This window comes from Haemaphysalis longicornis, unplaced genomic scaffold, assembly GCF_048455015.1.
Source record: "Haemaphysalis longicornis isolate Haplotype H1 unplaced genomic scaffold, Haemaphysalis longicornis Haplotype H1 scaffold_4, whole genome shotgun sequence".
Lineage (NCBI taxonomy): Eukaryota > Metazoa > Arthropoda > Arachnida > Ixodida > Ixodidae > Haemaphysalis > Haemaphysalis longicornis.
Window position 1 is genome coordinate 171,389,719 of NW_027526361.1, and position 72,089 is coordinate 171,461,807.

Here is a 72,089-nt window from a genome sequence, read left to right on the forward strand (position 1 = left end):
CACGAGTCTGTACGCATGCGTCGTCTGCGAAGCGTAGTAGTAGTATTTTTACCTCATCTTCCCATCAAACGTTCTGCAACCCCCTGCCACGTTCGCTTTTTCTAGGTATCCACACTCTTACCCTTAATGGCCAGCGGTTATCTTGCCTTCCCAGTACATGACCTGCCCACATGCGTTTCTTTTTACTAAATACAACTAATAGCTCCTAAACACGCGTCTCTTCCCTGGGCAACTTCGGTCTCTTCTTGTCCGTTAATGTTACACCAATCATCTTCCGTAACATTGCTTGCTGTGTCGTCCTCAATTAAAGTTGAACCCTCTTAGTAAGCCTCCAAGTTTGGGCCCCTTAGGGGAGCACCGGTAAGATGCAGCTGTCATACACGTTTTTCTTCAGGGTCAATGGTAGGGTGCCATTCATTATCTGAGAATGCCTGCCGCATGCACTCCACCCAATTCTTATCCTTGTGATTACCTCTGCCTCATGGTTGGTATTCGGCGTCATTGCTTGGTCTAAGTTTATATGCTCGCTTACCACTTCCACTGCCTCGCCACTACCATTGCCACTACTCATCTCAAACCATTGTGCTCTCCAGAGGCTATTGAGCCTTTAGTTTTCTGCATAATAATTTTGAGGCGCACGATTATACTCTGCGCGTCGAGTGCGGTAGTCATACTTTGCAATTCGCTTCCCGAGTTACTTAGCAAGGAAACGTGATCACCAAATCTGAGGTTACTGAGACATTCTCCATCAACCGTTACGCCCACCTGTTCTCAATCCAATGTTTTGCATAGCACTTGTAAACATGTCGTGAATAACATTTGAGAGATTGTGTCTTCTTGCCTGACGCCCTTCCATATAGGTATTTTACTGCTCTCCTTGTGGAGGACGATGTTAGCTGTGGACCCACTGTAGATATCCTCTGATGTTCTTACGTAATTCTCGTCTACAACTCGAATTCGCAATGCCTGAATGACTGCTGAGGTTTAGACCGAGTAAAATGCTTTCTCATCATCTATAAAAGCCAAATATAAGGGTTGAGTATACTCTGCTCACTTCTCTATCACCTGATTGATCGTGTGAGTACGGTACATTATTTAATAGCCTTTACGAAATTCTGCTTGTTAAGTTCATTAGGTTGACTGAAATTAAAGTGGCAGAAATTCTGTTAGCGATTACCCTGGTACGGACCTTGTAAACGACTGACAGTAAGCTGATCGGCCTGTAATACTTCAACTCTTTCAGTCAACTTTCTGGATGGCCAGAAAGTTCCTTCATGTCAGCTCTGGATGGCCAGACGAGAGCTACATATTTAGTTTAGCTCTTATGGCGGATAATGTGACCAAAAGTGAGGCACATCAACGCGTCTAAAATTCTATGCATGAACAGCGTCAGTCACGTTTGAAGACCTGGATCTGTGCAAATTCAGTGCGGCAGTAAGCTTAATACGCTGGCTTGTTTGTAGTGGCGAAAAGACGGCGTTGTAATATTCTCGTCGCATTTACGATGGGCATAATACAGACGCTTCGTGCCCTTCAGCAGCATATAATCTGCTCATGTAGGCGCGCGTACAGCCACTGTTTACATGGAGCACTAGTTACTAGCAATTTATACGCTTATTTATTAGTTACATTAAGATCTTTGTATGTCTGTCTTAAAGGCACGGCTGAAAAAAAAATAACGAAGTGTACAAGGCACAGATTCCAAGAAACAAATATTATTTATCCAGCTGTGGAGACCAAACAGTAACTTGCAACTCGTTGTGCTTGCAGGAAGCATAAATTAATAGAAAGCGCGAAAGGACGTGTGTGGCTGGAACTAAATTACCGACTAGGCAGTACCAGTCTTGGGCCGGCGACATAATCAATAGACACGCTTGAAGAAACCGTCTCCGCGTTGTTATAAACGCCGTTTATTGAAGAAGAGAAAGGTCGTTTTCTGCATTAATGACCACTGAATAATAAGTCCTGTAAAAATTGTATATCAATACAGCTCAGTTGTTCGTAAATAAAGTATAGTCTTTGCCATATAGGCCGCCGACAATGAAATAAGATTTGTCGGGCATTTCCTCGAGCGCTCGCCTGGAACATCAGTATCCCGTAAAAGATACGTGCATCGAGCGGAATATGCGCGCAAAGGCTCGAAACCCAGTTCTTGGGATGTCATAAGCCAGCGCTCTGCGATGGTACTGAGGCACCAGGAAAAAGCGTCACCAGTAGGGTTCGTTGCGGAAAAGTTTCGGAACCATTACGAAATTACTTTCTCGATTGCCTATCATGAAGCAACTTCGTGCAGCTCAGCTTAAAAGTCGGATTTTTCAGTGTGAAGCGTTCAAACCAGGCCGAAGGGCTCATTTCCCAAGATCATGCCCAATAGAGAGCTTGCCCAAACAATGCACAAAGAAAGCAAGTCAACGCCACTTTCCCCGAGAAGCAATGCTGCAAAGTCTATCGGCTTTCTCAATGAAATTCCAAAGTTCGCACGATGATTTGAGGAAAGACAAAGGCGAGCTTGTATGGTACACTATCACCATCATTGGATAGAGGAGAGCAAGTGGTAATACATATCGTTCTGAGCGGTGCCATGGCCCGGGGCCCAGTTCCTCATCATTTGGTGCCGTAAAACCGGGAACAATGGCCCTGGGATTGCATGACGGCGCAGCGAAACTTCGAGGCTCACGAGGCCTGGGAAACGTCTGCTTGGTAAGCTTCCTTATTCCCTCATCTTGGAGGCCTTGCCCTTGGAGGGCGCCCGCCATGGCCGGCTGCTGGACGGTGCACACCGAGGATATGAGAACCGAAGACGACATCAACGACATGGGCCAGCTGTTACCACTCAGAGAGGCCCTCAGGGTACAGATTTCGCACCTTGCCAACGCTGCAGACCGTGCTCTGCAACAACCACCTGAAAAACAAGTACGCTGAAAATCTTCTACGAATCCGCGCAGCAACTACAGATACCCTTGTACAGCTCGACAATCATGTCAGAAACCTATCGGATATTGATGATTACACAAAGGAATATGAAGAATCTGATTTACACCTCGCAATGATTTTTCGAATCAATTTGCTGCTTCGAGACACTTTATCAAAAAACGGCTACGTCTGCACACTCCCAAAAAAAGTAAAGGCACGCCTTCTGGAGACACCTTGAAACCGTCACCCTGCCAATGTCGCGCAGCATTGCAACCACCAGTCCAGTTGCCTTTGGCGAACAATAAGTCCCCGCCGAGACATCCCTGACAGCAGTGACCCTGGAGGCAACCACTCAGTTTTCGGTATTCGTCGTCAACACTGCAGCTTGTATCCCGCTGCAGCCGCGGAGAGAGTTCATGCCGAAGGAAAATGAAGAGCCTGACGAACCAGCAACAGACCCATTCAAGCATGTGACTAAAGAGACGGAGCATTCCGTTCTGGCTCCACTGGATTCGAAAGGTTCCCTCGTGAACACCAGACCAAATCGTTGCAGGAAAGGGATAATTAGGCACAAGGCTAAAGGTGGACGTATAACCGCCGAACCCGATGTGCCAAAATAAATTACACCCTGATGTGAGCAACGAAGAGGACACCCATTCTCGTGAAGGAGAAGGATGCCGGCTACTGCTCACTCCTATCGACGGATGCGACGCCCTAATGACGAAGGACCCCATTCAGCCTGAAGTTGCGAGGCACCCCGACCCAAGATCACCCGATATTCAACTCATACCCCGGAACCGAGTTTTGTTATACTTTACTTGCCAGCGCTAAACAAAGTAGGAACAAGAAAGCGACCCCACTCATCAAAGCACCGTTGGAAAAATAGGCGGTTGTCGATTTGGAACACATCAGCTCGACGGATCACGACCAGGATGATGAACTGGCCGTTCTTTAATTCTGTGGTCTCTCTTGCGCTGTTCCTGTGCATGTTTGTTTGCGAATGAGTCAATGTCGCGGGCGGGAGGATGTTGAGTAAAGACGCAGGCGAGCTTGTATAGTACACTATCACCAGCAGAAGAAGTGGTAATAAATAGCGTTCCGAGCGGTGCCATGGCCCAGCCCGCCGTTCCTCAACACGATGTTTGCACATATTTGGCCATATCCCTTTCGAGCTGTTCCACTAACGAAAACATTGTGTTTGACCCCTCTTTCATAGGAATCGGTAAAACACGAAAGTGAAAGGTGCTTTCCCAGGTGCAGTTGAATGTTAAAGAAACCTCCTTCATGCGCGCAGGGTTTACGAACTTGAGCCCGCAAGACCAAGTGACTCCGACACGCAAGAAACCAAAAAATAACCTGTTTATTACGGGGCAACAGAGCAAAAATGACATGCACAGGAACAGCAGCTTGAAACACATTACGGTTATGGGAATAACGGGACAGAGGAGGGCGCCTCAATTAGCACTTGTCCCGCGTACACGAAGGCACTGGCATCCAGGCGCCAACTGTCGGCACCGATTGGAGCCATGATGCGCTACTTAGCTTCGCCTCTCCTTGACGGCAGCACCATCTTAATGAGTCATAGGGAAGGACATAAGGTGCATTCGTAGAGCTGCTCATACCTCTGTTTATAGGGACAGGGCGGCCATTCTATGCTACCACCGTCGCTTCAGCGAACAACGCCGCCCGTGGCAAACCACTCGTCAGTGGAATGCCGGGGGGGTTCAGCGCAGCGTGGTTGTGGATGGCTTTCTGTCGCTCTGCTGCAGTGCGGCTTCCAAAGCAAAGATACCCAACAAGGACTTTTTTTTCAGATAGGTAAACCTTGAAAGTAAAGGTGACCGTTACGATGCATGCCATGTGTGTGATTTACACCCATACTTAGTAATTACAGATAGCAGATGACGCTCAATGCGCCAAGCTGAGAGTCAAGCGGGAAGTGGAAGTCTGTTCCTAGGGGCTCATTTTTCATGCCTGTATGCAGTTTTGCGTATCGAGGAATATAGTGCAGCGACATGCTCCTACAAAGCCGGTGTGCTCATGTCCAGCCGATCCAGGAATGTTGCGGTTCTGATTTTGGCAGTTGATGACGAAACGGTGTCGTGCACAAGCGAAAGACAGAGTTGGGGATACCTTTTAAGATTTACCTCAAAAGAGAAATTGTGATGTGCAACGCTTGTGTAACTTCATTACCACGTTAGAAACGTTTTTAATTCACAGAAATACGCTTACTACAGTCCTTGGGAATTATTTACAGAATAAATACCGCGTGATAGCAGAACATTACAGGTTGTGAAAAAGCAGTGCTTTACAAAAATTGCAATGGTTGCACGCTAGTTGGTTAGGGGTTTTTCAAAAAACAATTCCTGAGGGGCTGAAGGACGAAAGATAGGAGGGGTCCGAAAACCTGTACTCAGTTTCACAATTGAATGCTGCGGTCGCTTTACAAGCTGCCACCTGCGCTTCAAAACTCATGCACTCCTCCATCTAAGCACGATGATCATTATCGCAAAGTTTACTCAGGTGGGTTCCTTTGGTTACCTTCTAGTTTGAACTTTGATTAGTTGAGCTTTGACTTGGACCAGCACGCAGCTTCCTCTTTTGATCGCAGCGTCTTTGTCTTTGACCATTTTTCATTCGATTTCGCAAGAAGAAACCTTCGCGTTCAACCATCGTCATCGTTAAACGGAGGGCAGGAGGGCTTCTGTTTAATTTTGCACTTCCATACACTCCCCACCAAACCTAACTGCTCTCAGCGTGTCCGGAATGCATCTGTGCTCGATGACTCGGGCTGATCCACCCCTATTTTACGCAACTCGTCGCACGTTTTTTATTTATTCACATGGCAATACACAATTTTCGTGTTATCGATAAAGAATACCTAAGCATTAAAACGCATAGGCTGATGTTAACAATGCCACATTTTTTAAGTATCGGTGTCAGTCTTTATTCCACGCAGTAAAATGGGAAGAGTAGGCGGGCGGTTTGTAGCTTTGGCTGTTGTGTGGTTGAATAACTTTGGCTCTTGATAAAATGACCACTACAAACGTGGGAGTTCCGCTTCGACTCTCAGGCTCAAATGATGTCGAGTGTCGCTCACGAAACCGAAGGCACAACGCTCATGGTTACAGAAAGAAAATGAAACTGCCACGACGTTTCCATGGCCACACGGTAATTGATCCCGCACGTGTAAGTGCATTTCTCTTCAAGCACACGCATTGTGGTATCCCAGTGTTAAAGGAGCCATGAAGAGAAAATACAACTTCGTTTAATATGAAAGAACTAGGATTCAGTATCTCACTCAGCTCCATTACAGCCCCAAAAGATGTTTTTTAACAAAAAAAAACCAAGAAGTATTTAAAAACTTTCAAATTTTGCGCCACAGTGACGTGTTATGAGCAAGCATGACGTCATACGGGCCAACAATAAAACATAATTTTCAGTGCGTTAACTGCACGTTAGCATTCAAGTGATGCGGTCAAATGAAACTAGAGGCCCCATTACAGACGTCCAGTCATGTGTCATCGCGACAGGTCAGTTAGGCGGCCGCCAATCGGGCAAACGAGGTTCTGTGACGTCATAGAAAAGTTGCGGGAAATTGGCTAAGGGGTCGCGACTGCTTCGCACGTTTTCTTCAATTTCTCCGTTATTTGTTCGAAGATTGCGATGATATTCGTATCATTGTTATCGGGACTAAGCAGTCTTTCTAATAAGCCCAACTTGTATTTTGTCTTCATGGCTCCTTTAAGACTGGCATGGAAACCGTAGTCATTGAAACGAGTGCAGATAATTTAAAGTGGTTGAAATGAATGATAATACATATTGCTACTTTTATTCCCTCAGATCGCGCGGAGCCTCGTGCCAAGCGCTGAAAAAAGCGCTCATGTCAATGCAGCCCATTCCCAAACTTAAAAGCGTCAAATAGTTTATGTAGTCATTGGTGCATTTAAGAAGAAATTAATACTAATAATAGTAGATCTCTCGTACTCAGAGCGGGTACAGAAAAGCGTACATCGCTGCAAAAAGCCTTCATGTCATTGTAGCCCATAGACAACTTTAGAAGCGTCTGACAAGTCTACGTAGCCGCTATTGCACCTAAGAACGCAACACATGTGTCTAAACTTTGTTTCACCGCACATATCCGCTCAGAACACCAGAAAACATTCAAAGCACCGACACAAACACAGCAAAAACAACTGGAGGCTTCGTAATTTAATACACCGGATCATTCCACTAACGAGGGAAGTGCCAAGTGGTGGCACCACCCGTCCAGCTACCCGGTCCCCATAGCGCAGTCGGCAGAGCACCACGTACCTCCCGTTGTGGCCAGAGGCGAGAGTTCGTGGGCTCGAATCGGGGTGCCGCCGCGTCAATGACACTTTTTGTGGTGACGTCACTTCCGTGGCGGATATGACATCACTGAGATCTTGGTGTACCCGGGCATAAAACACTTTCGTGTTAAAAAACTATCTGTACGTGTTCTCCCTAGACTGCGTCCTCCACAGAGAAATACCCTTGATTGCACGTGCTACCTAATATCCCAGACACAAAAACAAGCGAAACATGGAATAAAGGTTACTACCAAAGGGCTCCCAACATTACAGCAAATTTGACTAGACATCAAATTTTTTGTTATACCCAGTAACCAGTAACGTGAAAAATAGCTCGAAAACAAAATACCTGCAATGTTAGTCTATCCTGAAACCAGAAGCAACACCAAAAACGACCAACCTCACAGGCTATATATCTTTCGTAGTAATATTGTTTTAACTCAAACTCACTCAACAAAGTGAAGCCTGCCATTTTTTTATGGCTGTGTGCACTGCGGAAACACCTTGCTTTCCTCACGAAAGACAACACAATTTAGACAATATTGAAAGTGTTCCGTCAAGTGTGCGTAGCTTGCCACGTGGAAGCGTTAATATGTATCCTCTTAAACTTAGTTGGTCAGACAGAGTGCGAATAACCATAACTCATTTTCCAGAGCGCTCATGCCTTACGGCTAAATAAGTCCAGGTAACCTATTCATTCTACAAAGAAAGGAAAATTGTTCGCGAACTGCTGCAGCTTTTTTAACGCAGAAACCGATCAGTCTTTGTGCGTTGCAAATGCGTTCAGGCGCACCAAATTCTGCGCACTTCCGGGATTCGTTCTTGCTTTTTGGGGGGAACAGGAAACTTCAGCTGACTACTAACAGGAACTTTACTGGAGGTACGAAGACAAGAGGTCAAAAACGCCAAATTGCGGTGAAGGGAAAGGAAACCGTGAAGCATCCATCACTCCCGCCTTGCTCCAGTGACCAGGCGGCAGCCGCCGGCACCCTAGCCGGTCGTTGCCGCCAGCGCGGCGGAAACGTTTGAAAGCAGGAGCTGCGCCACCACGCGGCTATGACAATCAACGAGACCACAATGCGGTCTCTCCTTTGAGCTGTCGTCCCTTTTCCTTGCCGACGTCGCGTCCTTTTTCTATGCGGCGTAAAAGTAGAGCGCGCGGTAGAGTTCAGGGTCAAAGTATAAACGCGGTCAAAGTATAAACACGGTCAAAGTATAAACTGCGTCAAAGCGCCGCAAACGGAGCAAAATGGCAAACGCGCCAAAACGGCAAAACGCGTGCGCCTGTCACGCGCGGAGAAAGAAGAAGAACAAAAGGAGACGACGGGCCATTTCTACACTGTGCCACATGATTTGTGTGGTGTAGGGCAGCAGCAGTTCAGAGGTCATAGGAATTTCCACAGCTGTCGGGCGGGGTCCACAGCACAGGGCGAAGCTTAAACTCGAGAGGCATGAGATCAAATCATTTGTCGCTGCATGTGGTTGGAAGCGTGTTCGCATCTGTTCGTGCTCGCAACGCTATTTTCATAAACTCCCGCCTACATCTTACTCGTGTGCTGTGTTCCCGGCACTTCCCGTTACCCACCGCGGCGGATCGGTGATCTTCGGAGTCTGTGTACGAGATGTTCCATCAGTGTCGCTCTTTCGACTGCGCTCTTCTGTGTCTGCTTCCATGAACACCGGTTTTGGGGCTTTTTTGTGCCTTTGGCCGATATCTTTCCTCAAAGCTGTAAAGGCGCAGCAATTGTTTTATTTTTTTCTAACGCGTCTATCTCCGAATGACATGCCTGCATAGCGGGGATGCGTGTGTGCCTCAAAAATGTGATCGGTGTACGAGAAGGGTTTTTTTCTCTTCTTGCTCTCCTTCACAAGCGGTAGCCAGGTTGAGTTCGGGTAGAAATAATGCCGACTCGAAGACGTCCAGAGTTACAGGAATAAACGAGCACCTTGAGATACATTCAATAAAGTAATCGCAGTAATAGAGTAACTTGCTCTCTGTGAAGGCCAATTGGGGAATGCGGAACGTCGACGTGTTTTCTAGGCGTGCGCTGATAATCAAGATACTCGAACAACGAAGGCCCATTCTTCTTTTCAAGTATGTTTCCCACAAGAGTTGCCAAGATATGCAACCCTGGTACGTTTTCTTAAATACGTACGTTTCGCCTACTTGGAGGAGACATTCTGAAGGAGAGCAGAAAGTAACCCGATAACTTTTAACAGAAGCCGTCTGGACACTTGTTGGGTTCTCGGGAGGTTACCTAAATGAGACGACATGCTGCTAGTTGCTTCTTGTTTTTGTTTGTGCTTTTGAATGTGGTACAACAATATTATTGCCTTTCAATCTAGTACAAAAGGAGTGTTCCGTTTTTCAACATTTCTTTGTTGGAGGCCGAATGTGGCGCGCGCTATGCTCTGAAAGGGCGAAGACGGGCTGGTCAAATGGCTTCAGCAGGGATACTCGCTACGTAGGAAATGTTGCCACCTCATTTTTTTTATTGACCTCAAGTGCACCTAATGTCTCGCGGTACGAAGATTGCAATATTTCGTGCGGGCTCTCGCCTGGGGGGGAGAGCCCGCATGGACCGCATAGACCTCGTTATAGACCTTCAGGGAGGAAAAGGCAGAGTGCGTTGAAGATTGATTTGGGAAGCTGGGGCTGTTTTCCGAAGGGGCTAATATGTCGTTTTAAAATGATGTGTGCGACGCCACGTGAACCCACTTCTTCTTAAGCACTTTTGTGGCGTTCTGGGGGTGGCGCGACGCATCAAGAATGTGCAAAGTTTTTTTGTGTCTTTCTGTTGCGTCCGATTTCGAGAATCTTTAATAGGCGCGGGAACGTGGACGCACTGCTCTGGGAGTTCTGAGATCAGATGCCAATAATGAACACTGCTTTGGATGGCTCATTTTTGTGGCCTATAATTTGCGAAATGTGTTTTTTTATCTACCTTCTCGCTCGCACCCCCTTTGTAGATGCACGCTTTCGCGAATAAAACCTAAGTGTTTGATTGTTTTGAGTGGAACAAGAGTCCCGCATAATAGCGGCTATGCTCAAACTCCGATCTTCCAATTACTCATTGATCCAAGAGAGAGAGAGAATACTCTCTAATGATACTGGTGAGGTTAGCCTGGCCAAGGCGCCTAGCTTGTTACACCAGATGTATAAAAATTAAATCAGTGAACAGATTATGATAATGACTGTGATGAAGATGACGCAACCATTAGGAGAGCGCGTCATCTCTTGAATGCGAAAAGCTAACGAAGAAAGCACATTCCAAGCTTTTCGGACGGCCTAGAAATTGATGCCATGGTAGATCCTGGAGCAGACTACTCCATTCATTGCAAATTGAAGGCAAAGGTTGTGAACAAGGCGACCACATGAGTGGAAGGCAGGGTGTCACACCGTATAGGGCGTACAGCTTGAGGGCAGGGTGTCACACCGGTGGGGACACGGACTGTCCTTGGTTAATATTCGTCGCCAGCTCCCTTGTCCTCCGCAAGAAGTTCCCAGGATGTAATTGTCGGCATGTGCTTTCTTCGTAAGTAGAGTGCTGTAATTCACTGTAGAAATCTCCGGGTTGAAAGCAGGATTGGCCGCAGAAAAAAGTGACAGCGTTAATTGCTAATACATTTGCATTTGCATTTGCGTTCATTTACATTACCATGACAGCGTCTGCAATCTCCGCTACAAAGTAGGGTGTTTATGTTTTGCGCAATTGTATGGCCACTGTATTTACGCACAGCTGACCTGAAAGACAAACTGCTGCTTCCGCCTCCATATATTTCTTCACGAACCTACTATGTTAACAAAGCGTGTGTTCACTCTTGTCGGACTAACTTATACATTGATATTTTCATCCCAAGAGCCAGTGTTGACCGGAACCACCTTATGGCCATGACATCTCCATCTCAGCGCACTCCCAAATCGAGACTGCCGTACAACATCTCCTTTTTTAAATTGTGTAGTCATACTATGTACAGTTCTGTACAGCTTTCATAGTTCTATACAGCTTTCTTCTTTCTGAACTGCCTCTTGGCCCGGAAAATGTTGTAAATAAGTAATTAAATAAATGGTGAAGGACTGGTGGACGCCAACGTGTCCCTCCTCTTCCAGATTGGACATTGCGTGGCAGAAGGAATCGTTTCTCTGCCTGATTGACGAACACGATTGGTTATCACAAATTTTAACAATCAATCGGGTCATCTCCTAAGGAGAACTGGCGTACGTACGTTAAAAAAATAACACAAGTTGCAGAAGGTCTTACTCTTGATGAAGTTAGTGCGGGAAAAAGCGGAACTGGTAATGGGACCAAAAATTTACACATGAGTTCGCAACTCTTCAATGTGCAAAAGGACCTGGTGCAAGAGATCCTGGAGGAATTTCAAGATTCTTGCGTTTTTTATAGAAAGTACGCCGACATAAAATAACCATGTACCGCTTTTTAACGGATGCTAATGCATGACCAACTCCGCAACCTCCGTATCCGGTGTCCATGAAAGAAAATGGCAATTCAAAGCCACGTAAAATTCATGTTTGTGGACGATGTCGTGCAATCGTCAAACAGGCCTTTGTCGTCGCCAGTGGCCCAGCGGAAGAAAAGGGATAAAACACTGAAATTCTGTGTTGACTATCGGACACTAAATAGGGTAACAAATGAAAGACAGACAAAGAAAGAAACAAAGAAAGATAAAACAAAAGAACAAAAAAATGCACGCATACATGACTCTGTCGACAGGCTTAGGGGAATCAAGTCCTATCGTTTATCGACATCAGAAGTAGCTCCTGGCAAATGGAATTTGAAGACAGAGATCGCTAGAAGACCACATTCGTCACCCCGGAAGTTGGCCATGATAATAAAGTGCTTCCATTTTGTCTCTGCTTTGCCCCAGCCACATTCCAAAAGATTTATCCTGAGCAGTTTCAAGTAGCAGACGATCCTTGTCTACATAGACGACGTTGTCGCTTTTCAGCAACGTTTGAAGAGCACTTCAGGCAGCTCAAAAATGTACTTGAGGCAGTGCGCTTAGCTGGTCTATCGCTGAAAACTGAAAAATGTCCCTTAGATTTCACGGAGCTTAAAGTTCTGGGACACGTCGGCAGTTCCGAAGGAGTTCAAACGGACCCTGAATGTACTGCCGCCATTGCATCTTTTGCAGACCTTGAGATAAAAAAGGGATGCGACGTTTTATTGGACCTGCGCCCACTACTGTCGATTCATTGAAGGCTCCTCCCCGATTGCTGAAACCCGTACGTGACTGACCATTGAATATGTCAAGTTTGTCTCTCGACAAAATCAACAGAAAGCCTTCTGCGAGTTGCGCCAGCACATTTAGTCATTTTTTTTGGTCGAGCGTTTCTTCGAGGGTGCGAGAACAAAGCCTGATGCGGATTCGCCCATACGGCTGCCGCTGATAATAGCGTAACGATGATGTAGACTACACGGGGCGCAAAGCGAATGCGTGTCCTTTCCGCGCAGACCCTGAGGCCATCGTACGAGCGAAGAATGGGAGGGGAGGTCCGCCACAGGCGTTGAGAAATCCTACCACCGCCGGTATTTGCATGAAGACAACGGTTCGACAACAGTTAAGGTTAGCACCCGTCCATCCCGGGTAGCACCCGTACGCAGTGAACGTTGCGGCTTCAGAAGTGCTGCGATGCGATAAATAGCTGTCCCCACATTTCTGCGTTACTGGAGCCTGAGTGAGCGTGTACCTTACAATAGAACGATCGGCGGTATGTTGCACATAAATATTTGTAGCACAAAGAAGGACCAGTGCGACATATGAGAGTCAACTGGTGCTTCCGCGCGAGCACCATGTAGCGGCCGATTTTGCGCGGTAATATGATCCATGCACGGGGCGTCGTACCGGTCAGGTGACTTAGCTCTTCAATAACTCTTTATTATTAATTTCCGACTTCCCTGTGTCTCCGCGCTAAGTAGCAAATTTATTCTCACAGTCACTGGAGCTCCATACCGTATAGGCGTCTCTTTCCGGTCTCACAAGAGGCGTTGGTTACCGGCGTGTGACCTGACGAGTGGCCGTAACAACTAGCAATGCAAAATACCCTTGTGCAATGTATTCCTTGAATTGAGATGACATATTTTTACCAGCTCGGTAAGATTTGTTACAAATACTGGCATTCGAAGTGCGGGTCAACTTATTAATAAGTCAGCAGACAAACTACTCGAACTAATATGCGAACCCCACGAAAGCAAGTAAGAATAAAAATACCGCTCACATCATAAACAGCACTTCCTTATAGGCTGCCGATTTCTGACATCTACGGGCAACGAGGCAATTCCTGTTGTAGGACGAGTCGTTCTGCACCGTGGAATAATGCAGTGAATAAAGTGGGAACGCTAGCATTTTCTGCCCGAGGTGCAGCTTCTTGAGAGCACAAGGAAAAAAGATATATACAGGATACAGCCACAAAAGAGCAGAGCGCGAACGCCCCAATATCATTTCCACCCTGCCTGCTAACTTTCGTCTGCCTCGTCTCGCCATGGAAATTCTGCCATCCCATCATGCAGTTCGGCAAAATGCCAAAGAGATGCTCGGATAAGCTTGTTACGGGAGCTGAAAGCAGAGAAAGACGATCCAGCATCGATAGGCAGGAGGCACACAAGTAAACACGGAACCAATAAACCAAGCTTTACTACAAATGCAGCATCCTGGTAGGAGGGGATCGACAGCTGTCGACAAAAAAGGCTGCAGGATCAGCACATTTTGATCGCACCTCGCATAGGCTTGAAGCGGGTTTCTTTGTTTTGACGGTTGCCGCCTTGCTTCAGCGACCCTATGCATGTACAGGCTCCACTCGGTCTTAGAAGGCGAAGAGGTGAATAGGGGTACAAGTGAGTGTTTCTGGATTTCGGCATCGTGATAAAAAGCGCCGACGACAGGTCTGTTGTTCTAGTGTATGCCTTTCTTTTTACGGTGGTATGGCATGATTGTTCATTGTTCAAATGTTTTTCCCGAATTTCTACTGAAATGGTCAGTTTGATTTATTCCTAGATGCTTTTGATTATTCCGCATGATTTATTGGCGTTACTGCCTCTTGAGTCTCCAGTATTGATAAAATTATTTCCGTTCCATGACTAGTCTATGAATTGTATGTGTTTCATCGTATAAGTACGAAATGGGTCACCACTTGCAAGCTATTATTCTTGCCAGTGGTGTTTACTCCGTATAAATGAGCCCAGGGGAACTATTTCTGACAAAAATGCAGCGACTAAGAAGCAAAGAAACGTAAATACTGGATACTGGGGAATGTACTTCCGTCTTCATTCTTCACTTTTGAGAAAGACGCCATAACATGTTAGTTGCTAGTTTAGGTATTGAAACTTGTTTTTAACTTCATGCGACCAACTGAAGCAAATTCTTATTTCCTAATATTAACTAGGTGCACCAATTTTTCACCATTTAGCCGTTAAAAAGAAGCAACTACGTCTTCAAGCATTTTTTGTAAACTATAGAAGGCACCTTGTACTTCATATCACGGCATGGGGTCGTTCGCAACGAAATGGCGAGCGTGTCCAGACCGGCCGTGCACATATACAACAAAGACATACATCGTAGAATTGCGGTAATTCGGAAATTTATCTATATCTTTTTTTCTTTTCACAGCGGCGGCCATTTTCTATAGCCGGCAAGGGAAAATTGTTTTGATCCCAAAGAGCCATTTCATAGTCCTTTCAGAGGGAGGGGGGCACTACTCGCGTAAGATGCGTATAATACATAGGGTCCAAAACACACGACTTGGTGCAGCTTGAGACATCATAGTGAATTGCCTGTGAAGCAGCGCTTAGCAACGTGCACAGAGCCTAGTTCCTGTACTTCATATAGAAACTAGAGGAACGCACATTTCGTTAGAGAGAGAAAGAGTAAATGTTCATGGAAAAAGAGAAAACTTCAGCCTGAGAAACTGACCTTGGGCCTCCCACTGCTCACTCTGGCGAGGATACTGGGGACAAAAATCGAAAGGCATGGATATGGAAGGTATGAGAAATGACAGTGAAATCGACGAATGAACCATGTACATGTAGTAAAACAAAGAAACGCCTCCCATGCAACGGGGCGCTGAATCAGATTGGCACATTCCACATATGAGCACGTGATTATCGTCAATATAAAAAAATGTTCTACATTATTCCGCAGTCGGTTATATTTTGTCGCAACCTACATCCGTGTATCCAGACAGGTGTCACTAAGGAATACAAGCAGGACATTAACGGCTACGCTTTGTTTTCAGTTGTCAGCCGACGTGCCGAAAATCTTATGTTCGGACATGGGCGAGAGTCCAAGCGTAGAAATGCTGCCTCAAGTTCTTTCGCTCACTAGAGTAGCTTGGGCACACGTTAAGGAAATGTTCGATAGTCTTAGGACAGCTGGAAAGAAGGCGGTACGGGCTGTCCTCTCGTCCGATTGTGTGGAGATACTTTCGGGTCAGTGCTACTCCAAGTTGCAGTCTCTGTAGCAAGGTCTCTGACTTCTGCGAAGTCTAGGAGCATGAGTGAACCACAACTTTGGCTCTGGATTGAGCATGTAAAGCGGTTCATGTCGATTCAGCGGGTCAGATAAATACAAGGCTGCAGTTTGTTTACGTGCTCTCGCCTTGCCATCTTGCCTTGTGATGTGTATGGCCAATAGAGTTCCACTGTGGTGTGTGGGAACGGTCTATCTGTAATTCACATTCTATCTAGATGTAAAGCACTCGACACAACAAGGCGCAAACACATCTGTAAGGTCCACTGATGAGGTCAGAGGCCAAGCGCCCGGGCGGCGCGTGAGAACCCGCCACACTGTCTGGTGGCCCAGCACTGTAGACTCTACGCTGCAGCCGTCGCCAATTCGCCACGGCGCGCACGGGAGGTGAATTGTCTGGCCCACCGCATACCACAGGGATAATCCCCCTTTGAGACAGCTACGGCGCCGCCGGGTTTCGGGAACCGTCGACGTGACGAGCGGAGGTGGTGGGATTACCGGCGTCGAAGCGCGCGCCACGCGAGACACCATTGTTAACGCGCCGCGGCCGGCACAGTGCACCGTCGCCGCCTTTCGCTCTCCCCCCGCAGGGTCGCGCGCACCTGCTCATCTGTGAGCGTGCCGTTGACCCAAATATGGCGGCGCCTCATTGAATATTCCGTAGCGTGCTGAGTGACAGCTGTCTACGTGAGTTTGGACACTCCCTTACGCGTGTAAGAACGCTACAGGGGCGTTCCCGAGAGAGTGTGATGTCGAGGTGTTATAAGGCCGAACTTGGCCGTTAGAAATAGTTTTTGTCTGAGCGCCGAGCTGGGCAGTTCCCGGCGGGACAAGGAGTCTCGATCGTTAAAGCTAGGTTGGGATTTGTGAGCCCCCTAGACTAGAGGTTAAGATCGCGTCGGAGGTTCAGGGTGCAGCGCCGTACCGGGTAACTAGACGGTTCTTGCGGCGAGACAGAGTCTCGGCCGTCGTTTCTCGAGCGGTTTGTGTACGCTCCGAGGGTAGGAGAGTTAGACGAAGTTGAGAAGCTCCACTGATTTGTGCGCACTTGGAGCTAGCGTCTCGCGGAAGTTTGAAGTTTTTCTGTTTATTACTCATGTACCCAGTTTTCCTACTGTAAATAGCTGTATATAAACTCTTCATTTAATTTAATCAACCCCAACGCCTCGAGTTCGTCAATTCGACCGCCGCCTCCAAGAACTTCAACACCATCGCCCAGCCAGCCCCCTGCCAAATCAACCGGAGCCCGGGCGATTGGGTTCCTGATCGACGCCGGACTTCGGGGAAACAAACTACAGGACCATCTTTACTACATCCCACAACTACACAGACAACACATCCCACTACACCCAAAAATGTTTTTAGCGGATAATCCCATGATTCCTCTACAGCGCACATTTAAGTTTCTTAGCGAAATCGTTTTTACACATCGTTTCTATCACGGGTAAATCACCCTGGCCTTTTACACCAGCCATCCTCATTGTCACTTTCTGATTTTACTGCTGTTCCTATTGACGGATCTTAGTGTTTACATTTTTACTTCTGATATAAAACCCCTGTTTTGGCCTTCTTTGCCACAGTTAGCCTTGCGCTTCAACATCCAACCATTATCATCATCCCCTGTGGTGCGCCTGTTGTGCTTCTGCATCCGCCAACTCATTTCCAACGATGCCACATTTACTTCGTATCCACTGAAGCACCACCGCGTGACCCGTTTCACTGAACTCTTTGACCAAGATAGCAACATTAGGGGTCAGCTGGTCGTATACGCCTCGCTTTGATTGAGCTCCTTAGTACTCCCAGTGGTGGTTTGCAGTCACAAAAGGTAGTCCACTGCTGTGGCCTTTCACAATAAATGGTGCGGAGCGCTTCGCAGAAACCGACGAGCTCTGCTGCGGTAGACGACGTCCTGTGTGCAATCTTGAAACGTTGGGTCAGTTCCTACCCAGGCATAAACACTGCCGCTGCCGACCAAGCCGCCGGGACCGAGCTGTCAAGGAAAACACGCGATGTTGTTTCCCGCACAATTCCCTTATAAAGATATATATATATATATATATATATATATATATATATATATATATATATATATATATATATATATATATATATATATAGTGAAAGTTGTCTTAACATCGATGACGACATGTGGGTTTTTTTTACCGATTTCAGTAATCGATACCCGCACCTGTAAATCGGGTACAACCCATACAGGCACTTGTGAGATTTTACCAATGGCAAATCCCGAGTGCATGAAATGTTTTTTCTCCGAAATACTTTGTGAGTGTGAGTTTTGTCAGTCTTTGAAGACATTCCACACTGGCTTACTCTGAGGTCTTGTCCCATGTCGGAGGTGCAGACGAATAGGTTCGTGCGCGAGCTATGCTTGAACTGCGCAGGCTCACGCTTATGAAATCATTCGACATGTTGATGTGCATCGAGAGAACACCAAAAAGATTTGGGCGGTTTTGGCCTGTATAGGGTCGCTTTTTTGTAAATGTCCAATAAATAGCGCCGGCTAATGTCGCAACAGCGACAAATCCGATGGGCCCCATTATTTCACTGCCACATGTTGATGGGCGTAGGTGAAAATGCAATTTCTTTCTTTGTGCACAGACGTGTTTTGACGACAAGAGATCTGGATCAATTGTTTCACCGAGAAATTTGTGGTGAGTGACGCACGGAATAACCGCTCCTTCTATCTTTCCCGGGTAGCATATCATGGGTTTTCGGGTAAATGTCAAATGCTACAATCTTGGGCGTTGAAGCTTCAAGTTCCTGGCGGCGTAAGTCGTCAAAGTGGCAGATAATGCTTTCTGGGTTCTTGCTTGCACGCGAAGTCGCGTTACGCCTGATCTCCAAATGCACATATCATCCCCCTAGGCACATATTGACGCAGTTTTGGGAAGCACTTTAGTTACACCTGTGAGAGCCAGAGTCCTTTCTGCAGAGATTTCTGCAAGAAGGCCAGCCTCCTCACAGAAATATAGTCCCTATGCGTCGCAGAAGACTTCTTCAAAGTCGACAGTTTGTGTGAGTTTTAGTTCTGAGGGGCGTCTGCTTCTTAAGCGGCTACTGGTTAAAGCAGTATTTACTTAAAAAGGGGAAAGAGAAAATCCTATGTGGCTCCTCTGGTGGTCATAAAAGGACAGACAACCGATTTTGCCGAGTATATTTTTTTTTTCCAAAATAAAGGGAATCACTTATAACAGCTTAACCCGAAACTGTTTTGCTGGTAGCTCACGAAGGACTAGGTTTCACCTTTGAGCAGCCCAAGGAGACCTGCCTGCAGTACCTTGACTTGTCGATCAAGTTTGGCAAATGTGTACAGAAAAAGGCTTGCTCCCGTATGCGTCAGCCCACCCAAAAACCATAAAACGGGGCATCGCGGTGTCATGTCTGGCACAGGCCATCAAAAAGTCATGTTGTGACAACGTGCACGAGAGCATCACCCTGCAGAAAAAAAGACTGAAGGGCGCAGGGTACCCGGACCAAGTCATTGCATCAGTCGCAGAAAAAGTGTTGAAGATGGCGGGGAAGGGGCGAAAAGCAGAAAAAGACGGAAAAGAAAAAGAAAAGCGAAAAAGGCCCGTGGTGTTACCATACGTCCATGCTATATCGCACAGTTTAAAAAAGGTGGCCGGCGCACACGATGTGTGCGTTGTCTTTTCAGCGCCCGACATCTTAAGGGGCTCTTGTACGAAAGTTAACAGGGAGGGACATGGCGAACCTACCGAACCGAGCTGTGGTGTTAAGCACGTGCAGAAGTTTGTTAAATATGAGAAAGGTGTGTGTACAAAATTCCCCTTCCGGGCGGCAAGTCGTACATCGACCAGAATGGTCGCTGCCTGAATGAACGGCTTCGGGAGCACAAGTACCCGTGCTCGTTGATAAATGCCCCGAGCAACTTGGCACAGCATTGTGCAAAGTCTGGATGCACGCCTGGGTACCATAAAACGTCAGTGCTCTTGAGGTCCACAAACAAGATGCAGCGCGAGATATGGGAAACATACGGCATGTTGTCTGGAAAAGAAGGGGAATACGTCAGCGCACCATCTATCACACTATCAAAAAGAGAAACAGACTTCTTGTTGCGCTAAGAACTGAGCAAGCGCTCCTTGTAACACCATGTGCAGTTGTAATCTTTCTGTGTGTTTTTTTGTATCTCTTTTTCATACAAGCACGTGTATATATATGTTCATCCACGTTAATAGATCAGTTTTTTTTTAATTGCGAAAGTGTGCTCTGCAGCATAAAACGGTGGAGGCGAGTGTGTTTAAATGTACGTAAACAGGAAGTTTTCACTAAGAAAGTCTAAAAGGCTCCGGTGATACGGCCCAAAGAGCCAGCGTCTGTAGTCGGGAGGGCGGCCTGGGTTGAGTCTCACACTATGTAGTACTTGCTGTCGGGAACGTTGGAGGCCACGGCAAGTCCACAGAAGATGGTGAATGTCTGCGGTCGATGCCGACGTGGTGCAAAATGGGCATGTCCGGCCAAACGGAGCCCGTCGATCCGGGGGCCAGGTGTGGGTGACAGCTGGTGTAAGAGCAGCCCCGACGCGAATCCTTCGTATCGCCACCTCCTCACGGCAGGTGAGCCCACCAGGGAGGTTTGATCCACACGGTGGAATAAGTGCGCGTGTGCAGCGCCGAAGGTCTTCTTTGTCGGTGGCCAACATTGACATTGCGTCAACTGGAAATAAGGGCAGTGGATGCATCGTTGGAGGTATACGGGTCGCCGCATCCGCCTGTTGCTGTCCAGGGGTCAATGTCCTCTGGGCCCAAGTAATCTTCACTCTGAAACTTAGGGCCGCAGCCTTCGCGTGGATGGTTTGGGACATGGGCACTTGATGAAGTACTTTCCGGAGGTCTCGGACTGCTTGCATTGAATCTGTAAAGATGTTGACAGGTTGCGATTGGTCTGGCCTCAGCAACTCTATAGTCGTCAAGGCGTCGAAAATCGCTTTGAGCTCAGCAAGTGTTGACGGGGGCCTCTGAGGGGCGTAGTAATGGCAGGTTTGACAAAACTGCATGGCTGGGTTTACCACGGCTGTAGTAATAAGGCTTCCTGAAATACTGGCGTCGACGTAAAACGTATCTTGGCCAGCACTGGATGAGAGTTGCGGCGCAACACGGCTTGACCGACCCAGAGGCTTGCAGTCAGTAATTATTATTCGGTTCCAAGGAGGGGGTTCTGGAGAGGGATCTGGCGGCGTGTTAGTTTGGAGGCTCATATACCACCTTAAAGCAGCCACAGATGTGTACACCTGCGCTTTAAGAGATCGTGCCTGTCGCCGCTGGTGAACCAACTCATCTATCGTGTTAAGGCCAGCTTCTTCCTGTGGTGTGGAGATGCGCGTTAAGCGAGGAAGGCAGGTAATAGTCCTCATGGCTTCTCTATTGATGGCCTCTAGACGATCCCATTCCGCCCTTTGTCATGTACTGAAACTGAGCCTGGTACGTGATACGTGGCTGCAGGATTGCACGTACGAGAAGCCGAGCCATCTCTGTGCGAGCTCCTCCCGATTTTATGGAAATCCGGCGAACTAGATGTAGCGTTTGAAGGGCGCGCCGGCGAGCTTCCCGGAGCCATGGCGTAGCTGAGCCGGAGGCCGCAACGTCCAGGCCAAGGATGCGCTTACAAGTATCTTTCGTCACTGGCACGCCATCAAGATTTAGTAAAATGGGTCGGTTTTGCAGTTTTTGTCGAGCCCTTCGATTGGCGACGATAAGTAACACTGTATTATCTCGGGATAGCATGAGTCCCACGCGATTGCACCACGTGTCAACCATATTTAAAGTACTCTGAAGAGCGTGTTCTTGATCCGCAATGTTAGTTCGCGCTTCGTCCTGTGTTGTAGTCTTTCTCGTCCTTGTTTACTGTCAAAGTTTAAGCGCTCTTCATTCAAGTTTTGCTGATAGCGCCCATAAACACTTCACATCGTAATGTTTAGATCTACCAGCCATACGTGTCACGCCAACATGAATGCTGGCAACCGTGAGAATGCCCCGTGCGGCAACATACGTTTAACTGCACGTGAGATTGAAAGAGGTATTTAAAAACTTGTCCCCGGCTAGAACATAAATAACGCTCAACCTATCCTATTCCTCCGTGCGGTTTTTGAATCACGCGTTGAAGTCGACGAAGTTATTTGGACACGTAAGGGTGCGACTTTAGACACTACATGGCACCAAGTTTCAGGATTCAAGAATTTTTGTGTAAAAATAAACTTATTTCCACCTGTTTATTAGACATTTTATGCGGTTACTGCAGTAAATAAAATGCTGGCTTTAATAAGAACTAGAGGAAACACCCCCCGCACGCAAAAATCGGTTCTGTCCTTTTAACAGCAATAGCAGTGACGCAAAACTGCGGAAACTTTTGGTGGAATGTGATATTTCAGTTTCAACGTTTTAAAAGTTGATGCGTACGAATTTGCAGTTGCATCAAAGTTGCACCAAACTAAAAAAATTCGACTTTCAGTTTCCAAACGTGTGATGTAGTCTTTTCACGACGATGGCTTGGTGGGCTAGTTGGTGTAGCATCAAAAAGGGATAAACAGTGCACAAGGACAACGACACACAAGGAAGATATGACAGGACAAGCGCTGACTTATACTGAGTTTTTATTTCGACATGAATGACATATAAACCAAGACACATCCAATAACAAGGCTCAAATAATATGACATAAACGTTGCTTCCGATACAGTTTTTCTTTTTCTGAGAGTGCAACAGATAGCCTGCTGACGCAGTTTTCATCAAGACGTAAAATCTCGAGTGCCTCAATTACCTCTCGCGTATCCCTGTCCTTTCCTCTAGCAATCACTGAGCACTCCCCGAACAGCGGAACTCAGGCACAATCTTTGCAGTGGGCAGCTAGGTGGCCCGAAACAGCCGTCTTTCCTACGAGGTTTTTATGCTCCCTCAGCCTATCGTTAAGGCATCTACCCCTCCGCCACCACCATTCACCATCGGACACAGCTTCCAAAGCTTGTTAGGTGCCGAGAAAATTACTTCAAAACTTGCGCTCATGCCAATCTTCTTGAGGTTATGCGCATTCCTGTGCATAAAAGGAAACACCACAAATTTTTCCTTCCTTCGCCTTATCTCCCTGCAGTACTGGTCACCCCGTTTTAACTCTTTCAATAAGTCACGAGCCACTGCTGTCAGAAAATGTTGCCGGTACCCAGCATAGAAAAGGCGGTTAATTTGAGTCGTGAAGCTTTTTGCTGCTGAATGTACACGTGACTTTAAAAACGAATTTTTAGACAAGGCTTGACAATGCCCCGTTTTACCAGTTCAGTGTGTTTAAAGGATTCAGGAAGTAGCGGTTTTGACGCACGGGGCTCGTACAGCAAACACACACGTTCTTGAGTAAAATTAAACATCATATCAAGCAACTTGATAGAACCATCTAGTGGAACCTCATGCGTCAATTCTAAGGCCGTAAGACAGTCGTTGAAAATCGCCAAAATACGGGATACCGATTCGACCAACTTAACAGTTTTACAACTGCGAGGTAGTCATCTACATACCTAAAAACTGGTTTTACATTTGACCCAGATAAATGTTCACTTAAAACACGATCGTGATAGGCTAAAAACAAGTCACTTAAAATAGGCGCGATGCATGACCCGATGCAGATTCCATTTTTTTAATGAATGTGCCCCTTCCCATGAGATGAACGTTGAAGTAGGGTGGTGGTAGAAAAACGTTTTTATTTGTGCCGACAAAAAAGAACAGAAAAAATGTTGGTGCCGTTTTCTCAGTTCAGAAAGCCGTGAGTGACTGCTGCTGCTCTAGTCCGGGAGATCAGGTGTTCCTGAGTCCCGAACGTTGGAGTAAGGTAAAAGTTTAAAAGCTCTAAAAAGGCAGCTTCCGTCATACCAGCGGAGGTCTGGAAGCCCACAACACCGTGGTTTTCAATTGGGCTTGAACGCAGTTTAAATGCTCTTTCACAGGGAGTGAATAAAAAAAGGTCATTCTTATCGATTGAAAACGCTAAAAGCCCTCCGTCGTTGGCTTTCAAAAAGTCTAATAACTTCGTCAGAGTGTTTGATCATAAAAGGATCGCGAACTACTAAAAGCTTGACCTTTTGCTGTAAGAATAACGCAAGGGGCTTTTGCCATGCCCCGTTCTCCAAGAGACTGGCGCGAAACGGCAAATCTGGTTTGCGCGTTTTCGCCGAAAAAAATACCTTCAAGCTTAAGCTTTCTTTGCTGGCTATGGAGCGGGCTAGGGTCTCTAGCTTCATATTTTCACACAGGCTTTGAGCGTCGTTTTGAACTTTTGCGAGCGTTATATCATTACGGCTGGTGAAAAGGGTGCTGGTGGCACGATGTGCTTTATTCCTATAGTCAGCAGCAGAGCAGCAGAGAACTGAGCACTCCCTGAATACATTTTGTGCAGTGAGCTCCACCCTACCACCCACACTGCTGATCGCCAGTTACTGCTCTCATTCAGGCAGGGACAGCGATCGCAACGGTGAGGCCGTACGGCCGCCGCTAGTTCACCCAGACCAAGAGGATTTCTTGTACCTTCGTTTTGTGAATTACTTGGAAAGATTCGATTTATTTTAATTTTATGTTACCTATATTGCTTTTTCTGACCCTTCTCCTTTGTTTATTTGCCTTGGATTTTCTCCCTGCGTACTAGTAACACGGACCGGTGCAGTGTATAACTGCACTGAAGCGAAGTCAGCCAAGCGCTGTAAGTATAGAGTGCATCGAATTAATTATTTTATTTTTTATTTACAGTATACTGCGGTCACGGAGGACCATCCAGGTGGGAACATGGTGATGCAGATATACAATTTATGTTGCACGGAAGAAGCCACATGGCGCACAAGCACCCGAAGTAACAAATAGAGAAGAAATAGACGTATCGGCGTGACTGGAAACATTGAATAATGGTTTAAACCAGCCAAGGGACAAAATACACACCTTACAGAAGGGTTCAATACTCAATACACATCACATCAAGAAGACACCATAGAAGTCTCCGAAAACAATGCCAGGTGTGCAGAATACTTGACTGCTAACAACAGATAACAGGGCATCAATAAAACGTCACCCTTTCAAAACAGGCATAATACAAATGAAATGTGACAAGGTCATTAACTGGTTGACTGCGTTTCCAGGTCACTCAGCAGTGCACTCTCAAAAAGACTTCCAGGTTTCGATGAAACAATTTTTTTCAGGCAAAGATATTCCAATCCAGAATAGTTCGAGAAAAAAATGAATATTTAAAAAGGTTCGTGCGAGTTTGACAAGGAAGGATGTTATGCGCATGCCGATTTCTGGATGTGCGACTCAAGAAAGGCTGAATATAGGCACGCGCATTTACGTTCTGTTTGTTGTGATAAAGTAACAACAAAAGCTTAAGTCGGGCTATTTTCATACCCTGCTCCAGGGAAATAATCTCATTTACATGCATAAGGCATAACGGGGAATCTGTTCTCTTATATTTGTTGAATATAAAACGAACCGCCCGTCTCTCTACCATATCAAGTCTATGCTTATCTTTTTGATAGTAGGGATCCCGCACGACGCTCGCGTATTCAATTTTAGGCAAATCAAACGATCTATAGGCCAGAAGCTTTGTATTAGATGGCGGATTACGTAGTTTATGTCTAAGAAGTCCGAGTTTCCGAGTGGCTGCTGTACAAATATATTCAATGTGCGAAGACCACGTAAGTTTGTTCGTGATTATTACACCTAAAAATTTGTAATATGTGGCTTCTGTTAAGATATCGTTATTAATTTTGTACGTGAAGAAAAATGGCTGCTTTTTATTTATTACGCGCAGAAGCACGGTTTTGTCAGGCTTCAGAGACATTGAACAGGTTGTGCACCATTCGTGTGTTTTTGCTAGACTGGAGTTTAAAGAAATTTCATCGCTCTGGCATGTCACCTTTGTAAGCATCAAACAATCATCTGCAAACAATCTAATCTCTACATCAGGACATACAGCAGCAGTGATATCGTTTACGTACATGGCAAAAGGATTTGGTCCTAAGACGCTTCCCTGGGGCAACCCAGTAGTAACTGGTAAACGGCCGGAGAATTGCCCCTTCACATCCACAAACTGAGTTCGGTTGGACAAGTACTCCTTTACCCAATTAATAATAAAAGCGGGGAGGCCAAATCTTTGAAGTTTTATTAAAAGTTTACAATGGGAAACCCGATCAAAACCGTATCTAACATCCAAAAACACTCAATCAACCTGCCCAGATGTATCAAGGGTTGAAGCGATCTCGTGATTAGTAGTTATAAGCTGAGTAGTCGTTGAAAGGGCTTTGCGGAATTCGTGTTGGTAATCAGATAGCAATTTATTACGTTCAAGGAAGTCGGCTATGAAATATACAATGATGTGTTCCAGTATTTTGCAGCATGATGAAGTCAGTGATAATGGGCGGTAATTTTCTTTTCGTAAATAAAACTACGCGGGCGATACACCAATAATCTGGAATGATAGCCATTTTTAAGCATCAACGAAAAATAGCGGCGAGGATATGCGACACGGGCTCGGCATACCGGCGCAGAAAAGCAATTGAATGTCATCCGGTCCGCCTGTTTATTTTTCTTTTAAATTCAGTAAAAGTGAAAAGACGCCTTCTGCAGAAATAAACTTATGATCAAAAAGGGAATCACCAAATGATGAAATGTCACTATCAGGCGGAGAGAATACCGAGTGAATAGATTCAGTTAAGACGTCAGATACGCCCTTCGGCTGTTTTATAAGCACATCAGCGTTCTTTATTTTGTCTATTCGTTTAGATTTCAAACTTACAAAGCGCCAGAACTTCTGAGGATTTGTTTTAATAAAACTAGGCAAGGTAATTTCGAAATATTTATTTTTTGCACCCGACAATGCGCTCTGCAGTTCTTCACAAAAATGACGAAGTGATTCAACATTTGTAACGTTTTTCTTTTTTGCTCGTCCAATTCTGCGTTTGAAATGAATAATGTTCCTATCAACCCACGGGTTCTGTCAATTTGCCTTTATACGCCTAGAAAGAAGAAAATTTTCAATGCCTGTTTTAATAGTTGCCTTAAACGTATTCCAGAGATCAATATCATCATCGTTTTGCATGTTGTCTACAAACCATCAGAGCTCGTCGAGAATCGCGTCGTCATTTGACTGACTGAAGTTTTTAACTGATTTACTGTTTGACCAATTCTTCACACAGCTGCCTAAGGTGCAACAAAAAAGGACTAACTTATGGTCGGATATGCCATCCACTACGCGCACAGCATAATCAGTAATACTTCTGCTGACAAATACAAGATCTAGTGTTGCGCCCCCACCTTCAGATTCACGGGTGGTTTCATGAACAACCTTAGCTAAATCATTTGTAAGCATGATATCTTGCAATGTACTGTCAAGTAGGTGGGACGTGATGATGCTAGACCAGTCAAGTGTCGGCAGGTTGAAATCTCCAGCAGTAATCAACGATACGTTCAGATGCGCAGGCATGTGATTAGATAAGGCCAACGAGAATTAAGGGGGCGAATAAGGCGGCCCCAAAGTAAGTGCATGTCCCGAACAGTTTATTTTCAAAAATAGACTTTCGTGATTATTCATCTGGGGTAGTCGCGTAGCGGAGAGCGTGTTTTTTTTTTAAATGACGGCGATTCCCCCCCCCCCCCCCGGAAAATGCGATCACTCTGGAATATATAATATGCATCATCGATTACTTCGTCTGGTGTACCATCATGCAGCCAAGTTTCCGTTATTACTGTAATATGGGGATCGTAGGTAAGGAGGAAATATTCAAGTTGGCTGGTTTTATTCACAATGCTACGTGCATTAAGATTCAGTACTGGAAGGCATTTTTGCTTGGCGCATGCGTGCTTTCACGATTGCCTTGCCCCTGGGCTCTGGCTGGGTTCCCCCGAGTTACTGCTTGCCCCCACGCTGTCCCGGTGAACGTTTTCGGAGATAAAACTACACGATCGTTTCTAGCTTCATTCCATGCGTAAGGAACGCCATCTACTTTTAACTTGTCGTGGGAAGAATCATCTTCTTGCCGTTATCTTTATCAATCTTCGCAGATTGCCACAGCCGCCGCCTCTTATACCGTGTCGAATAACTATAATCATTACTGATCGATATGCTAGTGCTTTTTAACTGTTTTGCATTTCGAAGCGCGGCCTTTTTTTCTGTGAAATCTTGGAAATAGGCAACGACTGGCCTATTTCCTTGACGCCTACCAAGACGGTGAATTCTGGCCACGTATCTGCAAGTCTGCCCTAGTTTTCTGCCAAAAAGATCATTAACCACCTTTTCTCTCAAAATCTGCTCATCTTCTTCGCCTTGTTCATTGATGCCGTAAATGACGAGGTTGGATCTGCGACTACGGTCCTCAAAGTCTACCATCTTTTCAGCCTGTTGGCCTATTTTTTGCTCGAGTGAGGCGATTTTCTCCTGAAGGGTTTGAATTTGAACATTTGATATGTGTGAAAAAACACACATATCTGCCACCTTTTGTCTAGCTCATTCCAACGATTTCTTAGGGCAGTTACGGTGCTTTCGGTAGCTACCAGTCTACTTCTTATAGCGGCAAGTTCTTCTAGTATTGTTGATTGGCCCTTTTGAAGTTGCTTGAACATTTCTTCTACTGGAGGTCCGGATTTGAGAAGGATAGTACACAAACTGTAGAAATAAAGCCGTATTCTTTGGCGACAAATCCTTTTGGGGCAACATTTTCACTGCCCGATCGAATCCAGAGGGCCCGCTGGCGGCTGGGCGACTAATTTGGTCGTAGCTGTGGCCGGCGCAGGCAAGGCAATCGAAAAAAAAGCACGCCTCATAATAAACGTAATGGGATCGGCGTGGAGGATGCTGAAAAGGAAATAGTAGTTTCATTTTGTTTTTGTACTTAACAAATACAAATTCTCGTAAGCACATACACAAGTGGTCCAAACATCGCCTAAGGAGAGCAGACATTGATCTGCACAAAATACTTCTCAATGTTTACAAATTCCCTCAGGGTCCCTTTAAACAGGCCATGCAGGCGAAATGCGTTTATTTTATTCGAAAGACTTCGTGGTTTATGGTGACCACAGCGCTTGCCCGGAAGCCAACGATGCTTTATTCACTGAGGAATTATTCAATTTAAGAATAAATCTTGATTATCCCGCCAAATTATCTGTTTTCGTTGCGTCTGCAAAGGCGTAACAAGAACAAGACTTCAAGCAAAACTCGGAGTGCCATTAGGCTCTACAGCCACCCACGAAGCCTTGTGTACCGTGAGTCCTCCTAGCACTGTACTCCGCCGGGCCGTTTGATACCTTCCCTTTCTTTTTGGCCGTATTTGCACCTAGCTTGTTTTTGTTAAGGTAGAAAATATTCGTTTCGTGAAGCATGGTGTCTATTTGACAAATATGGTCACGTAAGACACCGTCACTTACGCCAATCGGTCAGGGCAGTCTGAGGCGATCCCACAACAGCGAACACCTGTTAAGATTAAACAAAAGCATAGCGCGCGCAGTACCAAGAGCAGTGCGCACCAGTACTTCTATATTTAGGCGTGCTTTCGTAACTTTCATTGATTCCCCCACCCTACTTAGTGCTATAAATTAATGTGCCCTAGATATAAGCGCAAATAACTCGTTCAGCGAGCTTATTAACCCTGCCTGATTTGTGTTTGTTATGCCGGCCTTAGCCAATCGCATACCTGGGAAATGTCATCATAGGTAGTGTTGCGAGCAATGAGCTAGTGGGTCCCATGGCCATTACCTTTTTTAAGTGCGAATGCACTTCTTAAGCGAGCCTGAATCGTCCGCCGCCGTCGTCCGCATAGCAACAGCTGCGGGTGCGTGCGCTCCTCGTCTTCCCTAGCAACGGGGGGAGATGGGCGCGCGCTGCCTGGCCGCTGACACGGCACATACCCACGTGGGCGAAATTTTAAAGCTGAGATCCGCTCTAGCAATCAAGTACAACGACAACACAAATAGGTGTCTGTGAATAAATGCATCTTTCTTTCTTTGTAGTTGTGTGTGTGTGTGTGATCTCTCTTTCGCGAACATTACCGAACCACGCAAATTCAACTCGTGCATTCGCACTTTCACATTCTTCCCCTCGGGGAAAATGCGGGGAATTTTTTTCGTAATTATATAGTTTATTTGAGGGAATTTTACGTTAAACATCGTGTCAGTATGATTCTAACGAGGCAATCTTTCGAATGAACCAAACTTGTGTTCAGTCTGCATTGCCTTTTTAAAAAGACCCTGCAATAATTTTTTGACTGAAACGCTTTCAGAACGTACTAAACGAACACACCCAGTATTTATATTAGGGGGTCACCAACCACTTGAGCCAAAGAACTGCCGCTCTATGCCCATCAGATAAATTTAGAACTTGCTCAAAAGCGCTTGAATGACGTCATTACAGCGGTGAAGCGGCTATTGCAGGCTTCCTTTTAGCTGCAGCGATAAACGCATTCATTAGCTACTTTAAAAGAATCGCCACAAAAGCAAAGCAGAAACGGAAGGCCGATCTGCTGCATTGAGCCAATCACTCAGTGATTGGCTTCAACTATAGCTTCTACAATGCTTCCAGACGCCAAGGAAGGCTGAAAGTGTTTATGCGAAGTGTTCACAGTCCTTATAAGTTAACCACATGCGATGCGTCGTCAACAACATAGTGGTATGGTCAAGCTGCGGGGAGCGCTTTCCAACGTTGGACCTCAAAGCATAACGGTAGGATTTGAGCCCAAGATGTACATTTGGCCGGGCTATACCTGTGTTCTCATTCAAGGAGCGGGCTCATTTATTGGCTTATATTTATTGCAGCAGCCAATCGCAAAATTATTTTTTGATGTATTTATGTATTTAGTTTTTATTTGTTTGATTGTTAGTAATAATATTAATTAATAATATTATTCACATATATTTAAATAAATCAGAAATATTATAAGTTGTTTATTTATGTATTTATTTAAGTGGGCATTCCTTGGGGGGGGGGGCATTTAGTTGAAACCCAACGAAACATACAGTAAGGCAAAAATAGAAAAATGCCGACCACGAAAGCGACATCGGGATACCATAAAAGTGGAACAGGTATGATCAAAAGCATAAGGTGCTTGGAGCCAAAGCGCCATCAGAAAGCCCTTAAGCAACCCTCCCAACTATCACTCTTGTCTCCAATGACGTCATAATAAAGTTTCTGCAACATTTGAATTGTCTGGGGTTGGAGCCACCAGAACGACACTACCGGAACGTTTGCCAGGTGTAACGGCACTGGCTCGCTATCAAGCAGCAGTGTATGGGCAGCCACCGGGCTACGCCATTTTTTGTTATCGCAATGAGCGCTGCTGCAGACAGCGAGCATTCTTGCGTTATTGTATTTCGATCGTAACGGCCGAGGAGTGCCTGGTAACGATAGGTGGAAAAGCCATTTTTGCGCCAGGACCTCGCTCTTTCTGACTCTCTTGTGACTTCATCCACTACACCTCCACCCAAAAGCTCCATGCCGACCAAACCACTGTAAACTAAAACCGGAGAATTAGATAGGTGGTGCACAGATAAGCGGTGGTACCACGTTCAAATCCTCCAGCAAAACAAATTTTCTTCAAAAATAAGCTATCTAAAAAGTTGTATAGCTTTCCATTGTAGCCGTAGGGGTGCAGTTAAGGCGTATGTATAACTTTTCTTTCCAAATACTTCATCCATCAGGACGATTTCCCCTAAATCTGGTCAAATACAACTGATATATGGGGTAGATTGGAGAGACCAGGATGCGCTGATTTTGGCCAGCTATTCCCCCGATATTCAAACCTACAACTCCTAAAAGAAAGAGTTCGCCTTCTACAAGAAAGAGTGCGAGAAAGATAGCGCATTTTATGCAGATTCCTGTTTTCTCCTCCGATCCGAATCTACACGACACTGATGTTACTGCCAGTCGCCTGTATGAATGAATTGCGGCATTGTTGAATGTGTCTTTATATAATGATTTTGGAGCCAATCCTTAGGTGTTTGCATGGTTTACATCATCATCTTGTCTAGTGCAGTTGTCAACGATCCCTTACTTTTAGGTAAAAGCAGCTTTATCAGCTACATTTCCATTCCATCGGGGCCAACTGCTGTTTAGTGGATAACGTTTTACTGTGGTCTTCGCCAACCAAGATATTTCAACTTTATTTCTCTTTCAGCAATGTCCGGTGTCACTGTAGGCGCCGCTGAAAAAATCAATCCCTGTGTTTCCATGAATTTTTACTCATCACTTTATTAAGTCGCTCCAATGCCTCCTCATTTTTTTATTGTTTCCACTCATCATTAACTGAGAAGTTTTGATGAGTAGTAAATTTCAGCCTAGGCCCCGAAATTTGCTGTACGTTCTTTTGTAATTCATCCGAATTTCTGTCAGCCATTGGTGGTGCTTTTCTTGATTTTTGGTCGTACCATTTTCTGCACTAATTTGTTGCCCAGTTTACCACGAAACAATTGACAAAATGCTTCTGCCTACTAAAACGCACTCATGCCGCGGCACAACCTCCGGCATGAGGATGCACAAAACGAGCACGGTTTCTTCGGTTTCTCCAACCTACAAAAACCTTAGCTTTTGAGGTCGTAGCCAGTTGCCAGGCAATAATTGCTCTGTGACTCACAGTGGAAAGGAACATTGATGCGAGTAATCAAAACACATCGCAGGTGCTATACATTGCGGCTTTTCTGGCGGTAGGTGCCATGCATCCGCATTCGGGTACAACTCTTACGATTTTTTTACTCCCTGAAACATCCCACTGATTGTTGGAAACAAGACCTACTTCTATGACGCGAAACATGATAGCAGTACGGAACTTGAAAAGTCACCCGTCATTACATTTGATTACAACTCATTATCACAAGCCACCTCCGTTGGCAGCACATAATAGGTTTAGAATCATTCCGCCTCGTGTAACACGTGTATCCACCCTATGGTATTTCTAAACACAAACATCGCATTTGCTAACGTACGAAGCATAATTACTAAACGCGATGAACTTTACAGCTTCACAAAAGATATCAGTGCTGACATAGTCATACTAACTGAAACATGGCTGCATGAAGACATCATAGATACGAAAGTGTTTCCCTCCAATTTGAATTTCACAATTTTTAGCCGCGATCAAGAAAAGAATAGAGCAGGTGGCGTGCAGACAGCCATTACAAATACATTACCATGTTCACTTACATTCCATAGCGACTAATTAGAATTAACCTGGGCACTTGTCCCAATAGGAGCCCCGAAATTTGTTTTTGGCACCTGCCATGGTTCACCGAACAGCCACCCCGACTTCTGTGACCTAGTTCATGAATCCCTATATACAGTTACCAATAAATATCCTAAGGTTTTATTCGAAAACGTTAATTATCGAGCAATCAGCTGATCATTGCTTTCAATGACGAATGGGTCACCGTCTAAAGAGCATAAATGTTTAAACACTTTACTTGATTTTATTCTTCACCAGGCCATACCCTGGCCTACCAGGGGTAATAATATCCTAGACCTCCTGCTAACTTCGTGCCCTGACGACATAAAAAAAAATTAACACGCTCCATGGTCTTAGTGACCACCAACTATATCATATTTGCATCTCTTCCCCGCTGAAAACGAAATCACCCACACAGAAGGTAATCACAGATTACAAGAGCGGAAATTTTAACGCTTTTAATCACGAACGCACCAAGTTCTTAGATAAATGTAGGATTACGTACATAACTCGAAGTGTCAACGCTAACTGGGAACTTTTTAAGACTACAATGCTTAAACTTAAAAACACATGCATTCCTACTACTCTCATTAAATCAGATTCCAACTGTCAATGATTTAACAAACAGCTAAAATCTTTCTGTAAGCGAAAGAAACGCTTGTACAGATCGGCTAACCTAAGCCAAAGTTCAACTGCATGGGAGCGCTAATGCGCATGCGCTAATCAGTACATAACCGATCTCGTAGCTGCAAAAATTAAATTCTTTTCTGACGACCTGTTATCGATTCGTCAATGAAACCCTAAAAAAAATTTAGCGCATGCTTTGGCGCATGCGTCGCATACGTCCCAATCTAATCGATTAGACCTCACTAATGCTGACGGAGAACCACTCGACACCTCACAGCACGCGTCTGCTTTAAATGACCACCTTTCATTAGTTTTTTTCTCGGTTAATACCACTGATACAGTAGCATTGCCGGATCCTGCAGCTGTAGCGATGCCAGGAATTGAAATCTCCCCAGAAGGAACATTTAAACTGATTAACGATCTAGAAGTTTAATCCTCGGCGGGCTGTGACAGTAATAACAGTAAATTACTAAAAAGTACCATTTCAGCCTCTAGCCAGATACTTTGCCTGATCTTCACACAATCATTACAAACAGGAAACGTACCAGACAATAGGAAGAAGGCTAAGGAAGAAGGAAGAAGGAAGAAGGAAGAAGGAAGAAGGTTATCGCAATTTTTATATCAGGCAACCGCGAAATCCCAGCAAACTACCGACCTATTTCCTTGACCAGTATCCCATGTAAAATGCTCGAACATAACATAGCTTCAAACCTAATGACTTATCTGGAATCAATCTTTTTTTTTTCTTCGCTCATCAACATTGTTTGTGGAAACTACTATCGTGCGAAACCCAAATAGCGGAATTCACACATAATATACTTCACTTCATGGATGACAATTTTCAAACTAACGCCAAACTAACGCCAATGTAGCTGCTATTCTTGCTAAACTCGGAGATACCATTCCAGAATCCATCATCGAAACAGATATTGAGAGCTGCCACCGCGTACCAACCAGGCACCCCGATAAATCGAACATTGTAGTTCAGTTCAGGTCACGTGTGAAGCGAGATGTAGCCTTGCAGAAGGCAAAAAAGATGCGATTAACCAACGAGGACATTGGATTTAATGACTCGACTGCGATATATGTGAATGAGCACCTAACACCGCAAAACAAAAGGCTTCTTGGCGCTGCACTAGAAAGGAAAAAGGAAGTGGCATGGAAGTTCGCGTGGACCAAAAACGGTGCAATCCTTGCTCGTCGAAATGAAAACTAAAATGATTCGCATCCATTTCGAGGCCGACCTGTTGAAAATGATGCCAGTGACTCAGTTTTCCAGCCCACAAGAAGCAACCTAAGCTTCACATGTTTAATGGAAGTCACATCGCATTTTACACCCACCAAGTTTAACAAATTTCTATTTCGAAACCACCGTCCGTGCTTGCAGATTATACATATCAACATGCAATCAGCTGTGAACAAGACAGACCAGCTACAATCCCTTTTAGATGGCTTTACCTGCTCTTTTGATCTTGTTTTTTTATCAGAAACGTGGTATCGTTCGGATATCGACGTCATCCGCCTTCCTGGCTATGAATCATTTTTTCTTAATCTCCCTACAGAGCGCGGTGGAGGTGTTGCGTTGCTTCTTAGAAATGCCTACTGCTGCCATGTAGTATCTGAGCACTGTTTCAGTGATAAAAATATTGAAATGCTGACAGTCAGTTCCGGCCACCTAGCTTTTGGTGCCGTTTACCGTCCTCCTCTTGGCAACTAAGGCACATTTTAAACGCGAAGCGTTTCTTAGTCCCACGATGTCCCTCGACCGTCGGCGGCGGCGTCCACGCGCTCACTGCGCATGCGCGTCGCGGCGAGGCGCAGGTGCGCGTCTCTCCCCCGTACCCTCCTCGCTCTCAACAACAGGTGCACCGTTGTTGTCCGTCCGCACCCCTCCCCCTACACTATTAAAAAGATAATAGTTATCGGCGCCTGGTTTCGATCCCACGACCCTGTGGGCGGAACGCGAGGTACATGGTGCTCTTCCCACTGCGCCACAAAACCTACACATAATCAAAGGCTGCGAACGCGCCTTATATCCTTGACTCATTCAAACTACGTCAAGAAGCTGTTGATACACGGCAGCAGTTGCATCGATCTCGTCTTCACCAGTTGCTGCAACGCACGACCACTGCTTAAAGACCCCTTAACAGTACACTTTAGCGACCACCTAGCCGTCGTTCTCAGCGTCCAATACAACGACAATAGCAACAAATAAATAAATAACGACTTACAACAACCTACTCCTTGCCTTCACTTCTTGCGTCACAAAAAAAAAAGAAAAATTGGGCCCATCTCTCCACGAGGGGGGACTCGAGTCGCAAAATCACGAAAGTAATAATTAATATATGAAAGGAATAATAATAATTAATAGTTATAAGCAATAATAGTTAACCCATTCACTACCACCCCACCACCACCCCCAAACACCCACTCCCTACGCGACGCATTTACTCGAGTCCCCCCTCGTGGGGAGATGGGCCCAATTTTTTTTTCACCGCTTTGAGCGTGAATTGGCCTTTCTTTCTGAAACTTTTTTGACATATATAGGCGGCGACTTTAATATAGATATGAGCGCACGCAGCCCCGTGGAAGAGCAATTGCTAATTACTCTACAGTCGGCAAGTTTTCTTAATATTATGCGGGGCCCCACACGTGTCACCCTTAGTGCTTCTACTTGCCTGGACTTAGTTCTAACAAACAATGAAAACATGTTTTACGCAGGTCGTATTGCAGTAGATATTAGCGACCACCTACCTACTGTTGCTCTTATTAAAAAGGAATCTAGCCCCGAACATAAATTAAAAGCACGTCGAAAGCTCATTTCGGAGAAACGTCTTCACCAATTTAAGAATCGCATATCACTAGTCAACTGGTCATCTGTTTTTCAGGAAGCCACAGCTGACGATGCATATGATGAATTTCTCGGACTTTTGCTCCCTATTTACCATGAATGTTTTCCGATTGTCGACATCGTGCCCCCTAAAAATGCTCGTAAACCATGAATGACTGCTCGCCTGATTCGACAAGTAAAAACGAAAAACAAACTGTTCGCTAAATTTCTGAAGAATGAAGAACCGCAGGATTTAGTTCGATAGAAATCTTTGCGAAACCGGCTAAACAAAGAAATCCGGTAATCGAAGGCAGGAATGGATGGAGCTAGCCTAAATGGAGCTCGAGTTGATAAGGCTGGAGATAAAGCTTCGGGAGCGCTCGCCGGCGTCTAGCGTGACTTTTCCAACGGTTCCGGCGAGTGGTCCGAGACGTCGGGACCAACGGCTGCCGTTCGTTGTTGAGAGGTCAGGGCCGGAAGACGGTGCGTCCCAGGACAAACGCGAAGCGATCGTAATCGTGTTCTTGGACAGAGAAACCAGCCAGGAAAACAATAAGGGCGCAAAGGCACAGAAGCCGCGTCGAAATAAAGATTTCGATAGGCGCAAACAGTCTGCCAGTACCGGCCAGTGCATGACACTCGCAATATCGCAAGCCGCAAAGCTTTCGCAGAAACGTGACTCTTCCCTGTCGATCGAGACACGCAAGGACGCCGAGCGGCGTAGCCCGAACTACGAGACGATGGAAAAGTCTTGTGGTGGCGTAGTCGCGCCGCCCGCGGCTGAAGCGAGTTGCGTGAAACTCTTCGGTGGAGAAACGCAGCGGACGCAGCCGGGCGACAGGAAGAGTACCTTGGCCCCAGTGTACGATCAGCTGTTGCGCTAAAACTAGTTCAAGGGCGAAGTGCTGCCAAGAAATCCAGTGAGCTCGTAGCAAACGACGCTAACAGAGAGAGAACCGCCGTCTCAGAGATCAAAGGGGTACCTAAACAAGATAACGCACTTGCGGAGACGCCCGATGGAGGCCCGTGAGAGTACACTGATCGCGTTCATGTGTTGAGCTCGGGGTCAACGATCTCGGCAAAATGCTCAGAATCGGGGGGAGGCCTTAGAGATTTCTTCCGATCCGTACGCACTCAGTGCGCGATATACCGAGCTTTCGCGGGACTGTGTGAACTGTGAGGCTAGCCAGACGAAGCCGCAGAAGCCCCAGGAAACAGGTGTTCCTTCGGTTGCGAGCTCTAACTCGGGCGGTGTCGTAGCAAAGCCTCTGAGCGGGACACGAAAGACACGCGACCAACGAAGCCTGAGCGCGAAGCAGACCGAAAGCTCTGGCAGTAACTTAGACGAGCTGCCGACGGCCGAAGCGAGTTACGTCATCCCCATGGGCAGTGAAACCCAGCTGACCGAACCATGCGAGGTTAATTCCACGTTGTTCCCTGTCCTCGATAGCTGGCATGAAATCAAAGTACACAATTCTAATTTTCACCCGCAGTCTAACCCAGTGGAGCGAAGGCAATCAGTGCGAAATCGAAAGTTGAGAGCTGTCTGCTTTGAGTGACAACGTGGTTGGGAGGCATGCGTGCCTGCCGCTATGTTGGTCTTGAAGTCAGCTCCACACGAGATTACAGGCGTCAGCTTTGCGAAGCTTGTATATGACCGGGGAAAGAGGAGGCGTTTGAAATGACGAGACGAGCCGGGGGACGAACAGCTACTTCTAACGCTGCGTTCGTTTCCCTGTTCGGAACTTTCCGTCCCGTCATGTTGAGCTTCGGTCTGAAAAACGCGCCGTCTTGCTCCTCGAATTGAATGAATCCTGTGTTTCGTGGCCTGTCTGAGTACGCGCTCCTTTACTTCGACGATATCGCCAGCACATGGGAGGTGCACGTGCGCCTAGAAGCGAACAGTCTATCTCCACACCGGCTCCGTGGTTTTCATGACCTAACGCCGAATACTCGAGAGCTATCGCCTAACTGACAAGTGTACGACCTTCTTGGGGTGTTTCCGCACCCTGGGAAGTACGCCTAACGCTTCCAGAGCCACCCGCGACCACGCTATCGACGCTTCAAGCCAGGCCCGAACCGCCGCTTCGCTAAGGCTAAGCGAGGCGGCGGTGGGCTCACCGTTCCCGGTATGGCGGAGCCACGGGGAGCACCAGGTGCAGCTGCGGCACAGGGTAACGATGCGTCGCCCGAGCGCACAGTCGTCACTCAAACTCCGAACACGTCGAGGCAAGTCATCGGAACAGCGGTGCGGATGGTAATTGTTGTTGTAGGGCAACCGATTACAGCTCAGGAGCATGGTGACACTTTGGGATGGCTGCCATGCCATCGCTGAAAGTTCGGCCAAGCCCTGCAGCAGTTCCAGCGTGACAAAACGAGTCCACACCACCTCTCCACCACCGTCAACGACACAGCGACGTTCAACAAGGGGAAGACCTCCCAAGGAAAACAACATCCAGGCCTCCGTACGAGCAAGCACCCCGTCCCAGACCACCCAGAGACGATATCAAGGTCGTCGTCCGCCCGCGGGAAGGCATGAATGTAGCTCGTGTAAGTGACGCTAAGTTGAGAGACAGCGTACTGCAAGCCGCCGGCCTGGAACCGCCCGAAGCAACCGAAGACCTACTCAGAGTTAACCACGAGCAGAACATCATCGTGGTAAGAACTGCCCTCTTAGATCGAGCTGAACGTTATGCCCGCATCGAAGAACTCAAAGTAGGGGAAACCTTGTTCTCCGCCAAAGCGTATGTCACAACCCCAGAAGACTCCGTAAAAAGCGTGATACACAATATCCCTGCATACGAATCTCCGAGAATATAGCTCGAAGCATAGTTTACTCAAGAAACCCAACCGCATTGCATGCGAGATGCAAGGGCTGAACAAATTCGGCGATTATCGACTTTTTCGACAATAGAGTGCCGTACTTCGTCTACTACAGCGGAGCCGATTACTGGTGCTCCATTCACAAGATGAAGCATGAGGTTTGCTCAACCTGCGGCAAGCTTGGTCACCGAATGCATGTGTGTCTTTATCCGGACCGTTCCTACTGCAATGCCTGCGGATTCGCTAACCCTATGGACGAACATGAATGTGTCATCCAGTGCGCCCTTTGTGGCAAAGACCATCCCACGGGCGACAAACAGTGCGGGCAGCGCCACCGCACTCCATTTATTCTCAAAAAGCGTCAGTGGCGGAAAGAACAAGCCGCTCGTCACTCTTCGCAAGGACGAAGACGGGACCGCTCCGCTTCTTTCCCCAGGCTGCCCGACGCCTTGCCTCCTGCAGGCGCATCATCGGCAGACGAGACCAGTGTACCAGCCCAGCGACGACCTCGCTCTAAATCGAAGAATCGTGGTCCGAGGCACAGCTCCACTGTACAGCAGGATCGGCAGAGCATCAGAAGAAAGCCGGATGGAACGTCGCAGGTGAGCTGGCCAGCGACGGCCTCCCTAAAGGGCAGTTCGCAGGGACACACTTACCGAGGCCCCTCCCAAACATCAACCGGAATCGCACACGCCGAATTAGCTAGCATACGCACCACACTCGATCAACGCGTGGCTGGAAACAGACAGCTCAGGCAGAAATAGCACAATTCAAACGTAGCACATTCACTACATCAGCTCTGGCCACTACGCCCGCAGTTCAAGTCACGCATTCCTCAGAACTGACCCCTTCCCCACCGAAACGACGAGCCGAGGACAACACGTCCCTTCAACCACCAAGAGTACACAACGACCTACATTTACTGGAAAGCAAGCTGGAGCAGAAATTCGACGAGCCATTTGACAAGATGGCCAACATAGTAACCACTATGCCCAGAGCGCTCGCCAGTTTCAAAGAGGCGATTGGCGGGAAGGTAACATCCCCGGAATATACCCTTAAGCGTGCTCCGCACAGCTCCCCAGGTCCCACGCGGCCTCCTCCCTACGCTCGTACGCATGCTGTGAAGGCCGCCACGATTCTGAGCAACGCGAGTGAACAAAACACAGCTCGCAATGATAACGACAAGACGCAATAACAGCTACCGCATTTGGTAGTGGAACTGTAGGGTGTACTGATCCAAAAGGGGGATATTACACCGGTACCTAAATTTCCTGTATCATGATTCACAGCCAACGACCAATGTAATCGCCCTAGAAGAAACAGAAGTTCCGGCCAAACTGTCAGGGTATGAAGCGCATCACTCGACCGCAGCTGACAGAGACGCCCCACAGGAGCAGCGGGTAACAACATTGCTGCACAGAAACATCCCAGTCAAACAACTGTATGTCAGCAGCCCTGGCCCTGAATACGTATTTTTAAAAATTCTCCCTACGTCTGCTCGGCACGTCCACAGATTGTAAATTTGAAATGTGTACAGCGCACCCAAACAGTCGCGCAACCCCACACAGCTACTACACCAAGCCCTCCACACGTCCCGTCGACACCCGTTGGCCATTTTGGGCGACTTCAATTCTCCACGCCTGTATGGGGCTACACAAAGCAAACTAAAAAATGGCAGAAAATCTGGGAATCCATACAACTCAATTTGACACTTCTGACGGATCCGGCACACCCAACGAGGCGAGGTAAGTGTCCAACGCGACACCACCCCTGATCTCACACTCGGATCTATTGCTCCAAACGCTACGTGGACAAACACCTTTAAAGACTTGGGCAGTGACCACTTCATCTTGGAGACTACGCTTACAGCAGGGCCATCTAAACCCCCCGGCCGTAAGCACAAGATAGTAAACTGGGACACGTTCCGTAAACTAATGCGGGTGCCGGACACAGAAGAAGAGGACCCTACCATCGAGGACTTGGACACATGGGTGCAAAGTTTACAAAGTGGCGTTCACCTTTCCACACACGTAGTACCGGAAAAGGCCAGTCTTGAAAACTTAGACTCGCGACTTCTGCACATGTGGGAGGCCAAAGGCAGTATTGGCGGTGAGATCTTTGAGTGGCGCCCCCTGGCTCTGACGTCGGCTTAGGGATTCGCGCCGCTGTCGTCTGCTACACTCCGCTTGTGAAGGGCAACAGTGCCTGGGCTACAAATCGCCCGTTTCGTTGCTGTAGTGCATTAAAAAGCGTATTTCTAGCGACTCAGTTATTTCGCCAGCTTCTGGCGCATCTGAATAATTTGAAGCTGTATCCCCCACAAGTTTGCAACACACGAAGAGATAGAGAACAACTTTCTTCAGAGTATCGGTCAGAAGATCGTGTGTAACTCGTCCTTTCTTGCTTATTCGCGAGGATCAGTGATCAGAGCTTCTGGATAAGTATTCAAAATGCGTAGGCTTCCCTGCAGTATTTTTGAGATGCTCATATGAAGACTCAACAGTCCAATACTACGTACCAAGTAGCGGCCTCTACACGCTCATCGCACAGCCGGAAATAAAGCGGCTTTCTTCTGTTTCTTTCGTTGTTGTCTTGTATCGGATTAATGTTTCTTGATTTTTTTCTGCCCAACGCAATAATTTTTCTGCGCCGTCACCAACTTCTTATTAGAAGGTTTCGGGACGTTTGGGAGCCTCACAAAGGTCGGGTGGATATTTCCTTCATTTTGTATGGCATACATTCCCTTCTTCACAAATTGGCTTTCATTACGGTTGCGTGCAAGAAGGTGCATATCCGCAGCGTGCTTCGTTTACTCACATGCAAATACAATGAGAAGGTTTGTGCTTCGCCACCGCGATCGCGCCCTAAACAACGTGGTCCACAGTACTCAAAGGCGGCTTTTGTGCTCCGAATTTCTATCGTAATTATATCGTTATCATAACGAACTGACTCTCAACTCGAACAATGATTACATGATTACGGTGTTGAAGGCATGATATACTCGCTAACTAACGTTATAAATAGTATACCTGCATATATTACAAGACTCGAAACCGAATAAGAATTCCAAGTAGCTCTTTATTGCTTTTCAACCCTTCCAGGCGCGAAGAACAAATCCTATTCTACTCGGGATGGCGTTCTATGATTTGAAGAAAATTACTTTTACTCTCTTGTCCTGGACTGAGGACCCGGCCCACTAACCAGATCGATTTAATTGTTAAACAAAGTTTTCCCTTTCCTCCCCTTACTCCTCCTCCTCTTGAGTGCAGTTTTCCTATAACGCATATCCGAATATCGGGAAGATATGGCTGTGCAAAATGTTCCGGAATATCCCTCCAGGTCTTAACAAACATATATGTGTTACTGTAAATTTAACGAAGACGTGACTCGTTGTGCTCAATAAACCTCCATACTGGTTAGATGCCTGGTATAGAATCAGCACGCGCGTATATACACACTGGGTTGTTTGGAACTCAACCTACAGTTTGTGCAGTCTATAGTGCATGTCGGCAAATTTTCATGCCTTGACAACGTAAAGTGATGTGACAAAACGCGTTCGAGCGTTCGGCAAGGTTGCAAAAATTGTTTTACCTTACATATGATTACCGGGAATCGTGATGCCTTCTGCCAAAGCCGACAGCCCCGAAGGCCTAGAATTTGTTTTGGTCTTCCATTTTCGCTCTTGTCGGTTATTAGCAGCTGACTGTTCCTTTTGTTCGAATGCTTACATGAGGAGCTGACGCCTAGCTCCTACTCTTCGCGCTCCGCACAGGACCGGCTTCGCAAGGAATGGGGTGGCGCCGGCAATGTTTCTCCCGTAGCGGTATCCAAAACTATACTTTAATTGACACCATGAGCTAGTGTATGCGATTTTAAGCCCATTATTATGATAAAAAGTTACCCACACGCCGATTCTGGTGCGGACAAGCATCAGACGTTGACCGAGCGCAAAGAAACAGCAGGGAGAGCGATCCTGAGTGAAGCAGACGACAAATGCGAGAATCCCTAAGCTGACGTCACGGAGGCGCGCTTCGCAGCGCCGCCTGTGTTCGCGCTCACCGCCAATACAGAAGAGGCTCCGCACGCAGCGGCATAACCGCTCTTTGCGCAGAACAATCGCTAGACTAAACAAAGCAATCGAAAAACACGCCGCGTACCTCACCAACCAACAATGGAACACTCTGTGTGATCGGATGGCGGTGCAGACTGTGGGGGCCAAGCCCCTCCAATCGGGGCGAGGAGGCGCTAGCGACGCCCTCCTCCTTGGTGGGATGAGGGCGATCCTCGCGCGCCTCCCTCCTCTCCCTACGAGGTGACGGGGGAGGAGCGCAGGAGACTCCCCGGGGAGACCGCCCTTGGGACGCGCAGTGATCGCACAGTACGTAAATGCCTTTCGGACGCTTTTGGCCGTTTCTTTCATTGGCCGTTGTTTCCCATTTCTGTGAGTCACAGCACCCACCCTGTCGATTTGCGCATGCCTTGATTTGCGTCAGTGTGTTTATCTAAGATGTCCGGCGAGTCTCCGCGGGCATATTTCACTCCATAATGGGTTGCCCCCGCGTCCGCGCTGTGGCGCCTTGCGCCGTCTAAGGAAAGCGGACGAGCGCCGATGCCGCCCGGTCAAGTCCAGTGGCTTGAAATGTGTAGCGGCCACAGATAGCCGCCTTCCCCAATGTCAGCAAGCGTTGCGGCCGGCCAACGCCGCGGACGCTAACTCCTGCCCTACTACAGGCTCGGCACACGCTGACGGGTATATGCCCCAGGGGCTAGGTGCGTAGTGCAGAGTAGTGTTTGTATCGTGGTTGTCCGCGTAATAAACGCCTGTACTATCGAAGGTATCACTTCTCTGTTAAGTGACTGACAACGTACCCGCGCGGCGAGAGTCGTCGCTCGCTCTCGAACCCGTTGTAAGCAGGGTCTCTCGGCAAGGCATTTCGGTGCTGCGCAAGAGCACTGAGAATAACGACGGCACGTTATTCTATTATATTCCTTAATGGCAACGATTAACGATAGGATGATACCCACAAAATGAATACCCCCAAAACATGGCACACCATCCGCTGCCTATTAAACGCAGAGGGAAGACGCGTTACTATTCGAAAGCGGCCAGCGTGAGATGCACCATGATGAACTATGAGCGGTTGGCTGCCGGGGATGCCAACCGAGTCATTCGGTATACGGTGTGTTCGCGGCTCTACGCGGTGCTCGCTGCCGGCTGTGGTTAGGTAGCTGTGGTTAGGCGTAATGCACGCAACCATAATTTTGTAAGATTTCTGCATGCGCTAAAGGCAATGTGGTAGAGCACGCTGTGTAAAACACCTGGTATAAAGGAGCCGGTTTTTGTGGCAACTTGATGTCGCCGAATTCAACAGCTGCTGGCGGGCGCCCGCGCAGCGCCTGCCTATGAAGTGACCTTAGAGGGACACTGATGTTTTTTTGTAAAGCTTCTGTTTTATGCCTTCACTGTGTATACTGGCTCAAATAAACGCACTTTGCACCGTTTATCCACTCGGAAACAAAGTATTTATTTTATACAGCCTGAAAGAAGACAAAACATCGTGCGCGGTCTGCGGCGGCCGCTCCAACTAAAGCAGTGACGTCTATACGAAGCGTTACGTTTTTGGACGTAACACCTCGTATGGACGATGTCCAAGCTTAGAATTCAAACCAGTTTTGGTTTCGGTTGTGGGAAACAACACGCTTGGCAACCGACATTTTCATTGTCTGGGCAAACTCGATATCTCCGTAATAGGCACACCACGCTTCTGCCATGTTCCCCGCTGTAAAATGCTTCAGGTAGGCCTACCAACACAGCTTGGAATCGGAACAATTACTAGGCGAGACGTCCGAAATGAATGATCGTCCTCAGCGTCACCATATAGGTGACGCTACAGTGTTGTACACGTTCCTCTAAAACAGGAACAAAAGCTCATTCCTCGTTCCTTCACAAATTTGAAACGAGTTCCCGTTACAAGTTCCTTTATTGCAAGATGAACGCGTTCCAGTTACACTTCGAACATTGCAACGTGTCGTTACATTACGTTACAATTAAGTTTTCAAATTAAAATATAGTGTCGGAATATTTTGGGACGAAATTAAGTTAGAAATTTAAAACTCACATCGAACTACGTATATTATACGAATATTCACACCACCGGCAGCAGATTATCTGGCGATAAAACTAATCCAAAGAAACGCTCCTTGGCGATTTTTTTTTCGGAACACCGGACAAACTCCAGACGGGTGTAGGACATTTTGGTGCAGGATGTTTCCGTGCGGAAATTTCGGTGTACGTACATTTCGGTGTACAAACGTTTTAGTGCGCAAACTTTTCGGCGACCAAATTATCCGGTGAGAGCCTATTTGCCACAGGCGTTATATTTTTATTTTCGCTTAACGTGGGTTATGGACAACCATCTGGATCATGGAATTTATTTTTTGATTGATGCCACGTTTGATCTTTGACAAGTGTTTTGGAAATTCTACGTTTATATTTTTTATTTAATACTTCGTACTGGGGACACCTGTTGTGAAGCTGATTGAATTCTGTAGCACACGTTTTTTTCATTTACGACAAGTTGTTAATTTGTATTCGCTCTTTTTTGCTGCATGCAAATCAGCTGAGACAACCGTGTTTACGATATTTATGGATTTTTAAAAAAAAAACATCCACTCAAATTACATAAATTACAAGCACACGCTCAATAACTAAAACATATCAAGCATTAGGAAGCCCTCCAGAATGCAGAAAACTTTATGAGGAGTACCACATAGGCTGGGAAGCCTTGCTAAAATAAATTTGCGACACTGGTCTACGATATTATCGCGGAGGAAGAACAGGCCTTTTTGAAAAACAGCCGCAACATCTATGTCTCCTAAATTGTGATTAAGCGCGTACGGGTTGTGAATACAAATACCACCTTATCTGTTCGAAAAAACCAACCTTCGTTGTATGTTTACATGCTTACATTCACCCCATTTTAGTTCTTTGTCCTAGCAGCCCCCACCGCCGAATTTACGCTTGAATCTCGACCAAATTTTTTTTTCAGTCATATTATTCTCGGTTTTCCTTGAAATATTACAGGCCTGGCGGAGTTCACGGTCTCCGAAGCGTCCCCGCAGTGATAAAGGAAAAAAAGCTTTGCATTCACCATTGCTTTACAACAAAAAGCCACCCAAAAAGCCGCTGAGGACGCAATGACCACTATCGTTTGGCCCTGTCTCCCCCCTCGAGGAACAAGCTTGCTGGCTACGGCCTTCCGCGCGTCGCGGTCATACCGACAGCACCCCATCTCCAGGAATCACCCTTTCTTCGCCTTCATTCGCCCCATTGGGAATTAACTCTTCAAGTCGCGCACATCATGGGCACCCCAACCATAAATCGTTTCTTCTATTATAAAGACAAAAGAATTGAGTAGGCTGATGTGACGGCAGTGGCACCAGTCGTCTTCAAGTTTTCGAAGTCCAGTTTACACGATGGCGAAGTACAAGTGACACCCCTCTCTCTCTTTCAAGAAGGCCGGTGGTGGGGCTCAGCTTTCCCCTTACCAAAGTAACGCCACTGTAAGTGCGATCGTTGGTTAGTTTTAAATAAAACCGACACCGAGTCCAATGAAGACGAGATTGATTGAGAAAATAATTAAAAGAGAATGCACACGCCCTTAATCTGCCTCGTTATTTCTTTTTTCGCGGTGGTTGGTTGGGGGGGGGGGGGAGTAGGAGCGATAGGAATGGACCAAAAGCAGCAGCGTCTTTCACCGTTGGGTCAAGTGAAATCAAAGCGCTTCGGTAACACTTAAAGTATTAAGGTTGTTAGCATGAATGTTACACTAAAGAAAGGTGGAACGGATGCAAATTAAAAACGTTGCTTTTTAACTTCTACTACCGAAATTGGGTTTCACGTGGCAATGCTCTACCTCGGCTTAGCCTTCGTGTCCACGCACGGCTGCGCACGCACGGCTGCGCAAGCACAAGTTTCGAACGTAAAACCATGTCAAGTGACAAAATTACAATATTAAAGCTAATGCCTGGGATATCCCCTGCCTCAAAATGTCTGCGCCAAGACGCCATGCACGGACATGTTCCTGCACCGAAATGTCCGCACCGAAATGTCCTACGCCGAGATGTCCGAATCCCGTCTTAGACAACCTTTCCCCGCCAGGGAACAATTCTATCGGCCAGACGCGCATCCTGGCCTCCCCAGATAAACGATGAAAGGTGAAAAGCATTCCCGCGACTAAGCTATTCACCCGTCGCACGACGCGTAAGCTCAACCAACATGAAAGCAAGCACAAGCTGCGGTCCCTGCGTGGTTATTCGTCTGCCTTTTTAACCCTCAAGGAAGCACGTACCGCTGAACGGCGGACAAATTGGCCAGCATATAGGGGCAGAAACACAGTAGCGACTTGTGGATTTTTGTACTCGAGCCTTGGCATCAAAAACAGCCAAATTCTAGCGATGTAACGTTTGCAGGAGGAACGCCGTTCCTTCAAAAACCTAACGAGTTACCATTACAGTTCCATCGAACCTTAATGGAACGGTGGCGTTCCTCCGTTCCTCCAACAAGGAACTAGTTCCAGGAACAGCGTTCCTTATAATGCCGTTGCGTACAACACTGCTCACATGGGATGTGCTTTTCCCCACCTGTGGAGCTTTTCTAGCTTTTGCCTGTATCGTAAGAGGCGTGTTCGCATCAGGCCAAGGGTCGGCTAATTATGGACGGCACTCGGAAGCAGTTGCATTTTCTTCCGACTTTGCGTCGTCGAAATCGTCTTCTGTTGTGGGCGCACTGTTCTGGAAGCCCGCCCCTTGCTGCACCCAGCTCAGTCTCGTGCTTTCGAACTCCTGGTGCGACGAACCGATACAAAAATATTCTATGGTCGGGTATAAAAAATCTTTTTTTGGTTGTCTTTAGCTATTTGGCTCAATTATCTTTGGACGTTTCTATGGCTGTCTTTAGCGATTCTTATCGACATTCCTATGGGCGTCTTTCGCTTCTTTTAAGCCGGTTATATGGCTGTCTTAAACCATTCTTATCGACATTCCTATGGTTGTCTTTAGCGGCTGCTATAGCCGGGTCTGTGGTTGTCTTTAGATATTCGTATCGACATTCCTATGGTTGTCTATAGCCGGTTCTATGCTTGTTTTTAGCTTTTTGTATCGACACTCCTATGTGTGTATTTAGCTTCTTCAATAGCCGGTTCTATGGTTGTCTTTAGCTCTTCTTTCGATATCACTATGGCTAGAGAAGAAGCTAAAGACACCAATAGGAATGTCGATAGGAATCGCTAAGGACAGCCATAGAAACGCCTGTAGCTAATTGGGCCAAATAGCTAAAGACAACCCCAAAAAGGACTTCAATACCCGACCATACGGTATTTTTGCATAGGCTGCAGCCAGAAGAGAATCACCACTACTTGAAACACAGCGACAGCACCAGCCGCTGAGAAATTATTAGCACGCTGCCATGCCGGCATATAACCTTGCGGATCTCTAGAACGTCTCCTGTTTCACTTCTGTTGTGTGCATAGCTGCATTCTGTAATATGTGCTCCGTGAACACCTCAGAGATATAGAGGAGTACAAGGTTGCGATTGCAAACACATCGCCAGTTTTCATTCACAAAAGGCTTAAACACAGGCATTCAAGGAAAGTAAATAAAACCAAGGGGTTTATTCATCCCATTCATTACACAAAAGCGTGCTATCTACGCTACCAGTACACACTTGTTCACATGCGCCGATCGACACACACAGCACACGCATTCCAACAGTCTGGTTCACGCTTACGTTACTCGCTCGACAGCCACACTACGCGGCACAATCCCCACGAACGCCCGCCAAAACACAAATACCTACAGGTTCTGGGTAGTCCACAGAAAAGAAAGCACTCAGAAGTCGTTCATTACACTCACTACTCAACGCACAAAGCTGCAATTAGGGTGGCTAAAATAGAAATGCACTCTTAATAAAATAATGAAGACGGTCGCACACAATGCAATAATAAAAAAACGTTTTCCTCAAGTCCACTCAGTTAGTTCCTTCTAAGTTTTCTCAGCTAGCGAAAAAATAATTATCTTGGTCACATCACCGCGGCCAAATCTTCACCTCTGTGTACGTTGCAATGCCCATGTGGTGCAGGGTAATTTGGAAATGTATTCTTGAACACCAAAAAAGTCCGGCATTTCTCACACTATACAGCTTCTTCAGTTCGTAAGATCACTCACCCTGGAGTTTTGCGTACGATGAAATTCCTGTCCCGGTATCGCAGGCATCCATTTTCGCCTGACTTGAAGTTGATGTTGAAATAATCGTAACACTTTCACCGTAAACACCGACATTTACGGCAGCGAAAAGCGCCACATTTGCTTGGCGTCACACCATCTACACGAACACATTGCAGTCAAATTGTAAATTCCCAGCACCAGGCATGCAACACGTGCCATGCCCGCGCACATGAGCAAGGAGACGAGATCTGGCTGAGTACATCCTGGTATAAGCAGGTCCATCGCGCTAGCGAATAGTGCGGAGATACGCGCCCATCTTTCGACCTTTTTCTAACTTGTTCAGTGGTAATTATTTTTATTTGGTAAATACAAGATCGCTTAACGTTTTGTTTTCTTCATCCGAAAAAACTATATCTGTTCTCAGTACTCAGGGAAAATTGCCTGTCACTATCATTGCTGCGCGCACGAATACTAACAGCGCGGAACGCCTGACACTTGTTTTTAACGAAAGCGTTCCTTCGCATGGCCGGGCTTTGCTCAAAGTTTGATGATTTTGTAATTCGTGTTTCCCTCGTTAATTGTTGTCTGAGAGAGGGGGACAGAGAGGGAGAGAGAGACAGAGAGAGCGAGAGAGAGAAAGAGAGAGAGCGAGAGAGAGAGGACTTTATTTGATGCCCAAGATGGGTTCTTAGGGGTAGACGACTTGGACGGTCTCCCTCCCTCAGCCGTTAGGCAGGGCTCTTTAATATTTTCTTCGCTTTGCGTGGGATATGTGTAGAACTCATATTTTGGAATTAGTAAGTTCAGTTTTATATTCTCTTTGTAGGTTTTGTATTTTTTGTTTTTAAGATTCCGTTCGCTCAATGATCTCTATGCGCGCTATTATGCATTTCTGTGCAAATGCAGGGCGTTACAAGGTTGGTCGGTTCGTGCAATTTTCTTATTCACGTTTTTGTCATTATTTGTCCTGCTCCTTTGTTTGCCTGCTTTGCGGATGAGATGTATCAGATTGATATTTTGAATTTGTTTTTACCACTTTTATATTTCTTATTTTCTACTTTCTGTATTTTTTTAAAATTACGTTCGACTAATTATCTTTATCCACGCTTTGTAGCGATCAATTATATTAACTCCGCCAATATACATTTCTGCGGAAATGCAGGGCTGCACATTTCGTGCCGTACGACGTGTACTCGACAGTTGTGTGTTCGTTCGCTGTAGAATCAGCCAACAACGATAGGCTGCCATTTTTCTAAATGCGATTGTATGCTTCATGGAAAACGTATATTACAGTTATATGTTGGCTTTCGCTCCGTGGAAGAGCGCGAGGGAGCAGTGGTGGGGTCCATTTATGAATAAATGAAGGTCGGGGGACTCGACCTGCAAGGGCGGAGGCCTGTGCCTCGAAGGTGTCGAGTTGTCGCCTGTTCCAATGAAGGACATATGCTTTACAGGTGTTCTGTGCCAGAATCTTCTGCGGGAACTGAGCAGAAATGCGGCCTATAAACTCGCGAATACACTCGTTCCAAGACTAGAAAAACTGCAGTGTTGATTGCCGCGAAATGCCGCGAAATGCCGAGTGGGCATGGGAGCGGTGTAACAGCTAGCATGGCTGACGCTTCGTATCTTCCTTTCGTGCAGTTTTTCGTCGTGGTGCTGTCCGGTTTCCACCATGAGGCCGCCACGGCCTGGCCGTCAGGTGGATTCCTGGCACAGCACACAGCAGCGACCGTTTAAGCATGGACTGCGCCGACGCAAGAAATTTCTTCGGGAGCATGACGACAGCAACTTCGCCAGAGCCACCCCTATCTGTGCTGGATTTAAAGAGCTGCCTCAACTGGAACCGCTTCAGTGGGCATGGGAGCGGCGTAACAGCTAGCATGGCTGACGCTTCGTGTCTTCCTTTCGTGCAGGTTAGTAAATCCTACTCCCTGTACGCCAAGCGATCTAGCAATCGACTTTTATTGCTGTTCCCATGCCCAAGTGTTCTGCTGGCTCTTGTTGGGAAATGCGCTAATGTGGTTGTTGGGTTGCTGCTTTGTTGTGGTGACGTCGAGTCCAATCCTGGGCCACCCAAACCTGATGCTAAAAGGATTTCAACCCCCCAAGCATACTTGCAAACAGAAATCGTGCAACATCTGCAGGGCCTTAAATACCAGTCAGAAATTTTGGCAAAGGGGCAGGCAGAACTCACGAAAGGTCAAGCTGCCCTTTTGAGTGGTTTAAATGATGTTAGACGTGCGCAAGAATCCCTGGAAAATAAAATTCTGTGTATAACCGAACGTGTAACGAAGATTAAGGCCAGGACGAACGATCTTGACACCAGTGAACAGAGCCTTCAGTCTGCGCAGGACTCAATTGGCAGTGTCATGGATCAGAGTGACGATTGCAGGAACCGTTTAGACCAGCTAGAAGACAGAAGTCGTCGAAATAATCTCATTTTTTATGGAAATGCGGATAGCAAGGAGCCGTGGGAACAGACTGAAGAAAAGATCGTTAATATTTTCAAGGAGCACTTAGATCCTTAACCTCGCCACAACATAATAGAGCGCGCACATCGCCTCAGCGGCCCTCGTCCCGAACAGAAATGCCGGCCTGTTATTGTCCAATTCACGAATTACACAACAAGAGAAAAGGTTTTTTCGCAGTGATCAAAACTTAAGGTCTGTAATATATCTGTTGGGAAAGATTTCTCATCTGGAACTAGGCACACTCGCAAAACAATGATAGCTTTTGGCAAAGCCCTTCCACAATCGCCAGAATTCAAGTTGCGCTATACTAAGCTAACTGTAGGCAATGCAACATACGTTTACGATAGACAGAGTGATAGTGTGCAGGAGGTGGCTCAGAACAGCATGATTCATGGTTTTACTGATGAGGTCAGTGATACCGCAGCTGGGCCTTCCTCTAACACTCGGTCACGTACAAATCAGCCGATAAGCTCGTCTGGGCCGGAAGGCTCAACTTCAAATTCTATGACATAACAACTACTCAGGGGCAATGGGGCAAAGTGCTCCTTTCTGTCACCGATATCAGTTCTTTTTGCTAACGTCAAAAGCGTTATGCGCAAGCGGGATCAACTAAAGTCCGCCATAACATCGTGTGACGCGGATTTTGTTTTTTTTTAACAGAGACATGGCTCAGTGCGAAAGTGCGCAGCAGCGACATTTTTCACAGCAATAAAGAATATGAAGTGTATCGTTGCGACAGAGAGGGCAGGAGCGGAGGCGGCATGTTGATAGCCGTATCTAAGCGCATTCCGTCTACCCATATTAGCGTGGTCTCAGATTTGGAAAGCGTGTTGGTTTGTGCTACATTTACCAGCAAAAAAATTGTGTTAGGCGCCTGCTACCGTCCTCCTAATGCTTCCCCAGCATTTGTCGATGATCTTCATGACCTTATTAATAGTATTGTGTGTCGTTATAATGCTTTACCTATTGCTTTGATGGGGGATTTCAATTTGCCAAACATTGTTTGGTCCGGTACGTGCCCTCTGCTTGATCTCTTCTCATCTGTCAGCCAAAGTTTCCTAAACCTATGCACGTGTTTTAATTTTACTCAAGTGGTTAAGGAACCCACCCGATGTACTGCTACCTGTTTTAATACATTAGATTTAATTCTATCAACACACCCAGAACCTATTTCTAGCCTTACATACCTGCCTGGGTTAAGCGATCATGACATGTTACAATTTTCTTTTAACGTCGCTATTCCTCGTAGTATGGACACTAAGAAAATAATCCGCGATTATAGTAAGGCAGATTTCGACATTATAAATCAAAAGATGTGTAATTTTTTATACATACTTAACAGAATTTGAACAGCGGAGTGTACAGGAAAACTGGGACCTCTTTCAGAATAAGATAAACGAATTAACCAATGAGCATGTGTCTGCAAAATTTATTCGGTCAAACCCGGGAACACCCTGGTTCAGCAAACGTTGAAGCGCCTCTGCAACAAAAAGAAAATGCTCTTCCGCGCAGCAAAACTGCGCAATACTAGGGACCGCTGGGAGGCATACGGCACAGCAGACACGGAATATAATAAGGCAGTTTGTGAAGCTAAAGAACACTTCCTAAACAGAACTCTGCCAAACTTGGTGTCAAATGACCCACAAAAATTTTGGAACATTGTTAACCCGAAGCAAGACCGTACAATTTCTGTGTATAATGATGCCGGTGAGCCTGCTTCGTCTGCACAGGGCGCTGTGTTGTTGAATGAGGTTTTTTCCCGCGCATTTTCTTTGCCAACGAGTGTTCATGAGGTTAGAAATGTTTTTAAATATGACTTTCCTGTTATGTTTCTATTGTTTTTGAGCCCTGTGGTATTATAAAAATTATTGAGTCGTTGAAAATATCTTCGTCCTGGGGCATCGATAACATAAACTCTAAATTCCTTAAGCAGACTCAAGTGTACACCTCCCTCTTTTAACTAAGTTATTTGAGCAGTCCCTTCAATACGGCATCTTACCATTACAATGGAAAATAGGCAAAGTAGTTCCGCAGTATAAGGCTGGTAATAGACACTCTCCACACAACTATCGACCAATTTCACTGACGTGTATACCATGTAAAATTATGGAGCATGTACTTTACACTCACATTTCAACTTCCTTGAATCGAACTCGTTTTTTTCTACCGCTCAACATGGTTTTCGTCGAACATTCTCCTGTGAAACTCAGTTAGTCCTTTTCACTCTTTAGTTGCACAACATATTAGATAAAGGTTCCCAGGCAGATTGCATTTTTCTTGACTTCCGGAAGGCGTTTGACAAAGTTGACCACGCATTACTAATGTTAAAACTCCGTAGAATAAACCTTGACGAGAAAATATTAACATGGATAGACTGCTTTCTTGCTAACCGTGAACAGTATGTCTCAATAATGATCACGACTCGCCGCTAACAGAAGTAACATCTGGTGTACCGCAAGGTTCAGTATTGGGCCGTTTACTGTTTCTCATTTATATTAATGATTTACCCAGCTGTGTTTCTTCCCATGTACATTTATACGCAGACGACTGCGTTATTTATCGCGAAATTCATAATGATCACGACAAATGTATGCTGTAACAAGATTTAAATAACATTACGTCTTGGTGCGAAAATTGTAAGATGAAATTAAATTCAGACAAGTGCAAGGTAATGCATGTCTCACGCCAGAATAAGGATCCCTCAATATATAGATATAGACCACAGGACATTAACTTAGAAAACGTAACGTCTTACCTTTATCTTGGCGTACACATAACTTCTACATTATCATGGAACCTCCACATTGAGACAATAACTGGTAGCGCAAACCGAATGCTTGGTTACCTGCGGAGGAATTTCAGTAAAGCTCCTGTTTCTTTAAAATTGCTTTTTTATAAAACACTAGTACGTCCAAAACTTTAGTATGCTGCGGCCATATGGGATCCAAGTTACGCTAATCTCCAGCAAACAATTGAAATAGTACAAAATAACACCTGTCGCTTTATCCTCACGCATTTCAACCATCAATGAAGTCCACACTATCTTTGCCTTGTTTATCTCTTCGTCGGAAGATTTTTCGCCTTAGCCTCTTTTTTAATATTTATAATCATGTTTCCATTAAAAACGAACTTATTTGGATGCCTTGCTACCGCTCTTCTCGTTGTGATAATCAACATAAAGTTGCGCTAACATAATGTTGCACGAATGCCTTTTTTGATTCATTTGTTCCAAGATTGGAACAAATTGGAACTTGCAAAGATTGGAATCATCTTCTCCATGGCATCGGCCAGATATTGGACTTTTCTCTGTTTCGACAAACTTTATGTGCCTTCTTTTTAGATGCAACGCATCTCATGATCGCCCCTTTGCGTGAGAATCCCTGCTATAGGCGTAATCAATACGATGGAAAACGCCAATGGAACCCCCCATGAGATGCGTTGCATCACACCAGGGTTCCCGCGAGGGGAGGTGGGCGTAATTTCTGGGCGATGATGCCGCATGATTGATTAATTGTCGGGTTTTTATACTTTTGCGTGTGCTTGGTTTTTTCTGTGTTTTGTTGTTTCTGTTGGTTTAATTTTGAATACTGTTAACAAATCATTGACAAAGACAGTCACGATTTTTTGTATGTTTTTGCCGCATTTGTGTCAACTGTATTTTCTGTAACCCACTCCCCTATACAATGCAAAAACGATTGAGGGTATGTCAAATAAATAAATAAATAAATAAATAAAACAGCGGCCCAACGGGCTGAACGATGCACTTGATTCATAGGTGCGCACTGTCGCCTGGCGGAGCGCAGGGGAACCAGCACGCTTACAAAATTTGGCTGGGGAGCACGCCGATTGGGACGGCCGGAGCAAAACGCGCACGGGGGAACCGCGGAGGCCATGGCCAAACAAACAACCGAAAGTAAAGCAGAAAGCAGGGGTGTCGCCTCTACCTTTTCATCGCTTCCCAGAATTTCCTCTCCGTGCCTCCATCGATGCGGCGTGGGTCGCTCTTCCTAATAGAGTTATAGCAGATCGATCGGAAAAACGGTTCCGGTAGGTACGCGGTACCCGTTACCGGACCGTACTGGGAAGGCTTGTTTTAAGAGTTATAGCTGACCGTAACTACCGGACATGCTATCGTGACTGGGAGCGTGAGTGGGAGCGACTTGGGTTTTACGTCGTTCGGCAATTCTTCGTGATTCTGTGGCGTTTCGTGTGCTGAAATATTAGTTTCCTTTTCTCAAAAGCGCTAAAGGCAGTATTAAAAAGTATATCCAACGCCCCTACGGAGATTCGAACTAGCGACTGCGTGAACATGACGCTGGCATTTACCTCTACGCTATCTCAACAGATGGTGCCAGTAGGTCAAGCTGGGCTCTCAGTGCATACGGCTGGCTGCTTCTAGCTTTTCGTTGCAGTTGAGAGTTCCTCGCACTGATACCGCCTGTTTCTCACTCGCGGGTTTGTAGACGGGCTCCATGTTGCTGTTAATACTAGTGATCCAGCCACATCGTCTTTATTTAACCTAAAAGAAGCTATCGTACATGCGTCGCTCGACGACACAAACCATGGCAGTTGGGTCGGGACCGTGTTTCTCTTGCTGCTTCAGCTGTCAGAATCGCGCGGATTTCACTCGTTGCAACCTTATTTTTCTTAAACGATCTCATAGTTACAATCCGTTCTACTAGGCGTGAGACAAGCGTACGTCTACAAAACTCTTCCAAAGCGGCCGTTCGCTTTGGAACGACGAATGCGGTACGTCTCGGTACCGTCCGTCGAAGTCCGCTCCGGTTTACCATAGGGTTCTGCGCATGCGCGGTGGTGCCAGACGGTAGACGTTACCGTACTGGAACCCTTTTTCCGATCCGCTATAACTCTGTAATGACTAATCTCAAAGTGGGCTCCGCGGGAGAAGGAATGTGGTTGTTCGCAGCTGTCGCCATTATTCTGACCGTGTCCGTGGGCCGCAAAAGTAATTTCAAATCTGTATCGGCGCTGAGAGGGCCGTTTACAGAGATGCCCGCTTTTTTTACTTGACCGCGGTAGCGAAGGGCCGGAGAGGGAGAATTCTCCGAACCTATACGTCTTTCGGTCGATGTTCATTTCAAAGCTTTGCCGACGCGGAGTATACAAAGTTGCAACCTGAATTTGAGTGTTAATCAGTAGCTGCCTTTAATTGTACTTTTCCCGTATTGCTGGTATAATAAGCAAGTAAGGTTATTGAACCAATACGTTTATATAACAGGCCGATCAACCTCATCACCGTTATCCAATCTGTGTTGTAGATGTGGCTAGGTAAATAATGAGTATATGAATTTCGAGTCATAATTCATATTGAAACCCGCGGAATAAGATTTATTGGTTGCTCGAATTGTACCTCTTTGCATAAGTTTCTTCTCATTGATTTGTTCGGCTTAGTGTGCAAGCAGACTGGAACACGCCAAAGCCTCCCTAGGATCTGGATTCTGTGAGGGTGGTATGAACCTGTTCTACTCCCGTGACATCGCGTTCAGGTTTCACGCTGCACGCACTATTCTACAACTGTTACTGTTCCCAATTGAGGGCCAATCCCGCAAGTGGTCATTTCTTACGAAGGATGAAATAGCAACAAGGACAACGACTTTCCAGATGGGTTTGCTTTATTTCATTTTGCTCTTCACCGTTCTTGTTTGACGACGCTCTCCACACTCGCTTTTTTTTCCGTTGACTTCACTCCCCTTACAAGCCCCTCTTCCTTCGCGCCCTTCCCACTCCCGCTTACGCTCCCTCTGGCCTCACGCGGTTACTTTAATTCTTAGCTCTCCCTTATTCCACCTTCCCATACTCTTCCTCCTGCCATACGACGGTGACGCTGAACAAAACTTGTCCAAATGTGTAAAGATCGCCTCTGACAACATGCACGCGCCGTTGATTGTATTGTAGGGAGGATGATGAACAGATGCAACATGTCATCAAGCTATCGGGGTATGCGCCGTACCAACATCAACCATGCGGAAGAGGAAGGTAGGATTACGTCCAATCCAGACGCGGGGATATCTGCCAAAGACGTGCCAGGGAAAGATGATCAATCCCATAAGCTGCATGCCCGAGAAACGAGCTGGGTTATCTCAGCGCTCGGAACTGCGTTCCTATCGGCTTCACCACTACGAATAAATCACCTTAGCCAGATATCAGTGCGTCGACTGTCTCCTTGAATGTATATGGAATGCGTATAAGCTATCCTGCCAGTAACGTTTTCGTGAAAAAATGCGCGTCACGCAGCACCTAGAGGGACGCTGTCTACCGCGCTGATGATACACAAAACGCACGGTCATGCAACGCTTCGTTCTAAAGTGTTTTGCGAGGAGACGATAACTGAAGCGCACGCTCCGGCTGCAGACGGATAGACGTGCGGTAGAAACCTGCGGAAGCCATGTACGCCAAACCACCCAAAAGAAAGTCGAGGTCTGCGAAACACGTCTCCACTGATTATATTGCGCACACACCCGCTGACGGTCGACTGGTGGCGGTCGATGGTGCGGTCGCCACCAACGCTTCTGTAGAATCCGCACTTCGCTTAAAACCGGAGCGGACACCACACTTGCTCCTCGATAGTCATAGAGCGAAAGCCGCCTCTAAGTCATCGCAAACGGGGGCCTGTCGCCAGACGACTCCACAACCCATTCATAGCCCTTTTAAAGAGATAAAAACGGGCTCGAAAATTTTCCTTCGTCTAAAAGACCTGTCGGGGTATATATATGCCTGCTACGGCGACCACAAAAATAAACCACAATGCAGCAGCGGTCACCACGGGCGCTCCGAGTTCAACTCGGCCGTGCGCGAGTTTCCTCCGAGTTCTAATGTCAGTCAAACATACCCAGCCCATTCGTGGGCGCGGCGTAACAACCGAAGCCACACCAACCCATGGCATCCACTTTGTGATCGCGTAGCGTTGTAGCCACGAATCGTCACTTGGTGCCCACTAGCAGCGACAAGAACTTTGCTGAAAACAAAAATGAAGACCCCAGGCCGCAGTCAGCCAATGTACACAGTCGCGGGGGTGTTCGCTCTGAACTGGAGCTCACTATTGTACCAGCCGAGAGGAGAGGCCAAGACGACACGGATTTCCCACGGGAGCCTTCTTCATACACCGTGAAAAATATTCGATGACTAATGACACAACTTCAACGTCTACAACACTCTCGCCAATGCTCAAAAACGCTCTGGACATGGGACGATTTCTGATAAGCGCCCGCCCTGCACACTCAAGCAAGGCATACACAAAAGCCATGTTTGATAGTCAGGAGCAGGGCGCGTTTCGTTTGCTACAGTGGACCCCTCTGATTACTTCGCTTGTGCTTGCACAGAGCTCCACTGGGACTGCCCTCAGGTCACGTAGGAAACATAATTCAGTGGAAGAACAAAACACCGAGAAAAACGGACTCCCCGCGCCGGCCGTGGCCAGCAGCCAGGCTAGGGATTTCCAAGTAGCTGTGGAGTTATCTAGTTTATGGTTGGAAATGAGCATTGCAGAGCGATTTCAGATGGGGCTGCATTCGGAAGATAGCGCAACCCGTACTTTATTAACAAAAGCCGCCCCAATACAGCACGGTGAATATGTCAGGCGTGCTGCGCGCGCTTCTGGCGGTTTCGATCGTAGTGTATCGAATGCTCCACTATCACTACTTTCATAATCCATACAGCGGGAAACTCGGGAATAGGCGGAACTCGGGCCTTCTGGAATAGCGCCCCTGGTATGAGATCTGTGCGCTTCTTATATGCTCTTTTGCACTGGGTTAGAAGGGCAGATTTTTTGGGGGCACCCTCGAGTGCTCTGGCTTTAAAGATATTTTTAATGCAGTTCAGTTGAGCGCACTGCTTGTTATCGCATTTTGATCCCAATTACTGCAACCCCTTCGTGTATTAACGCTAATTTCAAATTAGCAAATTCACAATTGCGAGCTTTGTCTCGATATTGAGAATTTATTTATTGTGGGGTTTATGCGCCAAAGCTATACCTAGGCCCCAAGGTGCGCCGTACTAGACGGGTTTTAACCACCTGGGCACGTTTAGTCTGGGCAGAAATCTCGACACTTCGGCGTTCCTGCTTTTCCCTTCCACCAGAAAAGCTGATATTTCAAACACGTATTAACTGTTTCTATCTCCTCAGCGGGCGTCATTAGGTAGCTTGGTATTATTGTGAAGTAAGCGCTAAAAAGCACGATGTTTGGTATATTTCACACGACACTGAATAAATACTCTTCACATAGACAACCAACATGCGTTATTTACGCAGAATTTACGAAGGTAATACCTCCCACAAATCCAAGGAATACTCGTGGACATGACAGGAGTTGTGCCAACGTATTGCACGACGTGACGAGGGAGTCGGCGCTCAAAAATTTTGCCTGAGTCAAAATTAAAAAAAAAAATGCGGTGTGTGGGGTGGAGCCCGTACATATTATTTACTTGGTAACAATATCCAATATAATCCAATGAAAACATCTCCGTTTAATAATAAAAGCCTCCTAGCAATTCGACACGAGACGGTTTATGGAACCATCGGCCGCCAACGAGCACCAGAAAGACATGAGTTTAGAGTTTTTATAATTCGTAGCTTTGGACGTGACAGGCCTTAGTCAACCGGGGTTCAGAATGTACGGATTTTATCAAGACGACGGGCTGCCATTTGCAATGCCTCACGGAACGACACAGTTTATCGCGCCTTTATGCTGATTGCCTGTCGCCCGGAACTGGCAGGGCCCATCCAGCCGCACAATCCCTCTTTGGTATTTGTGTTATTCCCATTTTATTATTAGCTGAGCTGCATGGAGAGCACATTGATTGAAGTTAACTGCAAAACGGATTGTAGGCGAGCCAGTTGGTACATATTTCTGAAATTAACAGCGCGAAAGAACGGGACAACAGAGGAGTAGACTAGCACAGCGCTGACTAACAACTGAAGTTTTATTATCGCTGGACAGCAATAAATAGGAAAAAGGAACTTTAAGTTTTATTATCGCGGGACAGCAATAAATAGGAAAAAGGAGGGTCACACTCCTTTTCCCTATTTATTGCTGTCCAGCGATAATAAAACTTCGGTTGTCACCCTCGTTTTTTCTATTTCTTGCTCTCCAGCGATAATAAAACTTCAGTTCTTAGTCAGCGCTCTGTTAGTCTACTCCTCTGCTGTCCCGTTCTTTCGCGCTGGTAATCTCAGAAGTGATTGAAGTTCTCACTATATTCTCACAAAAGAAGCCAGAATAATTGGTTCCGTCGCAGGGCGGTGCGCTATGCTTCAATAAGTACTTCTTCTTGCTATGTTGGTAGGGGCAAGAACTTTTTTGTTTCCTTCTGAGGGGCCTTCAGTAGGTCAGGGTTGTCGCTTTTTTTAGATCAGGCGCAGAAACAATGCGGGACAGAATGATGTAATTATTGCTTGTGTAGCTACATGTTGAAACATTTTGAAGAAGACGAAGTTTATTAAATCTTGTTAAAGAGCGAGGTCAAAGGAGTAGATATATCCAGACGAGGGTACCATAGTTGACAATGCACCGGGACCCTCGGTATAATATTACGTAGAAAAAATACTGGGAATGCAGCCAAAGACGAAATACACAGTCAAATATGTCAAAGTTAAATTTGTGGTGTTAAAGTAGCAACAGAGCAATACGAAGAAGGGAACTCATGTCATAACATTATTAGGTAGACTTAAAAGAAAATAACGAGAAGAAAAGAAATACAAATAAAAATGTAAAAGAAATGAAGCAAAATGAAAAAATAAACACTAGACACAATACGCTGTCTTATATATGTCAAGTCACATATTTAAGCAAAACAACAGTTTGGAATATTCAGGAAGAAGGAATACACCAAATAGCACATCTAAGCGAAATCTCGAAATATTTTTTTTCCCCATGAGAGACAAAAACTGACATAGTTCAAAGGGCGAGCATTGCAAAACTCAAAAAAGAAAGAAAGAGAAGAAGCAAATTGAATGGGAATGTAGCTGACAAAAAATATTTCGTTTCCTACTAGCCGTAGAGAACTACAAAAATACAGTTGCAATAGAACAGACAACAAGCAAGTGTGCAACAAATAGTAATAAACGATACGCTATGTTGCACATTTATACAACTAACATGTGTGAATCACAGCTGTAAATCTACTCTTTAGAATGCTTTTTAAATGGTGATTAAGATCAGGTTGAACTGAATCCGGCAGGTTATTTCAGTTTGGAATTACAAAAAAATGCGAAGTCATTTTAAAATAATTTCTGGAAACTGCAGGAAGCAAATAATTGTAGGTCGGAGCGAATCTGGTTGGGTTTGTACTGGTAAGACAACGGGAATAAATAGAGTAGAAAATAGATTGATTTGTCAGCGCTTTGGACACAAATACAATAATATTGTATTGGAATAGTTTGCGATTTCACAAAACGTTATTTTGGCAAAGGCGTGTGTTCGCGTTCGAAAGGAATGAGCTTTTTGCAATGGCGCGGATGACTTTGTTCTGGACACGTCGGACGTATGAAATGTGGGAATTATACGTATTATCCCACGCAACAATTTCATATGGGAAGTGGCTTTGAATAAATCAAAATACAAAAATAGAAAAGTGGGGGACGAGGAAAAAAACTGACGAGTTTTAATGAGGGATTTAATGCTAACTGCGGTTTTTCGTCCTAAGTAATTGAAGTGATTGCGTAAACTTAGATGAGGATCAAGACGACAGCGAAGAAAAATAACATTGTCAGAGACACCAGTATTGTTAGTACCCAGATTTATCGCCCGTAAAAAGGTAACCCGCTTCTGTACCAATCTAAATAACGTAAATTTAGTTCTTGAGGGGTTCATATTAAGGTGATTCATTATTTGTGGCACCAATCCATGCCGTTTCTTAAAACACCATTTACTATTGAAACAAGGGGCGGCCGTGATTTGTGGGCATATGATAATGTGGTGTCGTCGGCGTAAAAACACAATGAGCGGATTAAAGATGATCCATGTTGTCATTGATAGAAATTATGAGCAATAAGCGGCTGATATTTGACCCACGAGGAAACCCTTGATTGATCATTTGGACCCGCCGTGGTGGCTCAGTGGCTAAGGCGTTGCGCTGCTGAGCACGAGGTCGCGGGTTCCATTCCCGGCCGCGGCGGCCGCTTTTTTGATGGAGGCGAAAAGCAAAAACGCCCGTGTGTACGGGATTTCGGCGCAAGATAAAGATCCCCAGGTGGTCAAAATTAATCCGGAGCCCTCCACTACGGCGCGCCTCATCGCCTGCGTTGCGTCGGCGCGTTAAACCCCACAATCAGATCAGATTGATCATTTGGATATCAGAAGAATGTTCGCCAGTGTAAATCTTGCCTTCCCTAATAGTTAAATCGCTCCGCAAAAAAAAGAAAGTGCAGGGTCCCTTATGCCGTACTGTTGGAGATTATGAAACAAAATATTATGATTAACAGTGTCAAGAGCCTTCTTACTATCTTGAAAAACAGCCTACGAGCATTCCGGAGTTTCTCGATTTTTAAAATGATGTTTTTAGGATAAAAACGCGACAATTGTAGAGCTACCAGCGCGGAAACCAAATTGATTGGGCTTAAGGAGGTCAAATTTAGAGAGGATATTATTCAGCTGCGGTACGCCCAACTGCTCAATTGGTGACTTTCACGAGAAACACCCTAATAATGGGGTACAGGCTTAAAAGAAAAAGAAGAATACGGAAACAAACCCAATGCAAGAAGCCAAGGAGGACAATCCCAAAGGATGTCTATCCGAAAAACGCAATTCGAAAACCACGGTCGTGGAACGGCACGCAGATTCCAGGGACCCTGGGCTGGGCATGACTACGCCCCATGCCGCGAAAGAACGATTTCCAGGATACGATAATGGACGAAGGCCCCGTGGCAATGCACCGTCGGCGGTTCTAGGCAGCATCAAAGACCACGCAACGAGAACCAGTTGAGCTTCCGTGTCAGAACGTTCAGGCTACGCATCAGCGCCGCTTCTGGAACGCACCCTAGGCTGAGTAACCCTTGCTCCTGGCAGCGACGTCTGGTCTCGTCATTGCCAAGCTCCATCGGAAATGACTTACAGCGCGGCACCACTGCGGCCGCTGCAGGCCATGAGAAATAATAACGTAAGAGACATCTACGCGTAGGAATACACCCTGCAACACGTTCTGTAGGAACATTTTTTCGGTGATATTCTAGAACTTAAGGCGTGCAGCATATAATTTTGTGCCTCGTAGTGTAAATATCGTCCGTGTTAATAAATGTTCCGCTTCCGTGTATGTCGTCTTCTTGGGTGATTGTCGTGATAGTGGCATAGTTCTGCCCGCATGGCCGTCGATGGGCATAGGTAGGTAGCTATTCTTTTTGAGTAGTGCTTCCCGAGACAGTCCTCAGCCACATGGTGGCGCCGTTCATGGTTCGTCACTATGGCCATAAAGTCCCCGTGATGGCGGCGCGAGTCGTTGTTCAGCCCACAGGTGATGCGAGCAGATGGCTTGTAGAGATTTCAGCAGTGATACCACTTCGAAGAAAACATTTCATACATCCTTTTAGTGGCCTGTGGAAGGGTTTGAAGAGACGAAAAACACACGCACCTCAGCGGGCACGCACCATGCACGATGTGTTATGGCACGTTGCGAGCAATTAGGGCGAATACCATGACCACAACAGCGGGACCAGAAGTTACACGAAGTTGGCACACGGAAAAAATTCCCATAATATAGCAGAACTCCAGGAACGTAGCAATGTGTGCCGTTTGCTTTGGATTTTTCTTGTACTACTGAGAAAAGACACGAGGTCGGATGAAATGAAATCAGGCACACGTGCTGTCTGCTGGTGTTTATAGAACGCTCTGAAACGACTCAAAGTGGTACAGTCAAACTCCGCTACAACGAAATTCACGGGGATCGCGAAAAATTTCGTTGTAGCGAGAATTTCGTTGTCGCGGAAAAATCAGTAAATAAAGAAAACAGGGCAGGCGTCTAACTGGCGTCGTAAAATCTCCCACCCAACGTTACTAGATAGGTTCCCACCTACCTTTTTGCCCCAATGTTGCCAACTTGCTTGGAGCTCGCTCCGCCAAAAATAGCACCCTTTTTATAGCACGGAGTTTATATCGTAATTTGCGGTCACAACGCGTCTCGCGTTGCTCTCGCCGGCGGTCCCCGCCGGCGGGTGCCGGGCGAGCGCGAGAAAGGGCGAGAAGCGGTTTCCTCCTCCGCCGCCGCCGCCGCCGCCGCCGCTTTTGAGCGCCGTCGGCGCCGGTAATCCGGACAGCTTCTCGATGTCCGGATGTTCGGAGAAAATGTTGCTACTAATAATTTACATTGTTAGAACTTATCAAAATTAGTTAGAGTGGTTCAGTCCGTTGCAGATCGCGTGACTTGTGTCCCGGGAAAATTTCGTTGAACTGGGAGAACAATAAAAAAAGTGGTTCGTTGTGGAGGGAGTTTTAATACATTGGGGCCTATGGGATGCGGGCGGGGAATCGAAAAACCTTCGTTGAAGCGGGAATTTCGTTGTAGTGGAGTTCGTTGTAGCGGAGTTTGACTGTATCACGAATGCATCATAAAGTTAAGCAGATATATGTAATGTTAAAATGTATATATTTGTCAGAGCAAGTATTCCAAGTGTGTGGATATTCCTGAAGATCACTCTTCGTGTAGCGGAGAATTCATACAGAGCATTCTCTTTAATTAAGATTACGCTTTTCTTGAAACCATTTTTTCTGACTTCAAACGTTTACTTCCGATAAAAGGCTGTGTGGCCTGATGTTTTGGTTTTTGTGCGCTGACAAAATCGTTGCGGTCTTCTACTGTATGTAAGTCATTCTAACGCGATTGATGTGCAAGCCGGTGTCAATTTTTTCTGGAATATATAAACCAGTCTAGATCGCACATTATCCATGTTATAAAAACCGTAGAATTAGAAATGAAATAGTATATTGGTATAATCCGAATTTTTTATTTATTTCTTTCTTTATTTATTTATTTATTTATTTATTTATTTATTTATTGATGTACATCCTTCAGACTTTTCATAGGTCCAAGCAGGACAGGCGCTTTACAATATAAGGCAAAAAACAAGAAGAACGTAAACAACAAAACACAATAAACATGAGAACATCAAGTAAGGAAGTTAACACTACGGGATTGAATATCAGCGTTCCAATCATTTATCGTCTGGGAAAAAAAAGAGAGCTTCAACAGGTCTGTACGAGCGAAATATGGCGTAAACTTTTCCATGTGATCACGGCGTGTAGACCTTCTTGACAAAGGAATTAATTTGTTAGTGGGATTTAGCGCAAGCTTTGTATTGACGAGAAGAGAAAAGAAATATAAACGGGGTTTCTTCCGACGTGCCTCAAGTAATGGAATGTTATTATCACGCAGTAAGTCTGAGGGGGAATTATAAGGTGAAAATTTAGGATATATGAACGTGGCGGCTTTCGTTTGGATTTTTTCTCAACTTACTGATGTTAGAAGATGTGAACGGGTCCCAAGTTATACACGCGTACTCGAGTTTTGGCCTAATGAAGGAATAATAGCTCAACAGCTGTGGGCCTGCCCTCTACGGCATACCCAGGAATGAGGTACACTGCGTTTGCGTGAAAGAACTCTTACATCGTCCACCTCGTTGTCGCCCGCCCGGACACACACACACCAGCGAAAACCCCAGCGTCCCGACACCGAGTCCCGCCAGCCGCCCCATGTCCCCACGCCGCTGCCCGCTGCTCCGTGTCTACCACCGCCATCTCTGCGGCGCCGGCGTCCCCAGGACTCGCGGCCGGTGGGCGCTTGGCCGGCGGGGACTGGTGAGGGTCACTGCGATGGGCGGCAAAGCGCTTCGAGCAACACCCTCTTTGTATAGGCGCTCGTATAGGCTCGAAGCCCCCGAACGACATTTAGGCTCTGCGCCCACCGGCGCCTCCACGCCAGGGTTACAGTTCCGCTAGGAGCTCCGCAGGCCTCCAATGCATGACCAGCACTCCGCCGTCGACAAGGAGGCCAGCTGCAGCAGCCTCACATCTCTTAAGTGCACCTGGACCCCCGGGCCGTGGCAACAGCTCCCGGGTCGAACCAGGAAGGCCCTCTGCTCGGCAGGCCCGGGCCGGACTCGCAACGCCCAGGCACGAACGCATCGCCTCATACCACCAGGCCGGTGGCGCGACGCTCCCGGCTCGCACCGGGAGGCGTATTCCCAAACCATATCCCGTAGGGGCCCAGGCCGACCACACCCCCTTCAAACAGCGACGTCACAGCGTGACGTGACTTTCTCTTCGAGCGCGACTTCATTCGACGTGGATTTTTTTTCTCGCTTTGGGCGGCGGCCGATGGCTTCGCTCCGTGCGCGAAGCTGGGGCTGCGCGCTGGGGAGCTGACGCACATTTAATAGAAGTTAAAGGCCCAACCACATGCAGCGTACTTTCGGCATTTTCTCGCGTGGCGACGCGAGCTGACGCGCCAGCAACGCCGAATGTCTCCGTTTGCCAGATATCGGCGTCGACGCAGCGCGAGAAAGCAACGGAAACCATACGGTCCCTTAGGAAAGCGGGTCATCTGGCGCCATCTGGCGTTCACGAATGCAACCGCTGCAACTAATCGATCGCGATTGAAACGTGCCGTGTAGCAGCGGCAGTGCGTCGAGCGCGTTCGAAACCTCGATCGCTATTCACTTCAATCGCGATTGAAAGTGCCCGTGTCTGCGCGTTGCCGCCGAACGACGCCGACGCTCGTGCGACGCGTGATTTCGCGTCCATGTGGTTAGGACTTTAACCTTTTCGTACCTATACGTTCCGGAAAGCACTCTCATTAAAGTAAAGACAAGCATTTGTTTTGGTCGTTTGTGGTCGCGCTGGTGCGCGGGAGTAGATTGTTTCGCTCCGTGCGCGAGCATGACGTACGCGCTGGGAAGCTTCAAGCACGAAGTACACCTTTGCATACCTGTTCTCGCTTCTCACTCTCCGCACTCTCTTGCGAGCTTGCAGACGCTCGTCTTCCATCCTGTTCCTGATTAAGCTAGCGCTGGGCGCTGTGCTCTAAATGCGCGCAGGCGGACGCTTTTTCACGTACATGTGGTCATTGTTTACGTTCCTGAAAGCGAACACTCTCGATCATTACAGTGAAGACGAAATGTTTTTTTGATCTTGGGTGGTCTTTGGATTCCGTACCGAAGCGCAGAACGTTTACTCGCAATTGGTCGAAAGCACACGCGTACGTCGGTTGCACATCTGCTGTTATCATTCGCGAGCGTGTTGATCCGTTTTTATAATTCTGTCATTACCGTCAAATCTGAACAAAGTAAGATAGAATGATGAACGAAGAAGCACTTCGCACAACTATACTTGCTACTTGATTTAACCTTGATGTTATGTACCGACTGCAGCTTCAAGGGTATTCATAGTGTGAGCAAAACAAATTTCGGGGCTGCCTTAATTTATACTGAGGGTACCGTCAGTGCTCATACGAAAAAAACTAGCAATAGAAACTGAAACACACACACTGAACCGAAAACATCAGCGTATATATCAGCGTTGCTCGCGCGTCAGCTCGCGTCGCCACGCGAGAAAACGCCGAAAGTACGCTGCATGTGGTTAGGCCTTTAACTTCTACTAAATGTTCGTCAGCTCCCCAGCGCCTCAACCCCAGCCTCGCGACGGAGGGAAACCATCAGCCGCCGCCCAAAACGAGAAAAAAAATCCACGTCGAATGAAGTCGCGCACGAAGAGAAAGTGACGTCACGCTGTGACGTTGCTGTTTGAAGGGGGTGTGGTCAGCCTGGGCCCCTACGAAATATGGTTTGGGAATATGCCACCGGGAGAGCCCGCTGTCGGCAGGCCCAGGCTGGCATCGTAACGGCCATGCACAAAACCACGCCTCGCACTAACACACAGGTGGCGCGATGAAACTTGAAGCGGTGACTGTGCTGCGCTGCGGGTTGTTCCGAACCGGACCCGTGGAGGGTAGGCACCACCACACCCTCAGGTCGTAGCGATGGGTGCGAACCCTATCTCCGGCCGTTCTGCCATTAGAAGCGGGACTCCCACCTTCTGGTTCCGCTACCACCTGTTCATCATCCCCAGTGCGAACATGATAGGCCTTGAGATCGCTAACGTGCAGAGGACCCACCAGCTCGTCGCTTTCAAGCGACTGCATCTCATCGTGAGCAGAGTTGTCTGCGCCATAATTCGGTATGGCCCTTGTCATTCGTGTGCGAGCACTGCGGTGAAGCCGTGCGCAGCATTGCTGAGTGGGTGCGTTCTCCTGAGCACTAGGTCAGCGATGTTGTACACAAGGTAACGACAGCCTTTGTTATACTGATCGGCTTGCTCAATACGCGCCACGTCGGGATTCTCCCGAGCCGTGCGTTGCGCTGCCAAAAGGCGTTCCCGGAGCCTAGCCGCGTACTGCGACAGAGAAGGGGCGTTACCCGCCGCCGCGTACAGCAGTGCATTTTCCAGTGGAAAAGCGATCTCTTTATCGAAGTTGTGGTAACCTGGTGTCAAACCCGTTGACCTATTTACGGTAGTTCTAGTCGCGGAAGCCAGCTCCAACAAACGCGCGTCCCAGTCCTTATGCTCCTTAGTTGTCGCAACCAGCATGCACTTCAGGTTCCGGTTCACCCTCTCAGTGATGTTGCTCTGAGCATGATAACGATTGAGAACCAGTTGGGCTTGTTGGTACATAGTTAAAATGGTTGCAGCGCAAAAACGACGACGGACGAGTGAGGAACAAACGGGACGAGCGCTAACTTTCAACTACTTTATCTGAGAAAACACACATGAAATATACACCGGTCAGGAATGAAAAAACCTATATTGAACTTCATATATTGTTCCTAAAGGAGTTCCTATATTGTTCCTATTGTTTCTATATTGTTCCTATATTGTTCCGAGGAAGTTCCTAAAACTATATTGAACTTCCAACTGATTTGATTGTGACTGAAACAAACAAGACATTCCGTTCTACCAGGTGCTCACATCTTTGCATGCGTGGAAAAGTCATAGAGGTATATTTTTTCGGCAAGTTGGTGTGCAGCTGCGGAACGCATTGCAGCGTGAAGGTAGACGAAAATACATGACACGGGACAAGCGCTCTGCTGCCCCATGTTTTAAAATTTCTCCTAATCTTCGTATACCTTCGAATGGATAATAGATCTCGTATTTTGTGCACTTACAATGCGAGTACGCGGCCACCACTTTTTTAGCCTTAGTCTGCTACTCCTGTTTTATGTGCTTCACATGCACTTCTCTTCACCAGCTCACGCTCACTAAACGCGGGAACCAAAATGTTTATGGATGAGGCAAGCGGCATTCATAGCAGTTCGAAAACATCAGCTAACTTTGTTGATGAAAAATACGAGCGCAATGGCACACGATTTGGATGACGTATGCTACAGTCAAAAGCTTTATGGCAGGAAACACAAGAGCGCGTGGCGTTCGGATGTTCAGAGCCCTCTCGTGAGAATCTGGCGCACTCTCGAAGTTAGTACGTTTAGCGGACACACTGCTTGAAAATATACGAGCTATATGATGCAATTGTCAACGGCGGTAGTTCGGTCCCGGCATACGGAAGTATCAGCTCGTGAGGATATGGCACTTTTTTTTACCTGATTGGGCGGTCAAAAAGAAACATTTCAGACCAGTGCAAGGAAGACGAGCAACCCGACTGGTAGCATCTGTTCCATCTCCGACTTTTCCGTTAGAGCTTGATGATGCCACTCTCCTGGTTACGAGAACTGAACACCTCCGGCGCCGCACACATGCTCCCATTCCACCGCCTGCTGCCAACCTCCCCTCGAGTCTTACCCGTGCCGAGGAGGTTGCGCTCAGGAAGATTCGGACGGGAGTGGCCTTAACTTCCGCCGTGACCCGCCAATGCCCTCAATACCGAGGTTCCTTTACAAACCCTGGTTGCTCGTTTTGCACAGCAGCGATGTGATTGCCGACCTCCACCACTTGCTGTTGTCCTGCCTCGCCTTGATGCCGACGAGACTGCGGCACCTCGCGGCGCTGGGCTTCCGCGTAGACGACGCCTCCGCACACGCCGCATGAATACAAGGGCGCCCCCATCGTTCACTCTTTTACTTCATCCACTAAGCGAACACTTTAATTTTCATCTAATAACCTTTCGTTATCAACTGATACACCCATATATATACCCTGTGGCAAAATAAACGCTCATAAAAAACGAAACGTTTGGAAGTATTTGCCGTTTTTTGCTGCTTGATAAAAAGCACTAGATCTCCATGCACCTTCTATGCAATCGCTTCAACATGCAATCCTAGGCAATCGCTTCAAGATATCGCTTCCAACCATCGCAGCACACAACAGTGCAATCGACTGCTATAAGGTGATGTGTCCAATAGGCGTACAGACTGCAAGCCTGAGCCACTTATTTGCTGGACGGCTTTTCGTGTAGTAAGCGGCACGCGTTCGAGTGTTTCTGTCATAAAGCATGGGACTGTACACCAAATGGGCAATGAACAGCTGAAGAACCGATGGACATTCCAAAAGATTAACGAACATCAATGAATACGCTGATTGACGCCATATTTCACAGGGCAGCTCCTCTAAATAAAAAAAACCGAATTTAGTTGAAAAGAAAATCAAGTGAAATTTGGCACATGAGGGATTCGAACCTTAACGCTCTGGTGGGCTTTTTTAAAAAACTAAGAAACCCAGTGCCATTATAGGTCATTGATTCTGCCTGACAAAACATGAAAATATTGAATCGATTACGGCAAGCTTTATGTACAAATGTGTCCTAAAGCCAATAGCTTATAACGAGGGAAATCGTGAGCATGGTGATTACAAAAGTCGCAACTAGTTGAGTCGCAAGGCCCGTTGCGGCGAATAGGGTTAACCATGGGGGTTGGCCAAGCCGCTCAATCAATGTAGCCGACAAAGTAAGAAAACTTCGCAAACAAATGATGATGATGATTATATTGCGAGGCGACATGCGTACAACTTCCCAGTGCGACAGCAGGCACCACGCCATTACTGCCCATATCGACCTGGCAGCCCATACCAACCTGGGTGATTATATTGTGAGGCGACATGCGTACCACTGGCAAGTGCGACTGCAGGCACCACGCCATTACTGCCCATACCGACCTGGCTGTGCATACCTACCTGGATGATTATATTGTGAGTCCACATGCGTACCACAGGCCAGTGTGACGGCAGGAACCACGTCAT